We start from the raw sequence: 68,848 nt of genomic DNA on the forward strand, positions 1-68,848 counted from the left end.
ATTATCTCTTGAACAGCCTGGGAAGGAAGACAAAGGAGAGCGCCTGTTAGAAGGAAAAGGAACGGGGCAAGCAGCTCCCCTGCAAAGCCAGCCAAGGTGAGCTGGGACAAGGTTCAACTCAGATGTAAGGGAGGCCAGAATTGCCCGGAAACCTCCCAACTTTGCTCTAGTGCGATTGACCGCTATCAGAATGGAGGGGCTGCTCACTCCCACGCTCTGAATGCTGAAGTGGCGGGAACAGGCTTTTCCTGTGGAGATGCCCATGCCAGGCAGCATGCACAGACAAGCCCCTGGGCATGGGATGGGAGTGGGGCAACTAGGGACTGCTGAGAGCATTCCTTCTTTCGGGTTCTCCCTTGAGGAGGACCTGAGATCTGGACGGAGAGGAAGGTACGACTAAGACAACTGTCCTTCCCATCATGGCTCTCTCTTCCCCCAGAAGGAAGTGTGGAGCAACAGCAGAAGGAAGCGTGGCAATGCACGGCACTTGTTCCAGCAGCACCAGCCTTTTGGCTAGCTATGACAGGGGACTGTAGCAGGATACGTGCCGGAGGGAGGAAAGAAACCTCCGAGTAGAGCTTTCTGCAATATGCCCTTACCCATCCGGTAAAGCCTGGGAGCTTCGCCTGCTTCAAGGCTTCCTGAAGAGCACGCTCGGTGACATCCTTTAGGCTCCAGCGCAGGAGATAAAGCTCTTCCTGGAGCTTACGTAGCTTTTCTGGCAGGGTCAGAACGTCTCCTAACTCGTCCCCTCCTGGCCTAGAAGAAGTGAGCAACGGAGAGGCTGTAACTGTTGTGGCTGGCCTCTCGGATGCCCTGGGAATGTGAGCGAGGGAGTGACAGTGGCAGTTGCAAGGCTGCCCTCAGCCCTTGAACCTTGCCCCCCTGCAAAGGTCTTGACGGGCAACTGCTGCTACACCGACCTCAGCCTGAGAGAAGACTCCCTTTCCCTTGGTCTCTCCTCTCCTTCGAGGGGGCAATGCTGCTTGCAGGGGCTTTCGATTGCAGCCCAGCAACGGAAAGCCGCAGAGGTGTCTCCTAGCAGCTACTCCCAAGCATGGGGGAGAGGAACGGATGCAGGGTGGAGAAGGCTACCATTCCCCTGCTCAGGCGTTAGAAAGGTGGAGCTGCCAAGAGCCCAGCCCAAGTGAAAGGGTGGACGGACGGGTGGCCCCAGTCCTCTAATGGACGTGGGGAGCTAGAGCTGACCGCTTGGCAGAAGGCGAGAAAGGGCAGTGGCAGAAGCTGAGGGCGCTGTGCCAGGGGAAGTTTGTGTGAGACAGGACATAAACAATGTCCTGTTGGGGCCGAGGGGCAGAGCTCCTCTAAAGAACCGTCTAGTCCGGGGGAAATCGTTTTTACCTCCGAGTCTTCCAGTCCCCTCCAGGGAGATGCGAGCGCACCTGGAACAACAATTAAGGGAACTCTGTTAAGTTTCAGGAAACTAGTGCTTTGCTGAAGCCTGTGCAGGCCCAAATCTGCCTAATCCTGGTTCTTGATCGGCTGTGTGCAATGCCACAACTGTGGAGACACTGGTGCTCAGTCCAGCTGACCTTCACCTGAATGACCTGCCAGGGTGGCTTCTGTCCCTAGCCCCAGCCACAGGCTTTTAACGAGTGGCTCTTTGTGCCCTGCAGTTGCGCTGGCAGAACCAGTCTTGATGTGAAGAAATGGAAATGTCACCTGCTGTTGGAGAGGCTGAATATGGGAGGAGACGTAGGCCCGCCATCCTGCTGCCGTCCTCCAGAGGCTTTCTTTGCCAAGCTGTCCCACGGGGTAAACACCTGTCAGCCATACACCAAAGCTCTCCTTACACTTAGAACGCGGTCTAAGGCTGGGTTATGCCTCGGGCTGCCCGCTCCCCTTTCCATGTCCCTCCCAGCTGCCGTAGTTGTCTCTCCTCTTGTAGTCTTGGGAAGAGGTCGTGATGGCCTGCGGGCTCTGCCAGAGACGGACATTCCCTCCCCTGGACTATGCTCCTTGTCCTACAGAAGCTTCCCAGCCTCCTGGGCCAGGCGAGGTTAACCACTGCCTCTCCCTCGGCTTAAGAGAACTGGCTTAGCCCTCCTGGGGAAGGCAAGTCACCCCTTCCTCGCCCCCACACCCGTTCCTCGGAAGCAGGGAGGACTGGCACACCTCTGTCGGGGACTTTCTGCTCTTAGCTGGGCTCCTCTGCTCACAGCAGGGGAAGCGGACCAGGGCAGCATGGAGCCCTGGGGACCTCCTAAAGCACCATCGTCAGGTCTGAGCTCTAGAGAGACTCACCGGAACAGAACAGACCCACAAGCAGCGCCAGGGTCACCATCTTCAGAGCCTTTGTTTTCCTGTGGAACGGCAAGGAGGAAAAGGGTGGTGAAGCTGGTGGTACCCACTCAGTTCAGCATCAGATTCAAGAAGAGCAGTAAGGACTGCAGGTCCTGAACCTGGTGTTCCTGGCATGAGGAATGGCTTAATCCTGCACAAGCTCGAGTCAGTGGCAGAGTTGTCACCAAGTGCACCAGTGGGGCATTTGGTACGGCAGCGAATGGCAGTGTTTTGTGAGGGATGGAGGGCTCAGGATTGACTCCGGAATAGGAGAAGGAGTTGCAACAAAAGCTGTGGCCATACTTCACGTCCGTGGGGGTGGAGAGGGACTCACAGCGTACACTTCCTCAGGAATAAACAAGCCCCTTTTATTCTACTCGAAAACTTCTTGCACCCCTCAGAGGATCTTGTGCTCCTTTTCCTAAGACACGCCACTGGTGAGGGGCTGACCAGGTTTCCGAAGGAAACCTCATCTGTCAGGAACAGAGGTCAAATCCAACACAGGTCAAATCCAACACAGGTCAAATCCACTGCCAACAGAGGAAACATTGGTGTCCTTCTGGTTCGGGTCAAAAGGAAAACCAAGACAGCTCAGGGACATAACCCATCCTGCAGAGCGCGATGCAGGACTGCGCTAAGCTCTCGCCATTACTGCGGCAGGATGGAGCTGGGCAACTGCTTGGGACTCCCTTCATGTGATCCAAAAGGGACTCGTCCCTCATTTGGCAGAGACAAAAGGCTTTCGAGGCCTAGTGCTGGCATTTGTGAAGGGACTGAGGAGACTGCTGCTGCCTTACACCACCTCCAGGCCGAGCTCTCAGGCTGCCCTCGTGTGCGTCCCCTGTCCGTCCCCCACCCACCCCAGCTGATGACGTGGCAAATACCCTTGGGGAAAGGAGAGGAGGATTTTTCAAACATACCCGTTCAGATCGAGGGCCTTCCGCAGCTGTCTCTCCGCATCCGCTGAGGTGCGGGAAACAGGCATCCTGCTTGCTCGGGAGCGAGCCAACCACTCTGCGATCTCTCTTCTCTCAAGACCGAGAGTGACGATGGCGCAGGCACGACCCCGATCTTATGCCCTGCTGGGTCTACCTCAGCGCCGACGACGCTTTGTGACATCAACAGCAGTCAGTGATGTCACAACAGAAAGGGCAGCGCCACGTTTTGAGGCAAAGTCCAACCTGACGGGGAGCAGGTTTTGCACTCCTCTCCGCAAGGGAAGAAACCCTGCAAAACCAGAACGTCTCCTACCGAGGGGTCAGCTCTTTCAATTCCAACTTGTCCTGGTTTTGGCTGGGATGGAGCTAACTTTCTTCCTAGTAGCTGGTATGGTCCTGTGTTTTGGATGTAGGAGGAGAATAACGTTGGTAACACACTGATGGTTTAGTTGTTGCTGAGCAGCGCTTACACTAAGTCAAGGGGGTAACCAGTTTGGAAAACCCCACCGAGACCCGTCTAGTCTACCTTTTGGTTGTGCAGCCTCCTCCAAGACCAAAGGAAGAGACATCATTCTACTGCTGTTGAAGATTTTGGTAACACTTGCTTCCCCACGGACGCCCACCTGCCTCAACTGAACCGTCATTCGAGAAATCCCTCAGGCACCAGCATGAGCTGTCATCTGAGAAGTAATAAAAGAGGAATTGGACACCTTCACTCGGACCTTGCACTTTCAGCCGTATCCTAGGGCCGGACCCTGGCACACTTGCTGGCATGTGGAAAGCCATATCACTTGGGACCATAAAACTGAGGCTTTGGAGCCTGAAATGAGGCTTTGGAAACGCAAACTAAGATTTGGAAAGTAAAAAGGAGGCTTTGGACACTAGAAATGTAGCTTTGGAGCCTAAAAAGAGGCTTTCTGCCCTGATGGTGCGGGATTAGACTCTCAGAATGAAACCGTGGGCCCTAAAAATAGACTATGGGTAATAAAAGACAGGTTGGGACCCTAGAAATGAGGGGTCTGGCCCTAAAAAAGAGACTTTTGGGGCTAAAAGATGGGCTCGATGCTAAAAAGGAGGCTTTGGAGCCTGCAAAGGAGGGGAAACTCTTGGATCGTCCATGGCCCCAAGAAATGAAGTTTTAGAGCTTTGGGCACTCCAGTGGAGGCTCAGAGCTGTAAAAGAGAGGTTTGGACCTAATAATAAATGAGAGTTTGGACCCTCAAAAGGAGGGTGTGGGCCTTCAAAATGGGGCTTTGTTCTTTAAAAATGGGGCTTTGGAAATGAGATTGAGACTTCAAACGCAGAAATTAGGCTTTGTGCCCTCAAATGATGCTTCCGTACCAAAACCTAAGCCTTTGCACCCTAGAAATGGGTCTTGGGAGGCTCAAAATAGCCTTGGGGTTCTCCAAATTGTGGACCAAATTCTGAAAAGGAGGCTATGGTCCCTGAAAAGGAGGCTTTGGAAGCTACAAATGAGCCTTTGGACCCACTACATAAGGCTTTGGCCTCTAAAACTGAGGCTTTGGACCTTCACAATCAGACTTTAGGCTTTAAAAATGAAACTCTGGGCCCTTAAAAGCATAGAATCATAGAATCGTAGAAATATAGAATCGTTTAAGTCGTTCATCGCTGAGTCTTTGAACCTTAAAAGGGGGGTTTGGAACATATAAATGAGGGTTTGTACCCTAAAAATGAGGGTTTGGGACCATACAAATGAGGCTTTCAACCGTACAATCAAAGCTGTGGACTCTGAAAATGAGGCTGGGGGACAAAGTGCCACCCCCCATCCCTTGGCAATGACAGGGACTCACAGGTGAGGATGGCGGCCCTCCTGCAGAGAAAGGCGCTGGCGGCGGCCGGGGGAGAGGGGTGCAGAGGTGGCGCCAGGCGGCCTCGCTGTTGCACACCTCGTGGAGGCAGCGGCAGGTCTGGCCCAGTCTCAGCAGGGGGTGGGGGCAGCGTCAGGAAGGAGATGATGTGCAGCAGCTGTGGGGAGAGAGGTGGGGAGAGCATCAACCCTGGGACCCCCCTGCTCTGAGGGGGACCCCAGCCCCGCATCCCCCCTACTCAACTCACCACCTCAGGTGGGAGATGCCGGATGGCGGCCGGGTCCTCCCCCTCCTCCCCACCCTCAGCCTCACAGCAGGCCCCACCTGCGCCATCTTGAAGCTCGGCCCGGCTGCCGGTGGAGCCCGCCTTCTTCTCACACCAGTCTTTGCCGGCATAGGTTGGGAGGGCTGTCAGTCTCCTCCCCTGAGGGGATGCTGCCTCTGATTGGCCCCCAGGTGGTTCAGGCTGCCCTGGTGGCCTCCCGCCCTTCACCTGGACTCTGACCTCTGATTGCCCACATGGGCTGTCACTCTGCCCTCAGTTGGGGCCCACCCTCCCCTGAGGTGATGCTCTCTCTTATTGGCTGCCTGAGGGCTCCCTCCCCACCCCCATCACTGCCCGCCCTTCCCTGAGGTGATGTTGCCTCCCATTGGCTGTCTGGTTACATGTCAATCACACCCTTCCCCAAATGCGATTGGCTGTCCTGGGTCCACTGACTCCCCCCAGACTCCTGGGCGGCCGTTGCTAGGCGACCAGCTCCGCCTTCAGGGTTTAGGCCCTCCAAATACAATCGCAGAACCATCGACCCGTTTAGGTTGGAAAAGACCCTTACAATCATGAAGTCCAACCGTAAACCTCACCCTGCCCAGTCCAGCACTAACCATGTCCCTCAGTGCCTCACCCACACGTCTGTTAAATCCCTCCAGGGATGGCGACTCAACCCCCTCCCCGGGCAGCCTGTTCAATGTCTGACAACCCTTTAGTGAAGAGATTTTTCCTCATATTCAGTCTAAACCTCCCCTGGCGCAACTTGAGGCCATTTCCTCTTGTCCTGTCGCTTGTCACTTGGGAGAAGAGACCAACACCCACCTCCCCACAACCCCCTTTCAGGTCGTTGGAGAGAGCAATGAGGTCTCCCCTCAGCCTCCTCTTCTCCAGACGGAACAACCCCAGCTCCCTCAGCCGCTCCTCATCACACTTGTGCTCCAGACCCCTCACCAGCTTCGTCGCCCTTCTCTGGACACGCTCCAGCACCTCAATGTCCTTCTTGGAGTGAGGGGCCCAAAACTGAACACAGCATTCGAGGTGCGGCCTCACCAGCGCCGAGTACAGGGGCACGATCACCTCCCTGCTCCTGCTGGCCACACCATTTCTGATGCAGCCCAGGATGCCGTTGGCCTTCTTGGCCACCTGGGCACACTGCTGACTCATAATCAGCCGGCTGTTGACCAACACCCCCAGGTCCTTTTCTGCCGGGCAGCTTTCCAGCCACTCATCCCCAAGCCTGTAGCGTTGCATGGGGTTGTTGTGACCCAAGTGCAGGACTCAGCGCTTGGCCTTGTTGAACCTCATACAACTGGCCTGGGCCCATCGATGCAGCCTGTCCAGAACCCTCTGCAGAGCCTTCCTACCCTCAAGCAGATCAACACTCCCACCCAACTTGGTGTCTTCTGCAAACTTGCTGAGGTGGTGTAGCAGGTCACTAACCATTTCCCCTTGGATTGTGGGGGCTTCATTCTGCTCCCCATCACTCACTACCATCACAGTGGGCTGGGTAGCCAGAGAACAACTGGTCTTACTACTAACGACTGAGGCAAAGGCGGCATGAAGTACCTCAGCCTTTTCCTCATCCCTTGTCACTGTGTTTCCCTCCACATCCAGTAAAGGATGAAGATTCTCCTTAGACCTCCTTTGGTTCTTAATGCATTTAGAGAAACATCCTTTATTGTCTTTAACGGCAGTCGCCAGGTTAAGTTCTACTTGAACTTTGGCCCTTCTAATTTCCTCCCTGCTTGGCCCTGAAGCCCTGTGGGGCCTGCCAGCGCTGGGCAGTCCCGGGCACGGACGCAAAGGGCAGTGGTGAGCCCCCGTGAGGAGAGAGTGACAGGGCTCTGTCCTTCCTTCTGGCCACAGGAGGATGCCCTGGGCCACGCCAGGACAGGGCGTCTCTCCTCCTCAGCCCCAGGGGAGGGCGCGGCCTGAGGAAGGCCCTGGGTGCTGGGCTCAGCACGGGCACTGTGACCGGGGACAGACCCTGTCTCCTGCCAGGTTCTGGCCAGAGTGCAGGCATCTGAGCTGGGATGAGGTGGAAGAGTCTGGAAAACTGTTCATCGAGAGGAGGCGATGGGAGAAGGGACAGTGTATGTGGCACCTGGGATTAACTGACACCCTCAGTTTCCTGTCTGGATCAGTGCTGTACTTGCACAAGGACTAAGCCCCAGCTGAGAGCAGAAATTCTTCCCAATCCTGGGTGCCAGAGCGCTGTTCCTGCTCTCTCCTCCCCGGTGCGACCCAAGCGCACGACTGCCCTGCCTGCTCCTGCCTCGGTGCTTTGGGCACTGGGGGGTGAAAAGGAAAGACAGACTCGTGTAGTTATGGAATCTCTTGAGGTGTCCTGAGTTTGCTTTGCTAATCCCTTCTGTCACGTTTCCTGGGCTCTTCACTGGATATGTGCATGGAGAGGCGAATGAGGCCGTGAACTGGCTTTCCAATCAGGGGTTTCCTTCTTACAATACAACATGCTTCCATTGTCTCATAGGTGACAGCCTGAAAGACGGAAGCTGAAGCAGCATGTGCCTCTTGTGAAAATAGGTAACAAGAGACGGTTGTGTTCAGTTGATGCTTAGTTGCTTCCTGTACCTTCATTTAATCTTTTGTGTATAGGCAGGTCCTGCTGATGTTCCTGTGCAGGCAGCAAGCATGTGGATGTCAGTTTTTCTGCATAATTGTGACTGATCTTTCTTGTTGCTTTGAATAAGGAAAATTTTGCTATGTACCCCTGAAGTCTCCGGTAAGCTCGTGGGTCAAGAGAAGGACAGGGAGCTCTCTTACCAGTTAGCATCACAGGCAAAACAGGCTCCAACTCCACTTGGTGAAAATTAAGGGCCTTTATTGCCAGATGACAGGGACCCCTTTCCCCCGTCTTCGGGAGGATCGCCGTGCACCCTGAATCGATACAGGCAGGTGTAGTCCGGGTGGCCCCAGTTGCTCAGCACTTGCAGCTTTATGTAATTCACGAACCCAGAGAGCTCGTTCTGAAATGACAAGAAGGAATGAGTTGCCTTTTCCTCCCTGGCAGTTGACTCCTGACAGAGTAGTGCCACAGCGACGGACTCCTTCAACAGCTTACTTCTGGCTGCCCTGCGAGGTCTTTTGACGTATGGTGGTCAAGACGTTCTTATCCTGCTCCACCTCCTGTGGCCATAAGAACAGGGAAGGAAGAAGCAGCTACCAGAAGCGGCAGCAAATAGATGGGCGAGTTCTTCTCGCCTGCTTTGAGGCACATGCGTGCACAGTCAGAAGACCCAGTGGAGTCAGTCAAATGGCTCGTTGCCTCCTCTAGAAAGCCACCGAGACATAATGGCCTCCCTGTCCCTACTCGCTACCAGCAACACCAGAAGCCTCAGAAAGCCCGGTAGTTCTATCTTTAACTAGCAGGCCAGGAGTAGTGCATACTAGGGGACGTGGCCACTTGTGTGCACTTGGAGTCCAGACACTCAAGCTGACTTCAGCTTCAGCGGTGGTGCTTTTAAGCGCTGAAGCTGAAAGCCAAAAGGAAAGAGAAGAACAACAGGAGTCCAGGCATACGCCACTAGGAAGCTAAAGCAGAAGAAAAGCCAGCGTGGCACACGCTGCAGGAGAGGGCTGCCTCTAGCCCTTTGGCAGGGAAGTTTCTCCCCAGCCAACTGCATATCTCCTCCTCTCCTCCAGTTCTCCTCCCTCTTTGTCCCCGTACCTTCAGCTGGAAGGTCTGAGTGGGATTCAGCGTCGCCAGGAAAGTGAACCGTCCCAGGAACGTTCCCTGCTCCTCCTGTTCTTCCTTGAGGCCCTAGAGAAAGACAGGGGTAGGGAAAACAAGAGCGCCTCGTTCACCGTGGGAAGACTTAACTTCAGTCGGTGAAGTACTGGTCTATTGCAGCTACGTAGTCCAAGGAAGATGAGCACAAGAGGAGACGAGAAGCTGCAGCTAGGTAGCGTGCCACACTTGCCTACTCAAGGAGTCTCAGCTGCCAGTCAGGAAAGGAGCAGACGATCCCAGTGAGGGGGGTAACGTGAGCATCACAAATGCCCACTGGGATTGGAAGCAAAGAAGGTCTAGGACCGTGCACTGTGCCAGCTCCTTTTCCCTGTGGCTCCTGGAGTAGCACCTTGCCCCAGAAGCTTCCTTTTGAGCGGTACATTGGATAAGAGAGGAATACAAGGGAAAGGGAGCAACTCCAAGGAGCTTGTTTCTTCTGCGAGCCAGGAGGAAGCCGCAGGCTGCTGGAGTCTTTGAGCCGTATTCACCGCCCGCCTAGAAATGCTATGCAACCCCCGCCCCCCACTCTAGAGAAATCACTCACGTAGACAGCAAAGTCCTTTGGCGCTCTGGAGATGCTGTCTCTATGGAACATTGTCCCTGAGACATGGTCCACGGTGACTGCTCTGGGAACGATTGGCACAGACAGCCTGATGAGCACGTGTCCCTGACTTCCTGCCAAGGGCCAGCAGTTTCCTGGATGATTTTCCGGCTGAAAGAGAAGAAGAAACGACGTTCACGTTGAGCTAAGCAGTGGTGAGAATTCATGCGTCACAAGACCCCTTCAGCAGAGAAGCACTTGGATGGCAGGAGGCTGGATGTGCCCCTCGAAGAAGCTCTCCGGCCTGTCCCGGTCTGGAGCAAGTCGCCAAGAACAAGCAAGGGACGGTGTGGCTGAAAGGCACCTGCCCAGAGCAGGTGGCATCTAGAGGGCCCACCTGGATGAGCCTTTCCTGTAAGGGGAAGCAATGGCTCCCTCTCATCCACTCCCACCTCCTTCCACCGGCACCAGCCAACACTTCAACTTGTGCAGGCAGCTCAGGAGCAGTGCCAGGATGGCTTGCCAACACAACGTGGGGCCCTCCAGCAGTGCAGGCTCTCAGCGCCCGCTTGTGCTCGCTAAGAGCCCTGGCGAGCTCACACCCCAGACCTCTGCAGGCCCCTTTTCCATCCTCCTTCCGTGCCATGCTGACAGTTCTCACAGTGACTGGCAAGACAAAGACTGTGGGACCCAGCTAGCCTGTTAGAAGCTCGCGCGGAGGAGCTGGGGCACTCCGTGAGAGGAAAAACTCAGCAGGGAGACACAGGAGGCGAGTAGGTCCATGCAGGAAGGCAGCAGGAGAAGAAAGCTTCGAGGAGCAAAGACAAGGGCCAAGGCAACTCTCAGCAGCGCGTTTGGTTCCTCCCCGCCACCTTTGTTTTTCTGATTCTTGGTGCACCTACCTCAAGGATAACGTCAGGAGATCGCAGGTAATCCAGCACCGGCAGGGAATACAAAAAGACTTTCCCTTTCCTATTGCGGAAGGATGGAGAAGTCCTTGAATGAACGACAGCAGCCCCTGGAAATGAAAACGTGAGCACAATCATTGAGCAATGTCCAGGAGCAATATTGCACTGCTGACTTGAAAAAAGCTTCTAAGTAGCCATCGAGCTCCTACAGTGGGATTCCCTTCTTTCGTACTGGCATGATCCCTCTGGAACACACAGCAGGGACTCATCAAACTGTCGTCAGGGGCCATGGAAAAAGACAAGAATGGGAAGCAGGCTTTCTGGTCTTCAGATGTGGTCTGGCCTGTTACAGGCTCTGTCAGTGGGTCCATTTGTAGGGCACGAGGTGGCCCTTGACTTCTCGCCCCTTCTCTCCTACCACTGGGCACGTTCAAATGCCCGTCTTGTCAAGCTGGACAGGAAGCGCTTTGTTTGCACAATGGCACAGCACCTGATGATTTGAGGGCATAATCTGGCATGGGGACTTGCTTTTCTTCCAGCTTCTCCAAGACTTGATTGATTATCTCTTGAACAGCCTGGGAAGGAAGACAAAGGAGAGCGCCTGTTAGAAGGAAAAGGAACGGGGCAAGCAGCTCCCCTGCAAAGCCAGCCAAGGTGAGCTGGGACAAGGTTCAACTCAGATGTAAGGGAGGCCAGAATTGCCCGGAAACCTCCCAACTTTGCTCTAGTGCGATTGACCGCTATCAGAATGGAGGGGCTGCTCACTCCCACGCTCTGAATGCTGAAGTGGCGGGAACAGGCTTTTCCTGTGGAGATGCCCATGCCAGGCAGCATGCACAGACAAGCCCCTGGGCATGGGATGGGAGTGGGGCAACTAGGGACTGCTGAGAGCATTCCTTCTTTCGGGTTCTCCCTTGAGGAGGACCTGAGATCTGGACGGAGAGGAAGGTACGACTAAGACAACTGTCCTTCCCATCATGGCTCTCTCTTCCCCCAGAAGGAAGTGTGGAGCAACAGCAGAAGGAAGCGTGGCAATGCACGGCACTTGTTCCAGCAGCACCAGCCTTTTGGCTAGCTATGACAGGGGACTGTAGCAGGATACGTGCCGGAGGGAGGAAAGAAACCTCCGAGTAGAGCTTTCTGCAATATGCCGTTACCCATCCGGTAAAGCCTGGGAGCTTCGCCTGCTTCAAGGCTTCCTGAAGAGCACGCTCGGTGACATCCTTTAGGCTCCAGCGCAGGAGATAAAGCTCTTCCTGGAGCTTACGTAGCTTTTCTGGCAGGGTCAGAACGTCTCCTAACTCGTCCCCTCCTGGCCTAGAAGAAGTGAGCAACGGAGAGGCTGTAACTGTTGTGGCTGGCCTCTCGGATGCCCTGGGAATGTGAGCGAGGGAGTGACAGTGGCAGTTGCAAGGCTGCCCTCAGCCCTTGAACCTTGCCCCCCTGCAAAGGTCTTGACGGGCAACTGCTGCTACACCGACCTCAGCCTGAGAGAAGACTCCCTTTCCCTTGGTCTCTCCTCTCCTTCGAGGGGGCAATGCTGCTTGCAGGGGCTTTCGATTGCAGCCCAGCAATGGAAAGCCGCAGAGGTGTCTCCTAGCAGCTACTCCCAAGCATGGGGGAGAGGAACGGATGCAGGGTGGAGAAGGCTACCATTCCCCTGCTCAGGCGTTAGAAAGGTGGAGCTGCCAAGAGCCCAGCCCAAGTGAAAGGGTGGACGGACGGGTGGCCCCAGTCCTCTAATGGACATGGGGAGCTAGAGCTGACCGCTTGGCAGAAGGCGAGAAAGGGCAGTGGCAGAAGCTGAGGGCGCTGTGCCAGGGGAAGTTTGTGTGAGACAGGACATAAACAATGTCCTGTTGGGGCCGAGGGGCAGAGCTCCTCTAAAGAACCGTCTAGTCCGGGGGAAATCGTTTTTACCTCCGAGTCTTCCAGTCCCCTCCAGGGAGATGCGAGCGCACCTGAAACAACAATTAAGGGAACTCTGTTAAGTTTCAGGAAACTAGTGCTTTGCTGAAGCCTGTGCAGGCCCAAATCTGCCTAATCCTGGTTCTTGATCGGCTGTGTGCAATGCCACAACTGTGGAGACACTGGTGCTCAGTCCAGCTGACCTTCACCTGAATGACCTGCCAGGGTGGCTTCTGTCCCTAGCCCCAGCCACAGGCTTTTAACGAGTGGCTCTTTGTGCCCTGCAGTTGCGCTGGCAGAACCAGTCTTGATGTGAAGAAATGGAAATGTCACCTGCTGTTGGAGAGGCTGAATATGGGAGGAGATGTAGGCCCGCCATCCTGCTGCCGTCCTCCAGAGGCTTTCTTTGCCAAGCTGTCCCACGGGGTAAACACCTGTCAGCCATACACCAAAGCTCTCCTTACACTTAGAACGCGGTCTAAGGCTGGGTTATGCCTCGGGCTGCCCGCTCCCCTTTCCATGTCCCTCCCAGCTGCCGTAGTTGTCTCTCCTCTTGTAGTCTTGGGAAGAGGTCGTGATGGCCTGCGGGCTCTGCCAGAGACGGACATTCCCTCCCCTGGACTATGCTCCTTGTCCTACAGAAGCTTCCCAGCCTCCTGGGCCAGGCGAGGTTAACCACTGCCTCTCCCTCGGCTTAAGAGAACTGGCTTAGCCCTCCTGGGGAAGGCAAGTCACCCCTTCCTCGCCCCCACACCCGTTCCTCGGAAGCAGGGAGGACTGGCACACCTCTGTCGGGGACTTTCTGCTCTTAGCTGGGCTCCTCTGCTCACAGCAGGGGAAGCGGACCAGGGCAGCATGGAGCCCTGGGGACCTCCTAAAGCACCATCGTCAGGTCTGAGCTCTAGAGAGACTCACCGGAACAGAACAGACCCACAAGCAGCGCCAGGGTCACCATCTTCAGAGCCTTCGTTTTCCTGTGGAACGGCAAGGAGGAAAAGGGTGGTGAAGCTGGTGGTACCCACTCAGTTCAGCATCAGATTCAAGAAGAGCAGTAAGGACTGCAGGTCCTGAACCTGGTGTTCCTGGCATGAGGAATGGCTTAATCCTGCACAAGCTCGAGTCAGTGGCAGAGTTGTCACCAAGTGCACCAGTGGGGCATTTGGTACGGCAGCGAATGGCAGTGTTTTGTGAGGAATGGAGGGCTCAGGATTGACTCCGGAATAGGAGAAGGAGTTGCAACAAAAGCTGTGGCCATACTTCACGTCCGTGGGGGTGGAGAGGGACTCACAGCGTACACTTCCTCAGGAATAAACAAGCCCCTTTTATTCTACTCGAAAACTTCTTGCACCCCTCAGAGGATCTTGTGCTCCTTTTCCTAAGACACGCCACTGGTGAGGGGCTGACCAGGTTTCCGAAGGAAACCTCATCTGTCAGGAACAGAGGTCAAATCCAACACAGGTCAAATCCAACACAGGTCAAATCCACTGCCAACAGAGGAAACATTGGTGTCCTTCTGGTTCGGGTCAAAAGGAAAACCAAGACAGCTCAGGGACATAACCCATCCTGCAGAGCGCGATGCAGGACTGCGCTAAGCTCTCGCCATTACTGCGGCAGGATGGAGCTGGGCAACTGCTTGGGACTCCCTTCATGTGATCCAAAAGGGACTCGTCCCTCATTTGGCAGAGACAAAAGGCTTTCGAGGCCTAGTGCTGGCATTTGTGAAGGGACTGAGGAGACTGCTGCTGCCTTACACCACCTCCAGGCCGAGCTCTCAGGCTGCCCTCGTGTGCGTCCCCTGTCCGTCCCCCACCCACCCCAGCTGATGACGTGGCAAATACCCTTGGGGAAAGGAGAGGAGGATTTTTCAAACATACCCGTTCAGATCGAGGGCCTTCCGCAGCTGTCTCTCCGCATCCGCTGAGGTGCGGGAAACAGGCATCCTGCTTGCTCGGGAGCGAGCCAACCACTCTGCGATCTCTCTTCTCTCAAGACCGAGAGTGACGATGGCGCAGGCACGACCCCGATCTTATGCCCTGCTGGGTCTACCTCAGCGCCGACGACGCTTTGTGACATCAACAGCAGTCAGTGATGTCACAACAGAAAGGGCAGCGCCACGTTTTGAGGCAAAGTCCAACCTGACGGGGAGCAGGTTTTGCACTCCTCTCCGCAAGGGAAGAAACCCTGCAAAACCAGAACGTCTCCTACCGAGGGGTCAGCTCTTTCAATTCCAACTTGTCCTGGTTTTGGCTGGGATGGAGCTAACTTTCTTCCTAGTAGCTGGTATGGTCCTGTGTTTTGGATGTAGGAGGAGAATAACGTTGGTAACACACTGATGGTTTAGTTGTTGCTGAGCAGCGCTTACACTAAGTCAAGGGGGTAACCAGTTTGGAAAACCCCACCGAGACCCGTCTAGTCTACCTTTTGGTTGTGCAGCCTCCTCCAAGACCAAAGGAAGAGACATCATTCTACTGCTGTTGAAGATTTTGGTAACACTTGCTTCCCCACGGACGCCCACCTGCCTCAACTGAACCGTCATTCGAGAAATGCCTCAGGCACCAGCATGAGCTGTCATCTGAGAAGTAATAAAAGAGGAATTGGACACCTTCACTCGGACCTTGCACTTTCAGCCGTATCCTAGGGCCGGACCCTGGCACGCTTGCTGGCATGTGGAAAGCCATATCACTTGGGACCATAAAACTGAGGCTTTGGAGCCTGAAATGAGGCTTTGGAAACGCAAACTAAGATTTGGAAAGTAAAAAGGAGGCTTTGGACACTATAAATCTAGCTTTGGAGCCTAAAAAGAGGCTTTTTGCCCTGATGGTGCGGGATTAGACCCTCAGAATGAAACCGTGGGCCCTAAAAATAGACTATGGGTAATAAAAGACAGGTTGGGACCCTAGAAATGAGGGGTCTGGCCCTAAAAAAGAGACTTTTGGTGCTAAAAGATGGGCTCGATGCTAAAAAGGAGGCTTTGGAGCCTGCAAAGGAGGGGAAACTCTTGGATCGTCCATGGCCCCAAGAAATGAAGTTTTAGAGCTTTGGGCACTCCAGTGGAGGCTCAGAGTTGTAAAATAGAGGTTTGGACCTAATAATAAATGAGAGTTTGGACCCTCAAAAGGAGGGTGTGGGCCTTCAAAATGGGGCTTTGTTCTTTAAAAACAGGGCTTTGGAAATGAGATTGAGACTTCAAACGCAGCAATTAGGCTTTGTGCCCTCAAATGATGCTTCCGTACCAAAACCTAAGCCTTTGCACCCTAGAAATGGGTCTTGGGAGGCTCAAAATAGGTGTTGGGTTCTCCAAATTGTGGACCGAATCCTGAAAAGGAGGCTTTGGTCCCTGAAAAGGAGGCTTTGGAAGCTACAAATGAGCCTTTGGACCCACTACATAAGGCTTTGGCCTCTAAAACTGAGGCTTTGGACCTTCACAATCAGACTTTAGGCTTTAAAAATGAAACTCTGGGCCCTTAAAAGCATAGAATCATAGAATTGTAGAAATATAGAATCGTTTAAGTCGTTCATCGCTGAGTCTTTGAACCTTAAAAGGGGGGTTTGGAACATATAAATGAGGGTTTGTACCCTAAAAATGAGGGTTTGGGACCATACAAATGAGGCTTTCAACCGTAAAATCAAAGCTGTGGACTCTGAAAATGAGGCTGGGGGACAAAGTGCCACCCCCCATCCCTTGGCAATGACAGGGACTCACAGGTGAGGATGGCGGCCCTCCTGCAGAGAAAGGCGCTGGCGGCGGCCGGGGGAGAGGGGTGCAGAGGTGGCGCCAGGCGGCCTCGCTGTTGCACACCTCGTGGAGGCAGCGGCAGGTCTGGCCCAGTCTCAGCAGGGGGTGGGGGCAGCGTCAGGAAGGAGATGATGTGCAGCAGCTGTGGGGAGAGAGGTGGGGAGAGCATCAACCCTGGGACCCCCCTGCTCTGAGGGGGGACCCCAGCCCCACATCCCCCCCTATTCAACTCACCACCTCAGGCGGGAGACGCCGGATGGCGGCCGGGTCCTCCCCCTCCTCCCCACCCTCAGCCTCACAGCAGGCCCCACCTGCGCCATCTTGAAGCTCGGCCCGGCTGCCGGTGGAGCCCGCCTTCTTCTCACACCAGTCTTTGCCGGCGTAGGTTGGGAGGGCTGTCAGTCTCCTCCCCTGAGGGGATGCTGCCTCTGATTGGCCCCCAGGTGGTTCAGGCTGCCCTGGTGGCCTCCCGCCCTTCACCTGGACTCTGACCTCTGATTGCCCACATGGGCTGTCACTCTGCCCTCAGTTGGGGCCCACCCTCCCCTGAGGTGATGCTCTCTCTTATTGGCTGCCTGAGGGCTCCCTCCCCACCCCCATCACTGCCTGCCCTTCCCTGAGGTGATGTTGCCTCCCATTGGCTGTCTGGTTACATGTCAATCACACCCTTCCCCAAATGCGATTGGCTGTCCTGGGTCCACTGACTCCCCCCAGACTCCTGGGCGGCCGTTGCTAGGCGACCAGCTCCGCCTTCAGGGTTTAGGCCCTCCAAATACAATCGCAGAACCATCGACCCGTTTAGGTTGGAAAAGACCCTTACAATCATGAAGTCCAACCGTAAACCTCACCCTGCCCAGTCCAGCACTAACCATGTCCCTCAGTGCCTCACCCACACGTCTGTTAAATCCCTCCAGGGATGGCGACTCAACCCCCTCCCCGGGCAGCCTGTTCAATGTCTGATAACCCTTTAGTGAAGAGATTTTTCCTCATATTCAGTCTAAACCTCCCCTGGCGCAACTTGAGGCCATTTCCTCTTGTCCTGTCGCTTGTCACTTGGGAGAAGAGACCAACACCCACCTCCCCACAACCCCCTTTCAGGTCGTTGGAGAGAGCAATGAGGTCTCCCCTCAGCCTCCTCTTCTCCAGACGGAACAACCCCAGCTCCCTCAGCCGCTCCTCATCACACTTGTGCTCCAGACCCCTCACCAGCTTCGTCGCCCTTCTCTGGACACGCTCCAGCACCTCAATGTCCTTCTTGGAGTGAGGGGCCCAAAACTGAACACAGCATTCGAGGTGCGGCCTCACCAGCGCCGAGTACAGGGGCACGATCACCTCCCTGCTCCTGCTGGCCACACCATTTCTGATGCAGCCCAGGATGCCGTTGGCCTTCTTGGCCACCTGGGCACACTGCTGACTCATAATCAGCCGGCTGTTGACCAACACCCCCAGGTCCTTTTCTGCCGGGCAGCTTTCCAGCCACTCATCCCCAAGCCTGTAGCGTTGCATGGGGTTGTTGTGACCCAAGTGCAGGACTCAGTGCTTGGCCTTGTTGAACCTCATACAACTGGCCTGGGCCCATCGATGCAGCCTGTCCAGAACCCTCTGCAGAGCCTTCCTACCCTCAAGCAGATCAACACTCCCACCCAACTTGGTGTCTTCTGCAAACTTGCTGAGGTTGCACTGGATCCCCTTGTCCAGATCATTGATAAAGATATTAAACAAGACCAGCCACAAAACTGAGCCCTGGGGAACAGCACTTGTGACCGGCCTGGCCAGAGAAGGAGATCAGCTTAGTCAGGCAGGACCTGCCTTCACAAACCCATGCTGACTGGGCCTGATCGCCTGGTTCTTCTGTACGTGCCACGTGGTGGCACTCAAGATGATCTGCTCCATAGTCTTCCCCGGCACCAAGGTCAGGCTGACAGGCCTGTAAATCCCCAGATCCTCCTTCCGGCCCTTCTTGTAGAAGGGCGTCACATTTGCTAACCTCCAGTCCACTGGGACCTCCCCGGTTAGCCAGGACTGCTGGTGGATGATGGAAGCGGCTTGGTGAGCACTTCCGCCAGCTCCCTCAGTGCCCTTGGGTGGATCCCATCCAGTCCCACTGACTTGTGGGTGTCTGAGTGGTGTAGCAGGTCACTAACCATTTCCCCTTGGATTGTGGGGGCTTCATTCTGCTCCCCATCGCTCACTACCATCACAGTGGGCTGGGTAGCCAGAGAACAACTGGTCTTACTACTAACGACTGAGGCAAAGGCGGCATGAAGTACCTCAGCCTTTTCCTCATCCCTTGTCACTGTGTTTCCCTCCACATCCAGTAAAGGATGAAGATTCTCCTTAGACCTCCTTTGGTTCTTAATGCATTTAGAGAAACATCCTTTATTGTCTTTAACGGCAGTCGCCAGGTTAAGTTCTACTTGAACTTTGGCCCTTCTAATTTCCTCCCTGCTTGGCCCTGAAGCCCTGTGGGGCCTGCCAGCGCTGGGCAGTCCCGGGCACGGACGCAAAGGGCAGTGGTGAGCCCCCGTGAGGAGAGAGTGACAGGGCTCTGTCCTTCCTTCTGGCCACAGGAGGATGCCCTGGGCCACGCCAGGACAGGGCGTCTCTCCTCCTCAGCCCCAGGGGAGGGCGCGGCCTGAGGAAGGCCCTGGGTGCTGGGCTCAGCACGGGCACTGTGACCGGGGACAGACCCTGTCTCCTGCCAGGTTCTGGCCAGAGTGCAGGCATCTGAGCTGGGATGAGGTGGAAGAGTCTGGAAAACTGTTCATCGAGAGGAGGCGATGGGAGAAGGGACAGTGTATGTGGCACCTGGGATTAATGACAACCTCAGTTTCCTGTCTGGATCAGTGCTGTACTTGCACAAGGACTAAGCCCCAGCTGAGAGCAGAAATTCTTCCCAATCCTGGGTGCCAGAGCACTGTTCCTGCTCTCTCCTCCCCGGTGCGACCCAAGCGCACGATTGCCCTGCCTGCTCCTGCCTCGGTGCTTTGGGCACTGGGGGGTGAAAAGGAAAGACAGACTCGTGTAGTTATGGAATCTCTTGAGGTGTCCTGAGTTTGCTTTGCTAATCCCTTCTGTCACGTTTCCTGGGCTCTTCACTGGATATGTGCATGGAGAGGCGAATGAGGCCATGAACTGGCTTTCCAATCAGGGGTTTCCTTCTTACAATACAACATGCTTCCATTGTCTCATAGGTGACAGCCTGAAAGACGGAAGCTGAAGCAGCATGTGCCTCTTGTGAAAATAGGTAACAAGAGACGGTTGTGTTCAGTTGATGCTTAGTTGCTTCCTGTACCTTCATTTAATCTTTTGTGTATAGGCAGGTCCTGCTGATGTTCCTGTGCAGGCAGCAAGCATGTGGATGTCAGTTTTTCTGCATAATTGAGACTGATCTTTCTTGTTGCTTTGAATAAGGAAAATTTTGCTATGTACCCCTGAAGTCTCCGGTAAGCTCGTGGGTCAAGAGAAGGACAGGGAGCTCTCTTACCAGTTAGCATCACAGGCAAAACAGGCTCCAACTCCACTTGGTGAAAATTAAGGGCCTTTATTGCCAGATGACAGGGACCCCTTTCCCCCGTCTTCGGGAGGATCGCCGTGCACCCTGAATCGATACAGGCAGGTGTAGTCCGGGTGGCCCCAGTTGCTCAGCACTTGCAGCTTTATGTAATTCACGAACCCAGAGAGCTCGTTCTGAAATGACAAGAAGGAATGAGTTGCCTTTTCCTCCCTGGCAGTTGACTCCTGACAGAGTAGTGCCGCAGCGACGGACTCCTTCAACAGCTTACTTCTGGCTGCCCTGCGAGGTCTTTTGACCTATGGTGGTCAAGACGTTCTTATCCTGCTCCACCTCCTGTGGCCATAAGAACAGGGAAGGAAGAAGCAGCTACCAGAAGCGGCAGCAAATAGATGGGCGAGTTCTTCTCGCCTGCTTTGAGGCACATGCGTGCACAGTCAGAAGACCCAGTGGAGTCAGTCAAATGGCTCGTTGCCTCCTCTAGAAAGCCACCGAGACATAATGGCCTCCCTGTCCCTACTCGCTACCAGCAACACCAGAAGCCTCAGAAAGCCCAGTAGTTCTATCTTTAACTAGCAGGCCAGGAGTAGTGCATACTAGGGGACGTGGCCACTTGTGTGCACTTGGAGTCCAGACACTCAAGCTGACTTCAGCTTCAGCGGTGGTGCTTTTAAGCGCTGAAGCTGAAAGCCAAAAGGAAAGAGAAGAACAACAGGAGTCCAGGCATACGCCACTAGGAAGCTAAAGCAGAAGAAAAGCCAGCGTGGCACACGCTGCAGGAGAGGGCTGCCTCTAGCCCTTTGGCAGGGAAGTTTCTCCCCAGCCAACTGCATATCTCCTCCTCTCCTCCAGTTCTCCTCCCTCTTTGTCCCCGTACCTTCAGCTGGAAGGTCTGAGTGGGATTCAGCGTCGCCAGGAAAGTGAACCGTCCCAGGAACGTTCCCTGCTCCTCCTGTTCTTCCTTGAGGCCCTAGAGAAAGACAGGGGTAGGGAAAACAAGAGCGCCTCGTTCACCGTGGGAAGACTTAACTTCAGTCGGTGAAGTACTGGTCTATTGCAGCTACGTAGTCCAAGGAAGATGAGCACAAGAGGAGACGAGAAGCTGCAGCTAGGTAGCGTGCCACACTTGCCTACTCAAGGAGTCTCAGCTGCCAGTCAGGAAAGGAGCAGACGATCCCAGTGAGGGGGGTAACGTGAGCATCACAAATGCCCACTGGGATTGGAAGCAAAGAAGGTCTAGGACCGTGCACTGTGCCAGCTCCTTTTCCCTGTGGCTCCTGGAGTAGCACCTTGCCCCAGAAGCTTCCTTTTGAGCGGTACATTGGATAAGAGAGGAATACAAGGGAAAGGGAGCAACTCCAAGGAGCTTGTTTCTTCTGCGAGCCAGGAGGAAGCCGCAGGCTGCTGGAGTCTTTGAGCCGTATTCACCGCCCGCCTAGAAATGCTATGCAACCCCCGCCCCCCACTCTAGAGAAATCACTCACGTAGACAGCAAAGTCCTTTGGCGCTCTGGAGATGCTGTCTCTATGGAACATTGTCCCTGAGACATGGTCCACGGTGACTGCTCTGGGAACGATTGGCACAGACAGCCTGATGAGCACGTGTCCCTGACTTCCTGCCAAGGGCCAGCAGTTTCCTGGATGATTTTCCGGCTGAAAGAGAAGAAGAAACGACGTTCACGTTGAGCTAAGCAGTGGTGAGAATTCATGCGTCACAAGACCCCTTCAGCAGAGAAGCACTTGGATGGCAGGAGGCTGGATGTGCCCCTCGAAGAAGCTCTCCGGCCTGTCCCGGTCTGGAGCAAGTCGCCAAGAACAAGCAAGGGACGGTGTGGCTGAAAGGCACCTGCCCAGAGCAGGTGGCATCTAGAGGGCCCACCTGGATGAGCCTTTCCTGTAAGGGGAAGCAATGGCTCCCTCTCATCCACTCCCACCTCCTTCCACCGGCACCAGCCAACACTTCAACTTGTGCAGGCAGCTCAGGAGCAGTGCCAGGATGGCTTGCCAACACAACGTGGGGCCCTCCAGCAGTGCAGGCTCTCAGCGCCCGCTTGTGCTCGCTAAGAGCCCTGGCGAGCTCACACCCCAGACCTCTGCAGGCCCCTTTTCCATCCTCCTTCCGTGCCATGCTGACAGTTCTCACAGTGACTGGCAAGACAAAGACTGTGGGACCCAGCTAGCCTGTTAGAAGCTCGCGCGGAGGAGCTGGGGCACTCCGTGAGAGGAAAAACTCAGCAGGGAGACACAGGAGGCGAGTAGGTCCATGCAGGAAGGCAGCAGGAGAAGAAAGCTTCGAGGAGCAAAGACAAGGGCCAAGGCAACTCTCAGCAGCGCGTTTGGTTCCTCCCCGCCACCTTTGTTTTTCTGATTCTTGGTGCACCTACCTCAAGGATAACGTCAGGAGATCGCAGGTAATCCAGCACCGGCAGGGAATACAAAAAGACTTTCCCTTTCCTATTGCGGAAGGATGGAGAAGTCCTTGAATGAACGACAGCAGCCCCTGGAAATGAAAACGTGAGCACAATCATTGAGCAATGTCCAGGAGCAATATTGCACTGCTGACTTGAAAAAAGCTTCTAAGTAGCCATCGAGCTCCTACAGTGGGATTCCCTTCTTTCGTACTGGCATGATCCCTCTGGAACACACAGCAGGGACTCATCAAACTGTCGTCAGGGGCCATGGAAAAAGACAAGAATGGGAAGCAGGCTTTCTGGTCTTCAGATGTGGTCTGGCCTGTTACAGGCTCTGTCAGTGGGTCCATTTGTAGGGCACGAGGTGGCCCTTGACTTCTCGCCCCTTCTCTCCTACCACTGGGCACGTTCAAATGCCCGTCTTGTCAAGCTGGACAGGAAGCGCTTTGTTTGCACAATGGCACAGCACCTGATGATTTGAGGGCATAATCTGGCATGGGGACTTGCTTTTCTTCCAGCTTCTCCAAGACTTGATTGATTATCTCTTGAACAGCCTGGGAAGGAAGACAAAGGAGAGCGCCTGTTAGAAGGAAAAGGAACGGGGCAAGCAGCTCCCCTGCAAAGCCAGCCAAGGTGAGCTGGGACAAGGTTCAACTCAGATGTAAGGGAGGCCAGAATTGCCCGGAAACCTCCCAACTTTGCTCTAGTGCGATTGACCGCTATCAGAATGGAGGGGCTGCTCACTCCCACGCTCTGAATGCTGAAGTGGCGGGAACAGGCTTTTCCTGTGGAGATGCCCATGCCAGGCAGCATGCACAGACAAGCCCCTGGGCATGGGATGGGAGTGGGGCAACTAGGGACTGCTGAGAGCATTCCTTCTTTCGGGTTCTCCCTTGAGGAGGACCTGAGATCTGGACGGAGAGGAAGGTACGACTAAGACAACTGTCCTTCCCATCATGGCTCTCTCTTCCCCCAGAAGGAAGTGTGGAGCAACAGCAGAAGGAAGCGTGGCAATGCACGGCACTTGTTCCAGCAGCACCAGCCTTTTGGCTAGCTATGACAGGGGACTGTAGCAGGATACGTGCCGGAGGGAGGAAAGAAACCTCCGAGTAGAGCTTTCTGCAATATGCCCTTACCCATCCGGTAAAGCCTGGGAGCTTCGCCTGCTTCAAGGCTTCCTGAAGAGCACGCTCGGTGACATCCTTTAGGCTCCAGCGCAGGAGATAAAGCTCTTCCTGGAGCTTACGTAGCTTTTCTGGCAGGGTCAGAACGTCTCCTAACTCGTCCCCTCCTGGCCTAGAAGAAGTGAGCAACGGAGAGGCTGTAACTGTTGTGGCTGGCCTCTCGGATGCCCTGGGAATGTGAGCGAGGGAGTGACAGTGGCAGTTGCAAGGCTGCCCTCAGCCCTTGAACCTTGCCCCCCTGCAAAGGTCTTGACGGGCAACTGCTGCTACACCGACCTCAGCCTGAGAGAAGACTCCCTTTCCCTTGGTCTCTCCTCTCCTTCGAGGGGGCAATGCTGCTTGCAGGGGCTTTCGATTGCAGCCCAGCAATGGAAAGCCGCAGAGGTGTCTCCTAGCAGCTACTCCCAAGCATGGGGGAGAGGAACGGATGCAGGGTGGAGAAGGCTACCATTCCCCTGCTCAGGCGTTAGAAAGGTGGAGCTGCCAAGAGCCCAGCCCAAGTGAAAGGGTGGACGGACGGGTGGCCCCAGTCCTCTAATGGACATGGGGAGCTAGAGCTGACCGCTTGGCAGAAGGCGAGAAAGGGCAGTGGGAGAAGCTGAGGGCACTGTGCCAGGGGAAGTTTGTGTGAGACAGGACATAAACAATGTCCTGTTGGGGCCGAGGGGCAGAGCTCCTCTAAAGAACCGTCTAGTCCGGGGGAAATCGTTTTTACCTCCGAGTCTTCCAGTCCCCTCCAGGGAGATGCGAGCGCACCTGGAACAACAATTAAGGGAACTCTGTTAAGTTTCAGGAAACTAGTGCTTTGCTGAAGCCTGTGCAGGCCCAAATCTGCCTAATCCTGGTTCTTGATCGGCTGTGTGCAATGCCACAACTGTGGAGACACTGGTGCTCAGTCCAGCTGACCTTCACCTGAATGACCTGCCAGGGTGGCTTCTGTCCCTAGCCCCAGCCACAGGCTTTTAACGAGTGGCTCTTTGTGCCCTGCAGTTGCGCTGGCAGAACCAGTCTTGATGTGAAGAAATGGAAATGTCACCTGCTGTTGGAGAGGCTGAATATGGGAGGAGATGTAGGCCCGCCATCCTGCTGCCGTCCTCCAGAGGCTTTCTTTGCCAAGCTGTCCCACGGGGTAAACACCTGTCAGCCATACACCAAAGCTCTCCTTACACTTAGAACGCGGTCTAAGGCTGGGTTATGCCTCGGGCTGCCCGCTCCCCTTTCCATGTCCCTCCCAGCTGCCGTAGTTGTCTCTCCTCTTGTAGTCTTGGGAAGAGGTCGTGATGGCCTGCGGGCTCTGCCAGAGACGGACATTCCCTCCCCTGGACTATGCTCCTTGTCCTACAGAAGCTTCCCAGCCTCCTGGGCCAGGCGAGGTTAACCACTGCCTCTCCCTCGGCTTAAGAGAACTGGCTTAGCCCTCCTGGGGAAGGCAAGTCACCCCTTCCTCGCCCCCACACCCGTTCCTCGGAAGCAGGGAGGACTGGCACACCTCTGTCGGGGACTTTCTGCTCTTAGCTGGGCTCCTCTGCTCACAGCAGGGGAAGCGGACCAGGGCAGCATGGAGCCCTGGGGACCTCCTAAAGCACCATCGTCAGGTCTGAGCTCTAGAGAGACTCACCGGAACAGAACAGACCCACAAGCAGCGCCAGGGTCACCATCTTCAGAGCCTTCGTTTTCCTGTGGAACGGCAAGGAGGAAAAGGGTGGTGAAGCTGGTGGTACCCACTCAGTTCAGCATCAGATTCAAGAAGAGCAGTAAGGACTGCAGGTCCTGAACCTGGTGTTCCTGGCATGAGGAATGGCTTAATCCTGCACAAGCTCGAGTCAGTGGCAGAGTTGTCACCAAGTGCACCAGTGGGGCATTTGGTACGGCAGCGAATGGCAGTGTTTTGTGAGGGATGGAGGGCTCAGGATTGACTCCGGAATAGGAGAAGGAGTTGCAACAAAAGCTGTGGCCATACTTCACGTCCGTGGGGGTGGAGAGGGACTCACAGCGTACACTTCCTCAGGAATAAACAAGCCCCTTTTATTCTACTCGAAAACTTCTTGCACCCCTCAGAGGATCTTGTGCTCCTTTTCCTAAGACACGCCACTGGTGAGGGGCTGACCAGGTTTCCAAAGGAAACCTCATCTGTCAGGAACAGAGGTCAAATCCAACACAGGTCAAATCCAACACAGGTCAAATCCACTGCCAACAGAGGAAACATTGGTGTCCTTCTGGTTCGGGTCAAAAGGAAAACCAAGACAGCTCAGGGACATAACCCATCCTGCAGAGCGCGATGCAGGACTGCGCTAAGCTCTCGCCATTACTGCGGCAGGATGGAGCTGGGCAACTGCTTGGGACTCCCTTCATGTGATCCAAAAGGGACTCGTCCCTCATTTGGCAGAGACAAAAGGCTTTCGAGGCCTAGTGCTGGCATTTGTGAAGGGACTGAGGAGACTGCTGCTGCCTTACACCACCTCCAGGCCGAGCTCTCAGGCTGCCCTCGTGTGCGTCCCCTGTCCGTCCCCCACCCACCCCAGCTGATGACGTGGCAAATACCCTTGGGGAAAGGAGAGGAGGATTTTTCAAACATACCCGTTCAGATCGAGGGCCTTCCGCAGCTGTCTCTCCGCATCCGCTGAGGTGCGGGAAACAGGCATCCTGCTTGCTCGGGAGCGAGCCAACCACTCTGCGATCTCTCTTCTCTCAAGACCGAGAGTGACGATGGCGCAGGCACGACCCCGATCTTATGCCCTGCTGGGTCTACCTCAGCGCCGACGACGCTTTGTGACATCAACAGCAGTCAGTGATGTCACAACAGAAAGGGCAGCGCCACGTTTTGAGGCAAAGTCCAACCTGACGGGGAGCAGGTTTTGCACTCCTCTCCGCAAGGGAAGAAACCCTGCAAAACCAGAACGTCTCCTACTGAGGGGTCAGCTCTTTCAATTCCAACTTGTCCTGGTTTTGGCTGGGATGGAGCTAACTTTCTTCCTAGTAGCTGGTATGGTCCTGTGTTTTGGATGTAGGAGGAGAATAACGTTGGTAACACACTGATGGTTTAGTTGTTGCTGAGCAGCGCTTACACTAAGTCAAGGGGGTAACCAGTTTGGAAAACCCCACCGAGACCCGTCTAGTCTACCTTTTGGTTGTGCAGCCTCCTCCAAGACCAAAGGAAGAGACATCATTCTACTGCTGTTGAAGATTTCGGTAACACTTGCTTCCCCACGGACGCCCACCTGCCTCAACTGAACCGTCATTCGAGAAATCCCTCAGGCACCAGCATGAGCTGTCATCTGAGAAGTAATAAAAGAGGAATTGGACACCTTCACTCGGACCTTGCACTTTCAGCCGTATCCTAGGGCCGGACCCTGGCACACTTGCTGGCATGTGGAAAGCCATATCACTTGGGACCATAAAACTGAGGCTTTGGAGCCTGAAATGAGGCTTTGGAAACGCAAACTAAGATTTGGAAAGTAAAAAGGAGGCTTTGGACACTATAAATCTAGCTTTGGAGCCTAAAAAGAGGCTTTCTGCCCTGATGGTGCGGGATTAGACCCTCAGAATGAAACCGTGGGCCCTAAAAATAGACTATGGGTAATAAAAGACAGGTTGGGACCCTAGAAATGAGGGGTCTGGCCCTAAAAAAGAGACTTTTGGGGCTAAAAGATGGGCTCGATGCTAAAAAGGAGGCTTTGGAGCCTGCAAAGGAGGGGAAACTCTTGGATCGTCCATGGCCCCAAGAAATGAAGTTTTAGAGCTTTGGGCACTCCAGTGGAGGCTCAGAGCTGTAAAAGAGAGGTTTGGACCTAATAATAAATGAGAGTTTGGACCCTCAAAAGGAGGGTGTGGGCCTTCAAAATGGGGCTTTGTTCTTTAAAAACAGGGCTTTGGAAATGAGATTGAGACTTCAAACGCAGCAATTAGGCTTTGTGCCCTCAAATGATGCTTCCGTACCAAAACCTAAGCCTTTGCACCCTAGAAATGGGTCTTGGGAGGCTCAAAATAGGTGTTGGGTTCTCCAAATTGTGGACCGAATCCTGAAAAGGAGGCTTTGGTCCCTGAAAAGGAGGCTTTGGAAGCTACAAATGAGCCTTTGGACCCACTACATAAGGCTTTGGCCTCTAAAACTGAGGCTTTGGACCTTCACAATCAGACTTTAGGCTTTAAAAATGAAACTCTGGGCCCTTAAAAGCATAGAATCATAGAATCGTAGAAATATAGAATCGTTTAAGTCGTTCATCGCTGAGTCTTTGAACCTTAAAAGGGGGGTTTGGAACATATAAATGAGGGTTTGTACCCTAAAAATGAGGGTTTGGGACCATACAAATGAGGCTTTCAACCGTACAATCAAAGCTGTGGACTCTGAAAATGAGGCTGGGGGACAAAGTGCCACCCCCCATCCCTTGGCAATGACAGGGACTCACAGGTGAGGATGGCGGCCCTCCTGCAGAGAAAGGCGCTGGCGGCGGCCGGGGGAGAGGGGTGCAGAGGTGGCGCCAGGCGGCCTCGCTGTTGCACACCTCGTGGAGGCAGCGGCAGGTCTGGCCCAGTCTCAGCAGGGGGTGGGGGCAGCGTCAGGAAGGAGATGATGTGCAGCAGCTGTGGGGAGAGAGGTGGGGAGAGCATCAACCCTGGGACCCCCCTGCTCTGAGGGGGGACCCCAGCCCCACATCCCCCCCTACTCAACTCACCACCTCAGGCGGGAGATGCCGGATGGCGGCCGGGTCCTCCCCCTCCTCCCCACCCTCAGCCTCACAGCAGGCCCCACCTGCGCCATCTTGAAGCTCGGCCCGGCTGCCGGTGGAGCCCGCCTTCTTCTCACACCAGTCTTTGCCGGCGTAGGTTGGGAGGGCTGTCAGTCTCCTCCCCTGAGGGGATGCTGCCTCTGATTGGCCCCCAGGTGGTTCAGGCTGCCCTGGTGGCCTCCCGCCCTTCACCTGGACTCTGACCTCTGATTGCCCACATGGGCTGTCACTCTGCCCTCAGTTGGGGCCCACCCTCCCCTGAGGTGATGCTCTCTCTTATTGGCTGCCTGAGGGCTCCCTCCCCACCCCCATCACTGCCTGCCCTTCCCTGAGGTGATGTTGCCTCCGATTGGCTGTCTGGTTACATGTCAATCACACCCTTCCCCAAATGCGATTGGCTGTCCTGGGTCCACTGACTCCCCCCAGACTCCTGGGCGGCCGTTGCTAGGCGACCAGCTCCGCCTTCAGGGTTTAGGCCCTCCAAATACAATCGCAGAACCATCGACCCGTTTAGGTTGGAAAAGACCCTTACAATCATGAAGTCCAACCGTAAACCTCACCCTGCCCAGTCCAGCACTAACCATGTCCCTCAGTGCCTCACCCACACGTCTGTTAAATCCCTCCAGGGATGGCGACTCAACCCCCTCCCCGGGCAGCCTGTTCAATGTCTGACAACCCTTTAGTGAAGAGATTTTTCCTCATATTCAGTCTAAACCTCCCCTGGCGCAACTTGAGGCCATTTCCTCTTGTCCTGTCGCTTGTCACTTGGGAGAAGAGACCAACACCCACCTCCCCACAACCCCCTTTCAGGTCGTTGGAGAGAGCAATGAGGTCTCCCCTCAGCCTCCTCTTCTCCAGACGGAACAACCCCAGCTCCCTCAGCCGCTCCTCATCACACTTGTGCTCCAGACCCCTCACCAGCTTCGTCGCCCTTCTCTGGACACGCTCCAGCACCTCAATGTCCTTCTTGGAGTGAGGGGCCCAAAACTGAACACAGCATTCGAGGTGCGGCCTCACCAGCGCCGAGTACAGGGGCACGATCACCTCCCTGCTCCTGCTGGCCACACCATTTCTGATGCAGCCCAGGATGCCGTTGGCCTTCTTGGCCACCTGGGCACACTGCTGACTCATAATCAGCCGGCTGTTGACCAACACCCCCAGGTCCTTTTCTGCCGGGCAGCTTTCCAGCCACTCATCCCCAAGCCTGTAGCGTTGCATGGGGTTGTTGTGACCCAAGTGCAGGACTCAGCGCTTGGCCTTGTTGAACCTCATACAACTGGCCTGGGCCCATCGATGCAGCCTGTCCAGAACCCTCTGCAGAGCCTTCCTACCCTCAAGCAGATCAACACTCCCACCCAACTTGGTGTCTTCTGCAAACTTGCTGAGGTTGCACTGGATCCCCTTGTCCAGATCATTGATAAAGATATTAAACAAGACCAGCCACAAAACTGAGCCCTGGGGAACAGCACTTGTGACCGGCCTGGCCAGAGAAGGAGATCAGCTTAGTCAGGCAGGACCTGCCTTCACAAACCCATGCTGACTGGGCCTGATCGCCTGGTTCTTCTGTACGTGCCACGTGGTGGCACTCAAGATGATCTGCTCCATAGTCTTCCCCGGCACCAAGGTCAGGCTGACAGGCCTGTAGCTCCCCAGATCCTCCTTCCGGCCCTTCTTGTAGAAGGGCGTCACATTTGCTAACCTCCAGTCCACTGGGACCTCCCCGGTTAGCCAGGACTGCTGGTGGATGATGGAAGCGGCTTGGTGAGCACTTCCGCCAGCTCCCTCAGTGCCCTTGGGTGGATCCCATCCAGTCCCACTGACTTGTGGGTGTCTGAGTGGTGTAGCAGGTCACTAACCATTTCCCCTTGGATTGTGGGGGCTTCATTCTGCTCCCCATCGCTCACTACCATCACAGTGGGCTGGGTAGCCAGAGAACAACTGGTCTTACTACTAACGACTGAGGCAAAGGCGGCATGAAGTACCTCAGCCTTTTCCTCATCCCTTGTCACTGTGTTTCCCTCCACATCCAGTAAAGGATGAAGATTCTCCTTAGACCTCCTTTGGTTCTTAATGCATTTAGAGAAACATCCTTTATTGTCTTTAACGGCAGTCGCCAGGTTAAGTTCTACTTGAACTTTGGCCCTTCTAATTTCCTCCCTGCTTGGCCCTGAAGCCCTGTGGGGCCTGCCAGCGCTGGGCAGTCCCGGGCACGGACGCAAAGGGCAGTGGTGAGCCCCCGTGAGGAGAGAGTGACAGGGCTCTGTCCTTCCTTCTGGCCACAGGAGGATGCCCTGGGCCACGCCAGGACAGGGCGTCTCTCCTCCTCAGCCCCAGGGGAGGGCGCGGCCTGAGGAAGGCCCTGGGTGCTGGGCTCAGCACGGGCACTGTGACCGGGGACAGACCCTGTCTCCTGCCAGGTTCTGGCCAGAGTGCAGGCATCTGAGCTGGGATGAGGTGGAAGAGTCTGGAAAACTGTTCATCGAGAGGAGGCGATGGGAGAAGGGACAGTGTATGTGGCACCTGGGATTAATGACAACCTCAGTTTCCTGTCTGGATCAGTGCTGTACTTGCACAAGGACTAAGCCCCAGCTGAGAGCAGAAATTCTTCCCAATCCTGGGTGCCAGAGCACTGTTCCTGCTCTCTCCTCCCCGGTGCGACCCAAGCGCACGACTGCCCTGCCTGCTCCTGCCTCGGTGCTTTGGGCACTGGGGGGTGAAAAGGAAAGACAGACTCGTGTAGTTATGGAATCTCTTGAGGTGTCCTGAGTTTGCTTTGCTAATCCCTTCTGTCACGTTTCCTGGGCTCTTCACTGGATATGTGCATGGAGAGGCGAATGAGGCCATGAACTGGCTTTCCAATCAGGGGTTTCCTTCTTACAATACAACATGCTTCCATTGTCTCATAGGTGACAGCCTGAAAGACGGAAGCTGAAGCAGCATGTGCCTCTTGTGAAAATAGGTAACAAGAGACGGTTGTGTTCAGTTGATGCTTAGTTGCTTCCTGTACCTTCATTTAATCTTTTGTGTATAGGCAGGTCCTGCTGATGTTCCTGTGCAGGCAGCAAGCATGTGGATGTCAGTTTTTCTGCATAATTGTGACTGATCTTTCTTGTTGCTTTGAATAAGGAAAATTTTGCTATGTACCCCTGAAGTCTCCGGTAAGCTCGTGGGTCAAGAGAAGGACAGGGAGCTCTCTTACCAGTTAGCATCACAGGCAAAACAGGCTCCAACTCCACTTGGTGAAAATTAAGGGCCTTTATTGCCAGATGACAGGGACCCCTTTCCCCCGTCTTCGGGAGGATCGCCGTGCACCCTGAATCGATACAGGCAGGTGTAGTCCGGGTGGCCCCAGTTGCTCAGCACTTGCAGCTTTATGTAATTCACGAACCCAGAGAGCTCGTTCTGAAATGACAAGAAGGAATGAGTTGCCTTTTCCTCCCTGGCAGTTGACTCCTGACAGAGTAGTGCCACAGCGACGGACTCCTTCAACAGCTTACTTCTGGCTGCCCTGCGAGGTCTTTTGACGTATGGTGGTCAAGACGTTCTTATCCTGCTCCACCTCCTGTGGCCATAAGAACAGGGAAGGAAGAAGCAGCTACCAGAAGCGGCAGCAAATAGATGGGCGAGTTCTTCTCGCCTGCTTTGAGGCACATGCGTGCACAGTCAGAGACCCAGTGGAGTCAGTCAAATGGCTCGTTGCCTCCTCTAGAAAGCCACCAAGACATAATGGCCTCCCTGTCCCTACTCGCTACCAGCAACACCAGAAGCCTCAGAAAGCCCAGTAGTTCTATCTTTAACTAGCAGGCCAGGAGTAGTGCATACTAGGGGACGTGGCCACTTGTGTGCACTTGGAGTCCAGACACTCAAGCTGACTTCAGCTTCAGCGGTGGTGCTTTTAAGCGCTGAAGCTGAAAGCCAAAAGGAAAGAGAAGAACAACAGGAGTCCAGGCATACGCCACTAGGAAGCTAAAGCAGAAGAAAAGCCAGCGTGGCACACGCTGCAGGAGAGGGCTGCCTCTAGCCCTTTGGCAGGGAAGTTTCTCCCCAGCCAACTGCATATCTCCTCCTCTCCTCCAGTTCTCCTCCCTCTTTGTCCCCGTACCTTCAGCTGGAAGGTCTGAGTGGGATTCAGCGTCGCCAGGAAAGTGAACCGTCCCAGGAACGTTCCCTGCTCCTCCTGTTCTTCCTTGAGGCCCTAGAGAAAGACAGGGGTAGGGAAAACAAGAGCGCCTCGTTCACCGTGGGAAGACTTAACTTCAGTCGGTGAAGTACTGGTCTATTGCAGCTACGTAGTCCAAGGAAGATGAGCACAAGAGGAGACGAGAAGCTGCAGCTAGGTAGCGTGCCACACTTGCCTACTCAAGGAGTCTCAGCTGCCAGTCAGGAAAGGAGCAGACGATCCCAGTGAGGGGGGTAACGTGAGCATCACAAATGCCCACTGGGATTGGAAGCAAAGAAGGTCTAGGACCGTGCACTGTGCCAGCTCCTTTTCCCTGTGGCTCCTGGAGTAGCACCTTGCCCCAGAAGCTTCCTTTTGAGCGGTACATTGGATAAGAGAGGAATACAAGGGAAAGGGAGCAACTCCAAGGAGCTTGTTTCTTCTGCGAGCCAGGAGGAAGCCGCAGGCTGCTGGAGTCTTTGAGCCGTATTCACCGCCCGCCTAGAAATGCTATGCAACCCCCGCCCCCCACTCTAGAGAAATCACTCACGTAGACAGCAAAGTCCTTTGGCGCTCTGGAGATGCTGTCTCTATGGAACATTGTCCCTGAGACATGGTCCACGGTGACTGCTCTGGGAACGATTGGCACAGACAGCCTGATGAGCACGTGTCCCTGACTTCCTGCCAAGGGCCAGCAGTTTCCTGGATGATTTTCCGGCTGAAAGAGAAGAAGAAACGACGTTCACGTTGAGCTAAGCAGTGGTGAGAATTCATGCGTCACAAGACCCCTTCAGCAGAGAAGCACTTGGATGGCAGGAGGCTGGATGTGCCCCTCGAAGAAGCTCTCCGGCCTGTCCCGGTCTGGAGCAAGTCGCCAAGAACAAGCAAGGGACGGTGTGGCTGAAAGGCACCTGCCCAGAGCAGGTGGCATCTAGAGGGCCCACCTGGATGAGCCTTTCCTGTAAGGGGAAGCAATGGCTCCCTCTCATCCACTCCCACCTCCTTCCACCGGCACCAGCCAACACTTCAACTTGTGCAGGCAGCTCAGGAGCAGTGCCAGGACGGCTTGCCAACACAACGTGGGGCCCTCCAGCAGTGCAGGCTCTCAGCGCCCGCTTGTGCTCGCTAAGAGCCCTGGCGAGCTCACACCCCAGACCTCTGCAGGCCCCTTTTCCATCCTCCTTCCGTGCCATGCTGACAGTTCTCACAGTGACTGGCAAGACAAAGACTGTGGGACCCAGCTAGCCTGTTAGAAGCTCGCGCGGAGGAGCTGGGGCACTCCGTGAGAGGAAAAACTCAGCAGGGAGACACAGGAGGCGAGTAGGTCCATGCAGGAAGGCAGCAGGAGAAGAAAGCTTCGAGGAGCAAAGACAAGGGCCAAGGCAACTCTCAGCAGCGCGTTTGGTTCCTCCCCGCCACCTTTGTTTTTCTGATTCTTGGTGCACCTACCTCAAGGATAACGTCAGGAGATCGCAGGTAATCCAGCACCGGCAGGGAATACAAAAAGACTTTTCCTTTCCTATTGCGGAAGGATGGAGAAGTCCTTGAATGAACGACAGCAGCCCCTGGAAATGAAAACGTGAGCACAATCATTGAGCAATGTCCAGGAGGAATATTGCACTGCTGACTTGAAAAAAGCTTCTAAGTAGCCATCGAGCTCCTACAGTGGGATTCCCTTCTTTCGTACTGGCATGATCCCTCTGGAACACACAGCAGGGACTCATCAAACTGTCGTCAGGGGCCATGGAAAAAGACAAGAATGGGAAGCAGGCTTTCTGGTCTTCAGATGTGGTCTGGCCTGTTACAGGCTCTGTCAGTGGGTCCATTTGTAGGGCACGAGGTGGCCCTTGACTTCTCGCCCCTTCTCTCCTACCACTGGGCACGTTCAAATGCCCGTCTTGTCAAGCTGGACAGGAAGCGCTTTGTTTGCACAATGGCACAGCACCTGATGATTTGAGGGCATAATCTGGCATGGGGACTTGCTTTTCTTCCAGCTTCTCCAAGACTTGATTGATTATCTCTTGAACAGCCTGGGAAGGAAGACAAAGGAGAGCGCCTGTTAGAAGGAAAAGGAACGGGGCAAGCAGCTCCCCTGCAAAGCCAGCCAAGGTGAGCTGGGACAAGGTTCAACTCAGATGTAAGGGAGGCCAGAATTGCCCGGAAACCTCCCAACTTTGCTCTAGTGCGATTGACCGCTATCAGAATGGAGGGGCTGCTCACTCCCACGCTCTGAATGCTGAAGTGGCGGGAACAGGCTTTTCCTGTGGAGATGCCCATGCCAGGCAGCATGCACAGACAAGCCCCTGGGCATGGGATGGGAGTGGGGCAACTAGGGACTGCTGAGAGCATTCCTTCTTTCGGGTTCTCCCTTGAGGAGGACCTGAGATCTGGACGGAGAGGAAGGTACGACTAAGACAACTGTCCTTCCCATCATGGCTCTCTCTTCCCCCAGAAGGAAGTGTGGAGCAACAGCAGAAGGAAGCGTGGCAATGCACGGCACTTGTTCCAGCAGCACCAGCCTTTTGGCTAGCTATGACAGGGGACTGTAGCAGGATACGTGCCGGAGGGAGGAAAGAAACCTCCGAGTAGAGCTTTCTGCAATATGCCCTTACCCATCCGGTAAAGCCTGGGAGCTTTGCCTGCTTCAAGGCTTCCTGAAGAGCACGCTCGGTGACATCCTTTAGGCTCCAGCGCAGGAGATAAAGCTCTTCCTGGAGCTTACGTAGCTTTTCTGGCAGGGTCAGAACGTCTCCTAACTCGTCCCCTCCTGGCCTAGAAGAAGTGAGCAACGGAGAGGCTGTAACTGTTGTGGCTGGCCTCTCGGATGCCCTGGGAATGTGAGCGAGGGAGTGACAGTGGCAGTTGCAAGGCTGCCCTCAGCCCTTGAACCTTGCCCCCCTGCAAAGGTCTTGACGGGCAACTGCTGCTACACCGACCTCAGCCTGAGAGAAGACTCCCTTTCCCTTGGTCTCTCCTCTCCTTCGAGGGGGCAATGCTGCTTGCAGGGGCTTTCGATTGCAGCCCAGCAATGGAAAGCCGCAGAGGTGTCTCCTAGCAGCTACTCCCAAGCATGGGGGAGAGGAACGGATGCAGGGTGGAGAAGGCTACCATTCCCCTGCTCAGGCGTTAGAAAGGTGGAGCTGCCAAGAGCCCAGCCCAAGTGAAAGGGTGGACGGACGGGTGGCCCCAGTCCTCTAATGGACATGGGGAGCTAGAGCTGACCGCTTGGCAGAAGGCGAGAAAGGGCAGTGGCAGAAGCTGAGGGCGCTGTGCCAGGGGAAGTTTGTGTGAGACAGGACATAAACAATGTCCTGTTGGGGCCGAGGGGCAGAGCTCCTCTAAAGAACCGTCTAGTCCGGGGGAAATCGTTTTTACCTCCGAGTCTTCCAGTCCCCTCCAGGGAGATGCGAGCGCACCTGGAACAACAATTAAGGGAACTCTGTTAAGTTTCAGGAAACTAGTGCTTTGCTGAAGCCTGTGCAGGCCCAAATCTGCCTAATCCTGGTTCTTGATCGGCTGTGTGCAATGCCACAACTGTGGAGACACTGGTGCTCAGTCCAGCTGACCTTCACCTGAATGACCTGCCAGGGTGGCTTCTGTCCCTAGCCCCAGCCACAGGCTTTTAACGAGTGGCTCTTTGTGCCCTGCAGTTGCGCTGGCAGAACCAGTCTTGATGTGAAGAAATGGAAATGTCACCTGCTGTTGGAGAGGCTGAATATGGGAGGAGATGTAGGCCCGCCATCCTGCTGCCGTCCTCCAGAGGCTTTCTTTGCCAAGCTGTCCCACGGGGTAAACACCTGTCAGCCATACACCAAAGTTCTCCTTACACTTAGAACGCGGTCTAAGGCTGGGTTATGCCTCGGGCTGCCCGCTCCCCTTTCCATGTCCCTCCCAGCTGCCGTAGTTGTCTCTCCTCTTGTAGTCTTGGGAAGAGGTCGTGATGGCCTGCGGGCTCTGCCAGAGACGGACATTCCCTCCCCTGGACTATGCTCCTTGTCCTACAGAAGCTTCCCAGCCTCCTGGGCCAGGCGAGGTTAACCACTGCCTCTCCCTCGGCTTAAGAGAACTGGCTTAGCCCTCCTGGGGAAGGCAAGTCACCCCTTCCTCGCCCCCACACCCGTTCCTCGGAAGCAGGGAGGACTGGCACACCTCTGTCGGGGACTTTCTGCTCTTAGCTGGGCTCCTCTGCTCACAGCAGGGGAAGCGGACCAGGGCAGCATGGAGCCCTGGGGACCTCCTAAAGCACCATCGTCAGGTCTGAGCTCTAGAGAGACTCACCGGAACAGAACAGACCCACAAGCAGCGCCAGGGTCACCATCTTCAGAGCCTTCGTTTTCCTGTGGAACGGCAAGGAGGAAAAGGGTGGTGAAGCTGGTGGTACCCACTCAGTTCAGCATCAGATTCAAGAAGAGCAGTAAGGACTGCAGGTCCTGAACCTGGTGTTCCTGGCATGAGGAATGGCTTAATCCTGCACAAGCTCGAGTCAGTGGCAGAGTTGTCACCAAGTGCACCAGTGGGGCATTTGGTACGGCAGCGAATGGCAGTGTTTTGTGAGGGATGGAGGGCTCAGGATTGACTCCGGAATAGGAGAAGGAGTTGCAACAAAAGCTGTGGCCATACTTCACGTCCGTGGGGGTGGAGAGGGACTCACAGCGTACACTTCCTCAGGAATAAACAAGCCCCTTTTATTCTACTCGAAAACTTCTTGCACCCCTCAGAGGATCTTGTGCTCCTTTTCCTAAGACACGCCACTGGTGAGGGGCTGACCAGGTTTCCAAAGGAAACCTCATCTGTCAGGAACAGAGGTCAAATCCAACACAGGTCAAATCCAACACAGGTCAAATCCACTGCCAACAGAGGAAACATTGGTGTCCTTCTGGTTCGGGTCAAAAGGAAAACCAAGACAGCTCAGGGACATAACCCATCCTGCAGAGCGCGATGCAGGACTGCGCTAAGCTCTCGCCATTACTGCGGCAGGATGGAGCTGGGCAACTGCTTGGGACTCCCTTCATGTGATCCAAAAGGGACTCGTCCCTCATTTGGCAGAGACAAAAGGCTTTCGAGGCCTAGTGCTGGCATTTGTGAAGGGACTGAGGAGACTGCTGCTGCCTTACACCACCTCCAGGCCGAGCTCTCAGGCTGCCCTCGTGTGCGTCCCCTGTCCGTCCCCCACCCACCCCAGCTGATGACGTGGCAAATACCCTTGGGGAAAGGAGAGGAGGATTTTTCAAACATACCCGTTCAGATCGAGGGCCTTCCGCAGCTGTCTCTCCGCATCCGCTGAGGTGCGGGAAACAGGCATCCTGCTTGCTCGGGAGCGAGCCAACCACTCTGCGATCTCTCTTCTCTCAAGACCGAGAGTGACGATGGCGCAGGCACGACCCCGATCTTATGCCCTGCTGGGTCTACCTCAGCGCCGACGACGCTTTGTGACATCAACAGCAGTCAGTGATGTCACAACAGAAAGGGCAGCGCCACGTTTTGAGGCAAAGTCCAACCTGACGGGGAGCAGGTTTTGCACTCCTCTCCGCAAGGGAAGAAACCCTGCAAAACCAGAACGTCTCCTACCGAGGGGTCAGCTCTTTCAATTCCAACTTGTCCTGGTTTTGGCTGGGATGGAGCTAACTTTCTTCCTAGTAGCTGGTATGGTCCTGTGTTTTGGATGTAGGAGGAGAATAACGTTGGTAACACACTGATGGTTTAGTTGTTGCTGAGCAGCGCTTACACTAAGTCAAGGGGGTAACCAGTTTGGAAAACCCCACCGAGACCCGTCTAGTCTACCTTTTGGTTGTGCAGCCTCCTCCAAGACCAAAGGAAGAGACATCATTCTACTGCTGTTGAAGATTTCGGTAACACTTGCTTCCCCACGGACGCCCACCTGCCTCAACTGAACCGTCATTCGAGAAATCCCTCAGGCACCAGCATGAGCTGTCATCTGAGAAGTAATGAAAGAGGAATTGGACACCTTCACTCGGACCTTGCACTTTCAGCCGTATCCTAGGGCCGGACCCTGGCACACTTGCTGGCATGTGGAAAGCCGTATCACTTGGGACCATAAAACTGAGGCTTTGGAGCCTGAAATGAGGCTTTGGAAACGCAAACTAAGATTTGGAAAGTAAAAAGGAGGCTTTGGACACTATAAATCTAGCTTTGGAGCCTAAAAAGAGGCTTTCTGCCCTGATGGTGCGGGATTAGACCCTCAGAATGAAACCGTGGGCCCTAAAAATAGACTATGGGTAATAAAAGACAGGTTGGGACCCTAGAAATGAGGGGTCTGGCCCTAAAAAAGAGACTTTTGGGGCTAAAAGATGGGCTCGATGCTAAAAAGGAGGCTTTGGAGCCTGCAAAGGAGGGGAAACTCTTGGATCGTCCATAGCCCCAAGAAATGAAGTTTTAGAGCTTTGGGCACTCCAGTGGAGGCTCAGAGTTGTAAAAGAGAGGTTTGGACCTAATAATAAATGAGAGTTTGGACCCTCAAAAGGAGGGTGTGGGCCTTCAAAATGGGGCTTTGTTCTTTAAAAACGGGGCTTTGGAAATGAGATTGAGACTTCAAACGCAGCAATTAGGCTTTGTGCCCTCAAATGATGCTTCCGTACCAAAACCTAAGCCTTTGCACCCTAGAAATGGGTCTTGGGAGGCTCAAAATAGGTGTTGGGTTCTCCAAATTGTGGACCGAATCCTGAAAAGGAGGCTTTGGTCCCTGAAGAGGAGGCTTTGGAAGCTACAAATGAGCCTTTGGACCCACTACATAAGGCTTTGGCCTCTAAAACTGAGGCTTTGGACCTTCACAATCAGACTTTAGGCTTTAAAAATGAAACTCTGGGCCCTTAAAAGCATAGAATCATAGAATCGTAGAAATATAGAATCGTTTAAGTCGTTCATCGCTGAGTCTTTGAACCTTAAAAGGGGGGTTTGGAACATATAAATGAGGGTTTGTACCCTAAAAATGAGGGTTTGGGACCATACAAATGAGGCTTTCAACCGTAAAATCAAAGCTGTGGACTCTGAAAATGAGGCTGGGGGACAAAGTGCCACCCCCCATCCCTTGGCAATGACAGGGACTCACAGGTGAGGATGGCGGCCCTCCTGCAGAGAAAGGCGCTGGCGGCGGCCGGGGGAGAGGGGTGCAGAGGTGGCGCCAGGCGGCCTCGCTGTTGCACACCTCGTGGAGGCAGCGGCAGGTCTGGCCCAGTCTCAGCAGGGGGTGGGGGCAGCGTCAGGAAGGAGATGATGTGCAGCAGCTGTGGGGAGAGAGGTGGGGAGAGCATCAACCCTGGGACCCCCCTGCTCTGAGGGGGGACCCCAGCCCCACATCCCCCCCTATTCAACTCACCACCTCAGGCGGGAGATGCCGGATGGCGGCCGGGTCCTCCCCCTCCTCCCCACCCTCAGCCTCACAGCAGGCCCCACCTGCGCCATCTTGAAGCTCGGCCCGGCTGCCGGTGGAGCCCGCCTTCTTCTCACACCAGTCTTTGCCGGCGTAGGTTGGGAGGGCTGTCAGTCTCCTCCCCTGAGGGGATGCTGCCTCTGATTGGCCCCCAGGTGGTTCAGGCTGCCCTGGTGGCCTCCCGCCCTTCACCTGGACTCTGACCTCTGATTGCCCACATGGGCTGTCACTCTGCCCTCAGTTGGGGCCCACCCTCCCCTGAGGTGATGCTCTCTCTTATTGGCTGCCTGAGGGCTCCCTCCCCACCCCCATCACTGCCTGCCCTTCCCTGAGGTGATGTTGCCTCCCATTGGCTGTCTGGTTACATGTCAATCACACCCTTCCCCAAATGCGATTGGCTGTCCTGGGTCCACTGACTCCCCCCAGACTCCTGGGCGGCCGTTGCTAGGCGACCAGCTCCGCCTTCAGGGTTTAGGCCCTCCAAATACAATCGCAGAACCATCGACCCGTTTAGGTTGGAAAAGACCCTTACAATCATGAAGTCCAACCGTAAACCTCACCCTGCCCAGTCCAGCACTAACCATGTCCCTCAGTGCCTCACCCACACGTCTGTTAAATCCCTCCAGGGATGGCGACTCAACCCCCTCCCCGGGCAGCCTGTTCAATGTCTGACAACCCTTTAGTGAAGAGATTTTTCCTCATATTCAGTCTAAACCTCCCCTGGCGCAACTTGAGGCCATTTCCTCTTGTCCTGTCGCTTGTCACTTGGGAGAAGAGACCAACACCCACCTCCCCACAACCCCCTTTCAGGTCGTTGGAGAGAGCAATGAGGTCTCCCCTCAGCCTCCTCTTCTCCAGACGGAACAACCCCAGCTCCCTCAGCCGCTCCTCATCACACTTGTGCTCCAGACCCCTCACCAGCTTCGTCGCCCTTCTCTGGACACGCTCCAGCACCTCAATGTCCTTCTTGGAGTGAGGGGCCCAAAACTGAACACAGCATTCGAGGTGCGGCCTCACCAGCGCCGAGTACAGGGGCATGATCACCTCCCTGCTCCTGCTGGCCACACCATTTCTGATGCAGCCCAGGATGCCGTTGGCCTTCTTGGCCACCTGGGCACACTGCTGACTCATAATCAGCCGGCTGTTGACCAACACCCCCAGGTCCTTTTCTGCCGGGCAGCTTTCCAGCCACTCATCCCCAAGCCTGTAGCGTTGCATGGGGTTGTTGTGACCCAAGTGCAGGACTCAGCGCTTGGCCTTGTTGAACCTCATACAACTGGCCTGGGCCCATCGATGCAGCCTGTCCAGAACCCTCTGCAGAGCCTTCCTACCCTCAAGCAGATCAACACTCCCACCCAACTTGGTGTCTTCTGCAAACTTGCTGAGGTTGCACTGGATCCCCTTGTCCAGATCATTGATAAAGATATTAAACAAGACCAGCCACAAAACTGAGCCCTGGGGAACAGCACTTGTGACCGGCCTGGCCAGAGAAGGAGATCAGCTTAGTCAGGCAGGACCTGCCTTCACAAACCCATGCTGACTGGGCCTGATCGCCTGGTTCTTCTGTACGTGCCACGTGGTGGCACTCAAGATGATCTGCTCCATAGTCTTCCCCGGCACCAAGGTCAGGCTGACAGGCCTGTAGCTCCCCAGATCCTCCTTCCGGCCCTTCTTGTAGAAGGGCGTCACATTTGCTAACCTCCAGTCCACTGGGACCTCCCCGGTTAGCCAGGACTGCTGGTGGATGATGGAAGCGGCTTGGTGAGCACTTCCGCCAGCTCCCTCAGTGCCCTTGGGTGGATCCCATCCAGTCCCACTGACTTGTGGGTGTCTGAGTGGTGTAGCAGGTCACTAACCATTTCCCCTTGGATTGTGGGGGCTTCATTCTGCTCCCCATCGCTCACTACCATCACAGTGGGCTGGGTAGCCAGAGAACAACTGGTCTTACTACTAACGACTGAGGCAAAGGCGGCATGAAGTACCTCAGCCTTTTCCTCATCCCTTGTCACTGTGTTTCCCTCCACATCCAGTAAAGGATGAAGATTCTCCTTAGACCTCCTTTGGTTCTTAATGCATTTAGAGAAACATCCTTTATTGTCTTTAACGGCAGTCGCCAGGTTAAGTTCTACTTGAACTTTGGCCCTTCTAATTTCCTCCCTGCTTGGCCCTGAAGCCCTGTGGGGCCTGCCAGCGCTGGGCAGTCCCGGGCACGGACGCAAAGGGCAGTGGTGAGCCCCCGTGAGGAGAGAGTGACAGGGCTCTGTCCTTCCTTCTGGCCACAGGAGGATGCCCTGGGCCACGCCAGGACAGGGCGTCTCTCCTCCTCAGCCCCAGGGGAGGGCGCGGCCTGAGGAAGGCCCTGGGTGCTGGGCTCAGCACGGGCACTGTGACCGGGGACAGACCCTGTCTCCTGCCAGGTTCTGGCCAGAGTGCAGGCATCTGAGCTGGGATGAGGTGGAAGAGTCTGGAAAACTGTTCATCGAGAGGAGGCGATGGGAGAAGGGACAGTGTATGTGGCACCTGGGATTAATGACAACCTCAGTTTCCTGTCTGGATCAGTGCTGTACTTGCACAAGGACTAAGCCCCAGCTGAGAGCAGAAATTCTTCCCAATCCTGGGTGCCAGAGCACTGTTCCTGCTCTCTCCTCCCCGGTGCGACCCAAGCGCACGACTGCCCTGCCTGCTCCTGCCTCGGTGCTTTGGGCACTGGGGGGTGAAAAGGAAAGACAGACTCGTGTAGTTATGGAATCTCTTGAGGTGTCCTGAGTTTGCTTTGCTAATCCCTTCTGTCACGTTTCCTGGGCTCTTCACTGGATATGTGCATGGAGAGGCGAATGAGGCCATGAACTGGCTTTCCAATCAGGGGTTTCCTTCTTACAATACAACATGCTTCCATTGTCTCATAGGTGACAGCCTGAAAGACGGAAGCTGAAGCAGCATGTGCCTCTTGTGAAAATAGGTAACAAGAGACGGTTGTGTTCAGTTGATGCTTAGTTGCTTCCTGTACCTTCATTTAATCTTTTGTGTATAGGCAGGTCCTGCTGATGTTCCTGTGCAGGCAGCAAGCATGTGGATGTCAGTTTTTCTGCATAATTGAGACTGATCTTTCTTGTTGCTTTGAATAAGGAAAATTTTGCTATGTACCCCTGAAGTCTCCGGTAAGCTCGTGGGTCAAGAGAAGGACAGGGAGCTCTCTTACCAGTTAGCATCACAGGCAAAACAGGCTCCAACTCCACTTGGTGAAAATTAAGGGCCTTTATTGCCAGATGACAGGGACCCCTTTCCCCCGTCTTCGGGAGGATCGCCGTGCACCCTGAATCGATACAGGCAGGTGTAGTCCGGGTGGCCCCAGTTGCTCAGCACTTGCAGCTTTATGTAATTCACGAACCCAGAGAGCTCGTTCTGAAATGACAAGAAGGAATGAGTTGCCTTTTCCTCCCTGGCAGTTGACTCCTGACAGAGTAGTGCCACAGCGACGGACTCCTTCAACAGCTTACTTCTGGCTGCCCTGCGAGGTCTTTTGACCTATGGTGGTCAAGACGTTCTTATCCTGCTCCACCTCCTGTGGCCATAAGAACAGGAAAGGAAGAAGCAGCTACCAGAAGCGGCAGCAAATAGATGGGCGAGTTCTTCTCGCCTGCTTTGAGGCACATGCGTGCACAGTCAGAAGACCCAGTGGAGTCAGTCAAATGGCTCGTTGCCTCCTCTAGAAAGCCACCGAGACATAATGGCCTCCCTGTCCCTACTCGCTACCAGCAACACCAGAAGCCTCAGAAAGCCCAGTAGTTCTATCTTTAACTAGCAGGCCAGGAGTAGTGCATACTAGGGGACGTGGCCACTTGTGTGCACTTGGAGTCCAGACACTCAAGCTGACTTCAGCTTCAGCGGTGGTGCTTTTAAGCGCTGAAGCTGAAAGCCAAAAGGAAAGAGAAGAACAACAGGAGTCCAGGCATACGCCACTAGGAAGCTAAAGCAGAAGAAAAGCCAGCGTGGCACACGCTGCAGGAGAGGGCTGCCTCTAGCCCTTTGGCAGGGAAGTTTCTCCCCAGCCAACTGCATATCTCCTCCTCTCCTCCAGTTCTCCTCCCTCTTTGTCCCCGTACCTTCAGCTGGAAGGTCTGAGTGGGATTCAGCGTCGCCAGGAAAGTGAACCGTCCCAGGAACGTTCCCTGCTCCTCCTGTTCTTCCTTGAGGCCCTAGAGAAAGACAGGGGTAGGGAAAACAAGAGCGCCTCGTTCACCGTGGGAAGACTTAACTTCAGTCGGTGAAGTACTGGTCTATTGCAGCTACGTAGTCCAAGGAAGATGAGCACAAGAGGAGACGAGAAGCTGCAGCTAGGTAGCGTGCCACACTTGCCTACTCAAGGAGTCTCAGCTGCCAGTCAGGAAAGGAGCAGACGATCCCAGTGAGGGGGGTAACGTGAGCATCACAAATGCCCACTGGGATTGGAAGCAAAGAAGGTCTAGGACCGTGCACTGTGCCAGCTCCTTTTCCCTGTGGCTCCTGGAGTAGCACCTTGCCCCAGAAGCTTCCTTTTGAGCGGTACATTGGATAAGAGAGGAATACAAGGGAAAGGGAGCAACTCCAAGGAGCTTGTTTCTTCTGCGAGCCAGGAGGAAGCCGCAGGCTGCTGGAGTCTTTGAGCCGTATTCACCGCCCGCCTAGAAATGCTATGCAACCCCCGCCCCCCACTCTAGAGAAATCACTCACGTAGACAGCAAAGTCCTTTGGCGCTCTGGAGATGCTGTCTCTATGGAACATTGTCCCTGAGACATGGTCCACGGTGACTGCTCTGGGAACGATTGGCACAGACAGCCTGATGAGCACGTGTCCCTGACTTCCTGCCAAGGGCCAGCAGTTTCCTGGATGATTTTCCGGCTGAAAGAGAAGAAGAAACGACGTTCACGTTGAGCTAAGCAGTGGTGAGAATTCATGCGTCACAAGACCCCTTCAGCAGAGAAGCACTTGGATGGCAGGAGGCTGGATGTGCCCCTCGAAGAAGCTCTCCGGCCTGTCCCGGTCTGGAGCAAGTCGCCAAGAACAAGCAAGGGACGGTGTGGCTGAAAGGCACCTGCCCAGAGCAGGTGGCATCTAGAGGGCCCACCTGGATGAGCCTTTCCTGTAAGGGGAAGCAATGGCTCCCTCTCATCCACTCCCACCTCCTTCCACCGGCACCAGCCAACACTTCAACTTGTGCAGGCAGCTCAGGAGCAGTGCCAGGACGGCTTGCCAACACAACGTGGGGCCCTCCAGCAGTGCAGGCTCTCAGCGCCCGCTTGTGCTCGCTAAGAGCCCTGGCGAGCTCACACCCCAGACCTCTGCAGGCCCCTTTTCCATCCTCCTTCCGTGCCATGCTGACAGTTCTCACAGTGACTGGCAAGACAAAGACTGTGGGACCCAGCTAGCCTGTTAGAAGCTCGCGCGGAGGAGCTGGGGCACTCCGTGAGAGGAAAAACTCAGCAGGGAGACACAGGAGGCGAGTAGGTCCATGCAGGAAGGCAGCAGGAGAAGAAAGCTTCGAGGAGCAAAGACAAGGGCCAAGGCAACTCTCAGCAGCGCGTTTGGTTCCTCCCCGCCACCTTTGTTTTTCTGATTCTTGGTGCACCTACCTCAAGGATAACGTCAGGAGATCGCAGGTAATCCAGCACCGGCAGGGAATACAAAAAGACTTTTCCTTTCCTATTGCGGAAGGATGGAGAAGTCCTTGAATGAACGACAGCAGCCCCTGGAAATGAAAACGTGAGCACAATCATTGAGCAATGTCCAGGAGGAATATTGCACTGCTGACTTGAAAAAAGCTTCTAAGTAGCCATCGAGCTCCTACAGTGGGATTCCCTTCTTTCGTACTGGCATGATCCCTCTGGAACACACAGCAGGGACTCATCAAACTGTCGTCAGGGGCCATGGAAAAAGACAAGAATGGGAAGCAGGCTTTCTGGTCTTCAGATGTGGTCTGGCCTGTTACAGGCTCTGTCAGTGGGTCCATTTGTAGGGCACAAGGTGGCCCTTGACTTCTCGCCCCTTCTCTCCTACCACTGGGCACGTTCAAATGCCCGTCTTGTCAAGCTGGACAGGAAGCGCTTTGTTTGCACAATGGCACAGCACCTGATGATTTGAGGGCATAATCTGGCATGGGGACTTGCTTTTCTTCCAGCTTCTCCAAGACTTGATTGATTATCTCTTGAACAGCCTGGGAAGGAAGACAAAGGAGAGCGCCTGTTAGAAGGAAAAGGAACGGGGCAAGCAGCTCCCCTGCAAAGCCAGCCAAGGTGAGCTGGGACAAGGTTCAACTCAGATGTAAGGGAGGCCAGAATTGCCCGGAAACCTCCCAACTTTGCTCTAGTGCGATTGACCGCTATCAGAATGGAGGGGCTGCTCACTCCCACGCTCTGAATGCTGAAGTGGCGGGAACAGGCTTTTCCTGTGGAGATGCCCATGCCAGGCAGCATGCACAGACAAGCCCCTGGGCATGGGATGGGAGTGGGGCAACTAGGGACTGCTGAGAGCATTCCTTCTTTCGGGTTCTCCCTTGAGGAGGACCTGAGATCTGGACGGAGAGGAAGGTACGACTAAGACAACTGTCCTTCCCATCATGGCTCTCTCTTCCCCCAGAAGGAAGTGTGGAGCAACAGCAGAAGGAAGCGTGGCAATGCACGGCACTTGTTCCAGCAGCACCAGCCTTTTGGCTAGCTATGACAGGGGACTGTAGCAGGATACGTGCCGGAGGGAGGAAAGAAACCTCCGAGTAGAGCTTTCTGCAATATGCCCTTACCCATCCGGTAAAGCCTGGGAGCTTTGCCTGCTTCAAGGCTTCCTGAAGAGCACGCTCGGTGACATCCTTTAGGCTCCAGCGCAGGAGATAAAGCTCTTCCTGGAGCTTACGTAGCTTTTCTGGCAGGGTCAGAACGTCTCCTAACTCGTCCCCTCCTGGCCTAGAAGAAGTGAGCAACGGAGAGGCTGTAACTGTTGTGGCTGGCCTCTCGGATGCCCTGGGAATGTGAGCGAGGGAGTGACAGTGGCAGTTGCAAGGCTGCCCTCAGCCCTTGAACCTTGCCCCCCTGCAAAGGTCTTGACGGGCAACTGCTGCTACACCGACCTCAGCCTGAGAGAAGACTCCCTTTCCCTTGGTCTCTCCTCTCCTTCGAGGGGGCAATGCTGCTTGCAGGGGCTTTCGATTGCAGCCCAGCAATGGAAAGCCGCAGAGGTGTCTCCTAGCAGCTACTCCCAAGCATGGGGGAGAGGAACGGATGCAGGGTGGAGAAGGCTACCATTCCCCTGCTCAGGCGTTAGAAAGGTGGAGCTGCCAAGAGCCCAGCCCAAGTGAAAGGGTGGACGGACGGGTGGCCCCAGTCCTCTAATGGACATGGGGAGCTAGAGCTGACCGCTTGGCAGAAGGCGAGAAAGGGCAGTGGGAGAAGCTGAGGGCGCTGTGCCAGGGGAAGTTTGTGTGAGACAGGACATAAACAATGTCCTGTTGGGGTCGAGGGGCAGAGCTCCTCTAAAGAACCGTCTAGTCCGGGGGAAATCGTTTTTACCTCCGAGTCTTCCAGTCCCCTCCAGGGAGATGCGAGCGCACCTGGAACAACAATTAAGGGAACTCCGTTAAGTTTCAGGAAACTAGTGCTTTGCTGAAACCTGTGCAGGCCCAAATCTGCCTAATCCTGGTTCTTGATCGGCTGTGTGCAATGCCACAACTGTGGAGACACTGGTGCTCGGTCCAGCTGACCTTCACCTGAATGACCTGCCAGGGTGGCTTCTGTCCCTAGCCCCAGCCACAGGCTTTTAACGAGTGGCTCTTTGTGCCCTGCAGTTGCGCTGGCAGAACCAGTCTTGATGTGAAGAAATGGAAATGTCACCTGCTGTTGGAGAGGCTGAATATGGGAGGAGATGTAGGCCCGCCATCCTGCTGCCATCCTCCAGAGGCTTTCTTTGCCAAGCTGTCCCACGGGGTAAACACCTGTCAGCCATACACCAAAGCTCTCCTTACACTTAGAACGCGGTCTAAGGCTGGGTTATGCCTCGGGCTGCCCGCTCCCCTTTCCATGTCCCTCCCAGCTGCCGTAGTTGTCTCTCCTCTTGTAGTCTTGGGAAGAGGTCGTGATGGCCTGCGGGCTCTGCCAGAGACGGACATTCCCTCCCCTGGACTATGCTCCTTGTCCTACAGAAGCTTCCCAGCCTCCTGGGCCAGGCGAGGTTAACCACTGCCTCTCCCTCGGCTTAAGAGAACTGGCTTAGCCCTCCTGGGGAAGGCAAGTCACCCCTTCCTCGCCCCCACACCCGTTCCTCGGAAGCAGGGAGGACTGGCACACCTCTGTCGGGGACTTTCTGCTCTTAGCTGGGCTCCTCTGCTCACAGCAGGGGAAGCGGACCAGGGCAGCATGGAGCCCTGGGGACCTCCTAAAGCACCATCGTCAGGTCTGAGCTCTAGAGAGACTCACCGGAACAGAACAGACCCACAAGCAGCGCCAGGGTCACCATCTTCAGAGCCTTTGTTTTCCTGTGGAACGGCAAGGAGGAAAAGGGTGGTGAAGCTGGTGGTACCCACTCAGTTCAGCATCAGATTCAAGAAGAGCAGTAAGGACTGCAGGTCCTGAACCTGGTGTTCCTGGCATGAGGAATGGCTTAATCCTGCACAAGCTCGAGTCAGTGGCAGAGTTGTCACCAAGTGCACCAGTGGGGCATTTGGTACGGCAGCGAATGGCAGTGTTTTGTGAGGGATGGAGGGCTCAGGATTGACTCCGGAATAGGAGAAGGAGTTGCAACAAAAGCTGTGGCCATACTTCACGTCCGTGGGGGTGGAGAGGGACTCACAGCGTACACTTCCTCAGGAATAAACAAGCCCCTTTTATTCTACTCGAAAACTTCTTGCACCCCTCAGAGGATCTTGTGCTCCTTTTCCTAAGACACGCCACTGGTGAGGGGCTGACCAGGTTTCCGAAGGAAACCTCATCTGTCAGGAACAGAGGTCAAATCCAACACAGGTCAAATCCAACACAGGTCAAATCCACTGCCAACAGAGGAAACATTGGTGTCCTTCTGGTTCGGGTCAAAAGGAAAACCAAGACAGCTCAGGGACATAACCCATCCTGCAGAGCGCGATGCAGGACTGCGCTAAGCTCTTGCCATTACTGCGGCAGGATGGAGCTGGGCAACTGCTTGGGACTCCCTTCATGTGATCCAAAAGGGACTCGTCCCTCATTTGGCAGAGACAAAAGGCTTTCGAGGCCTAGTGCTGGCATTTGTGAAGGGACTGAGGAGACTGCTGCTGCCTTACACCACCTCCAGGCCGAGCTCTCAGGCTGCCCTCGTGTGCGTCCCCTGTCCGTCCCCCACCCACCCCAGCTGATGACGTGGCAAATACCCTTGGGGAAAGGAGAGGAGGATTTTTCAAACATACCCGTTCAGATCGAGGGCCTTCCGCAGCTGTCTCTCCGCATCCGCTGAGGTGCGGGAAACAGGCATCCTGCTTGCTCGGGAGCGAGCCAACCACTCTGCGATCTCTCTTCTCTCAAGACCGAGAGTGACGATGGCGCAGGCACGACCCCGATCTTATGCCCTGCTGGGTCTACCTCAGCGCCGACGACGCTTTGTGACATCAACAGCAGTCAGTGATGTCACAACAGAAAGGGCAGCGCCACGTTTTGAGGCAAAGTCCAACCTGACGGGGAGCAGGTTTTGCACTCCTCTCCGCAAGGGAAGAAACCCTGCAAAACCAGAACGTCTCCTACCGAGGGGTCAGCTCTTTCAATTCCAACTTGTCCTGGTTTTGGCTGGGATGGAGCTAACTTTCTTCCTAGTAGCTGGTATGGTCCTGTGTTTTGGATGTAGGAGGAGAATAACGTTGGTAACACACTGATGGTTTAGTTGTTGCTGAGCAGCGCTTACACTAAGTCAAGGGGGTAACCAGTTTGGAAAACCCCACCGAGACCCGTCTAGTCTACCTTTTGGTTGTGCAGCCTCCTCCAAGACCAAAGGAAGAGACATCATTCTACTGCTGTTGAAGATTTTGGTAACACTTGCTTCCCCACGGACGCCCACCTGCCTCAACTGAACCGTCATTCGAGAAATCCCTCAGGCACCAGCATGAGCTGTCATCTGAGAAGTAATAAAAGAGGAATTGGACACCTTCACTCGGACCTTGCACTTTCAGCCGTATCCTAGGGCCGGACCCTGGCACACTTGCTGGCATGTGGAAAGCCATATCACTTGGGACCATAAAACTGAGGCTTTGGAGCCTGAAATGAGGCTTTGGAAACGCAAACTAAGATTTGGAAAGTAAAAAGGAGGCTTTGGACACTATAAATCTAGCTTTGGAGCCTAAAAAGAGGCTTTCTGCCCTGATGGTGCGGGATTAGACCCTCAGAATGAAACCGTGGGCCCTAAAAATAGACTATGGGTAATAAAAGACAGGTTGGGACCCTAGAAATGAGGGGTCTGGCCCTAAAAAAGAGACTTTTGGGGCTAAAAGATGGGCTCGATGCTAAAAAGGAGGCTTTGGAGCCTGCAAAGGAGGGGAAACTCTTGGATCGTCCATGGCCCCAAGAAATGAAGTTTTAGAGCTTTGGGCACTCCAGTGGAGGCTCAGAGTTGTAAAAGAGAGGTTTGGACCTAATAATAAATGAGAGTTTGGACCCTCAAAAGGAGGGTGTGGGCCTTCAAAATGGGGCTTTGTTCTTTAAAAACAGGGCTTTGGAAATGAGATTGAGACTTCAAACGCAGCAATTAGGCTTTGTGCCCTCAAATGATGCTTCCGTACCAAAACCTAAGCCTTTGCACCCTAGAAATGGGTCTTGGGAGGCTCAAAATAGGTGTTGGGTTCTCCAAATTGTGGACCGAATCCTGAAAAGGAGGCTTTGGTCCCTGAAAAGGAGGCTTTGGAAGCTACAAATGAGCCTTTGGACCCACTACATAAGGCTTTGGCCTCTAAAACTGAGGCTTTGGACCTTCACAATCAGACTTTAGGCTTTAAAAATGAAACTCTGGGCCCTTAAAAGCATAGAATCATAGAATCGTAGAAATATAGAATCGTTTAAGTCGTTCATCGCTGAGTCTTTGAACCTTAAAAGGGGGGTTTGGAACACATAAATGAGGGTTTGTACCCTAAAAATGAGGGTTTGGGACCATACAAATGAGGCTTTCAACCGTAAAATCAAAGCTGTGGACTCTGAAAATGAGGCTGGGGGACAAAGTGCCACCCCCCATCCCTTGGCAATGACAGGGACTCACAGGTGAGGATGGCGGCCCTCCTGCAGAGAAAGGCGCTGGCGGCGGCCGGGGGAGAGGGGTGCAGAGGTGGCGCCAGGCGGCCTCGCTGTTGCACACCTCGTGGAGGCAGCGGCAGGTCTGGCCCAGTCTCAGCAGGGGGTGGGGGCAGCGTCAGGAAGGAGATGATGTGCAGCAGCTGTGGGGAGAGAGGTGGGGAGAGCATCAACCCTGGGACCCCCCTGCTCTGAGGGGGGACCCCAGCCCCACATCCCCCCCTACTCAACTCACCACCTCAGGCGGGAGATGCCGGATGGCGGCCGGGTCCTCCCCCTCCTCCCCACCCTCAGCCTCACAGCAGGCCCCACCTGCGCCATCTTGAAGCTCGGCCCGGCTGCCGGTGGAGCCCGCCTTCTTCTCACACCAGTCTTTGCCGGCGTAGGTTGGGAGGGCTGTCAGTCTCCTCCCCTGAGGGGATGCTGCCTCTGATTGGCCCCCAGGTGGTTCAGGCTGCCCTGGTGGCCTCCCGCCCTTCACCTGGACTCTGACCTCTGATTGCCCACATGGGCTGTCACTCTGCCCTCAGTTGGGGCCCACCCTCCCCTGAGGTGATGCTCTCTCTTATTGGCTGCCTGAGGGCTCCCTCCCCACCCCCATCACTGCCTGCCCTTCCCTGAGGTGATGTTGCCTCCCATTGGCTGTCTGGTTACATGTCAATCACACCCTTCCCCAAATGCGATTGGCTGTCCTGGGTCCACTGACTCCCCCCAGACTCCTGGGCGGCCGTTGCTAGGCGACCAGCTCCGCCTTCAGGGTTTAGGCCCTCCAAATACAATCGCAGAACCATCGACCCGTTTAGGTTGGAAAAGACCCTTACAATCATGAAGTCCAACCGTAAACCTCACCCTGCCCAGTCCAGCACTAACCATGTCCCTCAGTGCCTCACCCACACGTCTGTTAAATCCCTCCAGGGATGGCGACTCAACCCCCTCCCCGGGCAGCCTGTTCAATGTCTGACAACCCTTTAGTGAAGAGATTTTTCCTCATATTCAGTCTAAACCTCCCCTGGCGCAACTTGAGGCCATTTCCTCTTGTCCTGTCGCTTGTCACTTGGGAGAAGAGACCAACACCCACCTCCCCACAACCCCCTTTCAGGTCGTTGGAGAGAGCAATGAGGTCTCCCCTCAGCCTCCTCTTCTCCAGACGGAACAACCCCAGCTCCCTCAGCCGCTCCTCATCACACTTGTGCTCCAGACCCCTCACCAGCTTCGTCGCCCTTCTCTGGACACGCTCCAGCACCTCAATGTCCTTCTTGGAGTGAGGGGCCCAAAACTGAACACAGCATTCGAGGTGCGGCCTCACCAGCGCCGAGTACAAGGGCACGATCACCTCCCTGCTCCTGCTGGCCACACCATTTCTGATGCAGCCCAGGATGCCGTTGGCCTTCTTGGCCACCTGGGCACACTGCTGACTCATAATCAGCCGGCTGTTGACCAACACCCCCAGGTCCTTTTCTGCCGGGCAGCTTTCCAGCCACTCATCCCCAAGCCTGTAGCGTTGCATGGGGTTGTTGTGACCCAAGTGCAGGACTCAGCGCTTGGCCTTGTTGAACCTCATACAACTGGCCTGGGCCCATCGATGCAGCCTGTCCAGAACCCTCTGCAGAGCCTTCCTACCCTCAAGCAGATCAACACTCCCACCCAACTTGGTGTCTTCTGCAAACTTGCTGAGGTTGCACTGGATCCCCTTGTCCAGATCATTGATAAAGATATTAAACAAGACCAGCCACAAAACTGAGCCCTGGGGAACAGCACTTGTGACCGGCCTGGCCAGAGAAGGAGATCAGCTTAGTCAGGCAGGACCTGCCTTCACAAACCCATGCTGACTGGGCCTGATCGCCTGGTTCTTCTGTACGTGCCACGTGGTGGCACTCAAGATGATCTGCTCCATAGTCTTCCCCGGCACCAAGGTCAGGCTGACAGGCCTGTAGCTCCCCAGATCCTCCTTCCGGCCCTTCTTGTAGAAGGGCGTCACATTTGCTAACCTCCAGTCCACTGGGACCTCCCCGGTTAGCCAGGACTGCTGGTGGATGATGGAAGCGGCTTGGTGAGCACTTCCGCCAGCTCCCTCAGTGCCCTTGGGTGGATCCCATCCAGTCCCACTGACTTGTGGGTGTCTGAGTGGTGTAGCAGGTCACTAACCATTTCCCCTTGGATTGTGGGGGCTTCATTCTGCTCCCCATCGCTCACTACCATCACAGTGGGCTGGGTAGCCAGAGAACAACTGGTCTTACTACTAACGACTGAGGCAAAGGCGGCATGAAGTACCTCAGCCTTTTCCTCATCCCTTGTCACTGTGTTTCCCTCCACATCCAGTAAAGGATGAAGATTCTCCTTAGACCTCCTTTGGTTCTTAATGCATTTAGAGAAACATCCTTTATTGTCTTTAACGGCAGTCGCCAGGTTAAGTTCTACTTGAACTTTGGCCCTTCTAATTTCCTCCCTGCTTGGCCCTGAAGCCCTGTGGGGCCTGCCAGCGCTGGGCAGTCCCGGGCACGGACGCAAAGGGCAGTGGTGAGCCCCCGTGAGGAGAGAGTGACAGGGCTCTGTCCTTCCTTCTGGCCACAGGAGGATGCCCTGGGCCACGCCAGGACAGGGCGTCTCTCCTCCTCAGCCCCAGGGGAGGGCGCGGCCTGAGGAAGGCCCTGGGTGCTGGGCTCAGCACGGGCACTGTGACCGGGGACAGACCCTGTCTCCTGCCAGGTTCTGGCCAGAGTGCAGGCATCTGAGCTGGGATGAGGTGGAAGAGTCTGGAAAACTGTTCATCGAGAGGAGGCGATGGGAGAAGGGACAGTGTATGTGGCACCTGGGATTAATGACAACCTCAGTTTCCTGTCTGGATCAGTGCTGTACTTGCACAAGGACTAAGTCCCAGCTGAGAGCAGAAATTCTTCCCAATCCTGGGTGCCAGAGCACTGTTCCTGCTCTCTCCTCCCCGGTGCGACCCAAGCGCACGACTGCCCTGCCTGCTCCTGCCTCGGTGCTTTGGGCACTGGGGGGTGAAAAGGAAAGACAGACTCGTGTAGTTATGGAATCTCTTGAGGTGTCCTGAGTTTGCTTTGCTAATCCCTTCTGTCACGTTTCCTGGGCTCTTCACTGGATATGTGCATGGAGAGGCGAATGAGGCCATGAACTGGCTTTCCAATCAGGGGTTTCCTTCTTACAATACAACATGCTTCCATTGTCTCATAGGTGACAGCCTGAAAGACGGAAGCTGAAGCAGCATGTGCCTCTTGTGAAAATAGGTAACAAGAGACGGTTGTGTTCAGTTGATGCTTAGTTGCTTCCTGTACCTTCATTTAATCTTTTGTGTATAGGCAGGTCCTGCTGATGTTCCTGTGCAGGCAGCAAGCATGTGGATGTCAGTTTTTCTGCATAATTGTGACTGATCTTTCTTGTTGCTTTGAATAAGGAAAATTTTGCTATGTACCCCTGAAGTCTCCGGTAAGCTCGTGGGTCAAGAGAAGGACAGGGAGCTCTCTTACCAGTTAGCATCACAGGCAAAACAGGCTCCAACTCCACTTGGTGAAAATTAAGGGCCTTTATTGCCAGATGACAGGGACCCCTTTCCCCCGTCTTCGGGAGGATCGCCGTGCACCCTGAATCGATACAGGCAGGTGTAGTCCGGGTGGCCCCAGTTGCTCAGCACTTGCAGCTTTATGTAATTCACGAACCCAGAGAGCTCGTTCTGAAATGACAAGAAGGAATGAGTTGCCTTTTCCTCCCTGGCAGTTGACTCCTGACAGAGTAGTGCCACAGCGACGGACTCCTTCAACAGCTTACTTCTGGCTGCCCTGCGAGGTCTTTTGACCTATGGTGGTCAAGACGTTCTTATCCTGCTCCACCTCCTGTGGCCATAAGAACAGGGAAGGAAGAAGCAGCTACCAGAAGCGGCAGCAAATAGATGGGCGAGTTCTTCTCGCCTGCTTTGAGGCACATGCGTGCACAGTCAGAGACCCAGTGGAGTCAGTCAAATGGCTCGTTGCCTCCTCTAGAAAGCCACCAAGACATAATGGCCTCCCTGTCCCTACTCGCTACCAGCAACACCAGAAGCCTCAGAAAGCCCAGTAGTTCTATCTTTAACTAGCAGGCCAGGAGTAGTGCATACTAGGGGACGTGGCCACTTGTGTGCACTTGGAGTCCAGACACTCAAGCTGACTTCAGCTTCAGCGGTGGTGCTTTTAAGCGCTGAAGCTGAAAGCCAAAAGGAAAGAGAAGAACAACAGGAGTCCAGGCATACGCCACTAGGAAGCTAAAGCAGAAGAAAAGCCAGCGTGGCACACGCTGCAGGAGAGGGCTGCCTCTAGCCCTTTGGCAGGGAAGTTTCTCCCCAGCCAACTGCATATCTCCTCCTCTCCTCCAGTTCTCCTCCCTCTTTGTCCCCGTACCTTCAGCTGGAAGGTCTGAGTGGGATTCAGCGTCGCCAGGAAAGTGAACCGTCCCAGGAACGTTCCCTGCTCCTCCTGTTCTTCCTTGAGGCCCTAGAGAAAGACAGGGGTAGGGAAAACAAGAGCGCCTCGTTCACCGTGGGAAGACTTAACTTCAGTCGGTGAAGTACTGGTCTATTGCAGCTACGTAGTCCAAGGAAGATGAGCACAAGAGGAGACGAGAAGCTGCAGCTAGGTAGCGTGCCACACTTGCCTACTCAAGGAGTCTCAGCTGCCAGTCAGGAAAGGAGCAGACGATCCCAGTGAGGGGGGTAACGTGAGCATCACAAATGCCCACTGGGATTGGAAGCAAAGAAGGTCTAGGACCGTGCACTGTGCCAGCTCCTTTTCCCTGTGGCTCCTGGAGTAGCACCTTGCCCCAGAAGCTTCCTTTTGAGCGGTACATTGGATAAGAGAGGAATACAAGGGAAAGGGAGCAACTCCAAGGAGCTTGTTTCTTCTGCGAGCCAGGAGGAAGCCGCAGGCTGCTGGAGTCTTTGAGCCGTATTCACCGCCCGCCTAGAAATGCTATGCAACCCCCGCCCCCCACTCTAGAGAAATCACTCACGTAGACAGCAAAGTCCTTTGGCGCTCTGGAGATGCTGTCTCTATGGAACATTGTCCCTGAGACATGGTCCACGGTGACTGCTCTGGGAACGATTGGCACAGACAGCCTGATGAGCACGTGTCCCTGACTTCCTGCCAAGGGCCAGCAGTTTCCTGGATGATTTTCCGGCTGAAAGAGAAGAAGAAACGACGTTCACGTTGAGCTAAGCAGTGGTGAGAATTCATGCGTCACAAGACCCCTTCAGCAGAGAAGCACTTGGATGGCAGGAGGCTGGATGTGCCCCTCGAAGAAGCTCTCCGGCCTGTCCCGGTCTGGAGCAAGTCGCCAAGAACAAGCAAGGGACGGTGTGGCTGAAAGGCACCTGCCCAGAGCAGGTGGCATCTAGAGGGCCCACCTGGATGAGCCTTTCCTGTAAGGGGAAGCAATGGCTCCCTCTCATCCACTCCCACCTCCTTCCACCGGCACCAGCCAACACTTCAACTTGTGCAGGCAGCTCAGGAGCAGTGCCAGGACGGCTTGCCAACACAACGTGGGGCCCTCCAGCAGTGCAGGCTCTCAGCGCCCGCTTGTGCTCGCTAAGAGCCCTGGCGAGCTCACACCCCAGACCTCTGCAGGCCCCTTTTCCATCCTCCTTCCGTGCCATGCTGACAGTTCTCACAGTGACTGGCAAGACAAAGACTGTGGGACCCAGCTAGCCTGTTAGAAGCTCGCGCGGAGGAGCTGGGGCACTCCGTGAGAGGAAAAACTCAGCAGGGAGACACAGGAGGCGAGTAGGTCCATGCAGGAAGGCAGCAGAAGAAGAAAGCTTCGAGGAGCAAAGACAAGGGCCAAGGCAACTCTCAGCAGCGCGTTTGGTTCCTCCCCGCCACCTTTGTTTTTCTGATTCTTGGTGCACCTACCTCAAGGATAACGTCAGGAGATCGCAGGTAATCCAGCACCGGCAGGGAATACAAAAAGACTTTTCCTTTCCTATTGCGGAAGGATGGAGAAGTCCTTGAATGAACGACAGCAGCCCCTGGAAATGAAAACGTGAGCACAATCATTGAGCAATGTCCAGGAGGAATATTGCACTGCTGACTTGAAAAAAGCTTCTAAGTAGCCATCGAGCTCCTACAGTGGGATTCCCTTCTTTCGTACTGGCATGATCCCTCTGGAACACACAGCAGGGACTCATCAAACTGTCGTCAGGGGCCATGGAAAAAGACAAGAATGGGAAGCAGGCTTTCTGGTCTTCAGATGTGGTCTGGCCTGTTACAGGCTCTGTCAGTGGGTCCATTTGTAGGGCACGAGGTGGCCCTTGACTTCTCGCCCCTTCTCTCCTACCACTGGGCACGTTCAAATGCCCGTCTTGTCAAGCTGGACAGGAAGCGCTTTGTTTGCACAATGGCACAGCACCTGATGATTTGAGGGCATAATCTGGCATGGGGACTTGCTTTTCTTCCAGCTTCTCCAAGACTTGATTGATTATCTCTTGAACAGCCTGGGAAGGAAGACAAAGGAGAGCGCCTGTTAGAAGGAAAAGGAACGGGGCAAGCAGCTCCCCTGCAAAGCCAGCCAAGGTGAGCTGGGACAAGGTTCAACTCAGATGTAAGGGAGGCCAGAATTGCCCGGAAACCTCCCAACTTTGCTCTAGTGCGATTGACCGCTATCAGAATGGAGGGGCTGCTCACTCCCACGCTCTGAATGCTGAAGTGGCGGGAACAGGCTTTTCCTGTGGAGATGCCCATGCCAGGCAGCATGCACAGACAAGCCCCTGGGCATGGGATGGGAGTGGGGCAACTAGGGACTGCTGAGAGCATTCCCTCTTTCGGGTTCTCCCTTGAGGAGGACCTGAGATCTGGACGGAGAGGAAGGTACGACTAAGACAACTGTCCTTCCCATCATGGCTCTCTCTTCCCCCAGAAGGAAGTGTGGAGCAACAGCAGAAGGAAGCGTGGCAATGCACGGCACTTGTTCCAGCAGCACCAGCCTTTTGGCTAGCTATGACAGGGGACTGTAGCAGGATACGTGCCGGAGGGAGGAAAGAAACCTCCGAGTAGAGCTTTCTGCAATATGCCCTTACCCATCCGGTAAAGCCTGGGAGCTTCGCCTGCTTCAAGGCTTCCTGAAGAGCACGCTCGGTGACATCCTTTAGGCTCCAGCGCAGGAGATAAAGCTCTTCCTGGAGCTTACGTAGCTTTTCTGGCAGGGTCAGAACGTCTCCTAACTCGTCCCCTCCTGGCCTAGAAGAAGTGAGCAACGGAGAGGCTGTAACTGTTGTGGCTGGCCTCTCGGATGCCCTGGGAATGTGAGCGAGGGAGTGACAGTGGCAGTTGCAAGGCTGCCCTCAGCCCTTGAACCTTGCCCCCCTGCAAAGGTCTTGACGGGCAACTGCTGCTACACCGACCTCAGCCTGAGAGAAGACTCCCTTTCCTTTGGTCTCTCCTCTCCTTCAAGGGGGCAATGCTGCTTGCAGGGGCTTTCGATTGCAGCCCAGCAATGGAAAGCCGCAGAGGTGTCTCCTAGCAGCTACTCCCAAGCATGGGGGAGAGGAACGGATGCAGGGTGGAGAAGGCTACCATTCCCCTGCTCAGGCGTTAGAAAGGTGGAGCTGCCAAGAGCCCAGCCCAAGTGAAAGGGTGGACGGACGGGTGGCCCCAGTCCTCTAATGGACATGGGGAGCTAGAGCTGACCGCTTGGCAGAAGGCGAGAAAGGGCAGTGGGAGAAGCTGAGGGCGCTGTGCCAGGGGAAGTTTGTGTGAGACAGGACATAAACAATGTCCTGTTGGGGTCGAGGGGCAGAGCTCCTCTAAAGAACCGTCTAGTCCGGGGGAAATCGTTTTTACCTCCGAGTCTTCCAGTCCCCTCCAGGGAGATGCGAGCGCACCTGGAACAACAATTAAGGGAACTCCGTTAAGTTTCAGGAAACTAGTGCTTTGCTGAAACCTGTGCAGGCCCAAATCTGCCTAATCCTGGTTCTTGATCGGCTGTGTGCAATGCCACAACTGTGGAGACACTGGTGCTCGGTCCAGCTGACCTTCACCTGAATGACCTGCCAGGGTGGCTTCTGTCCCTAGCCCCAGCCACAGGCTTTTAACGAGTGGCTCTTTGTGCCCTGCAGTTGCGCTGGCAGAACCAGTCTTGATGTGAAGAAATGGAAATGTCACCTGCTGTTGGAGAGGCTGAATATGGGAGGAGATGTAGGCCCGCCATCCTGCTGCCATCCTCCAGAGGCTTTCTTTGCCAAGCTGTCCCACGGGGTAAACACCTGTCAGCCATACACCAAAGCTCTCCTTACACTTAGAACGCGGTCTAAGGCTGGGTTATGCCTCGGGCTGCCCGCTCCCCTTTCCATGTCCCTCCCAGCTGCCGTAGTTGTCTCTCCTCTTGTAGTCTTGGGAAGAGGTCGTGATGGCCTGCGGGCTCTGCCAGAGACGGACATTCCCTCCCCTGGACTATGCTCCTTGTCCTACAGAAGCTTCCCAGCCTCCTGGGCCAGGCGAGGTTAACCACTGCCTCTCCCTCGGCTTAAGAGAACTGGCTTAGCCCTCCTGGGGAAGGCAAGTCACCCCTTCCTCGCCCCCACACCCGTTCCTCGGAAGCAGGGAGGACTGGCACACCTCTGTCGGGGACTTTCTGCTCTTAGCTGGGCTCCTCTGCTCACAGCAGGGGAAGCGGACCAGGGCAGCATGGAGCCCTGGGGACCTCCTAAAGCACCATCGTCAGGTCTGAGCTCTAGAGAGACTCACCGGAACAGAACAGACCCACAAGCAGCGCCAGGGTCACCATCTTCAGAGCCTTCGTTTTCCTGTGGAACGGCAAGGAGGAAAAGGGTGGTGAAGCTGGTGGTACCCACTCAGTTCAGCATCAGATTCAAGAAGAGCAGTAAGGACTGCAGGTCCTGAACCTGGTGTTCCTGGCATGAGGAATGGCTTAATCCTGCACAAGCTCGAGTCAGTGGCAGAGTTGTCACCAAGTGCACCAGTGGGGCATTTGGTACGGCAGCGAATGGCAGTGTTTTGTGAGGGATGGAGGGCTCAGGATTGACTCCGGAATAGGAGAAGGAGTTGCAACAAAAGCTGTGGCCATACTTCACATCCGTGGGGGTGGAGAGGGACTCACAGCGTACACTTCCTCAGGAATAAACAAGCCCCTTTTATTCTACTCGAAAACTTCTTGCACCCCTCAGAGGATCTTGTGCTCCTTTTCCTAAGACACGCCACTGGTGAGGGGCTGACCAGGTTTCCAAAGGAAACCTCATCTGTCAGGAACAGAGGTCAAATCCAACACAGGTCAAATCCAACACAGGTCAAATCCACTGCCAACAGAGGAAACATTGGTGTCCTTCTGGTTCGGGTCAAAAGGAAAACCAAGACAGCTCAGGGACATAACCCATCCTGCAGAGCGCGATGCAGGACTGCGCTAAGCTCTCACCATTACTGCGGCAGGATGGAGCTGGGCAACTGCTTGGGACTCCCTTCATGTGATCCAAAAGGGACTCGTCCCTCATTTGGCAGAGACAAAAGGCTTTCGAGGCCTAGTGCTGGCATTTGTGAAGGGACTGAGGAGACTGCTGCTGCCTTACACCACCTCCAGGCCGAGCTCTCAGGCTGCCCTCGTGTGCGTCCCCTGTCCGTCCCCCACCCACCCCAGCTGATGACGTGGCAAATACCCTTGGGGAAAGGAGAGGAGGATTTTTCAAACATACCCGTTCAGATCGAGGGCCTTCCGCAGCTGTCTCTCCGCATCCGCTGAGGTGCGGGAAACAGGCATCCTGCTTGCTCGGGAGCGAGCCAACCACTCTGCGATCTCTCTTCTCTCAAGACCGAGAGTGACGATGGCGCAGGCACGACCCCGATCTTATGCCCTGCTGGGTCTACCTCAGCGCCGACGACGCTTTGTGACATCAACAGCAGTCAGTGATGTCACAACAGAAAGGGCAGCGCCACGTTTTGAGGCAAAGTCCAACCTGACGGGGAGCAGGTTTTGCACTCCTCTCCGCAAGGGAAGAAACCCTGCAAAACCAGAACGTCTCCTACCGAGGGGTCAGCTCTTTCAATTCCAACTTGTCCTGGTTTTGGCTGGGATGGAGCTAACTTTCTTCCTAGTAGCTGGTATGGTCCTGTGTTTTGGATGTAGGAGGAGAATAACGTTGGTAACACACTGATGGTTTAGTTGTTGCTGAGCAGCGCTTACACTAAGTCAAGGGGGTAACCAGTTTGGAAAACCCCACCGAGACCCGTCTAGTCTACCTTTTGGTTGTGCAGCCTCCTCCAAGACCAAAGGAAGAGACATCATTCTACTGCTGTTGAAGATTTCGGTAACACTTGCTTCCCCACGGACGCCCACCTGCCTCAACTGAACCGTCATTCGAGAAATCCCTCAGGCACCAGCATGAGCTGTCATCTGAGAAGTAATAAAAGAGGAATTGGACACCTTCACTCGGACCTTGCACTTTCAGCCGTATCCTAGGGCCGGACCCTGGCACACTTGCTGGCATGTGGAAAGCCATATCACTTGGGACCATAAAACTGAGGCTTTGGAGCCTGAAATGAGGCTTTGGAAACGCAAACTAAGATTTGGAAAGTAAAAAGGAGGCTTTGGACACTATAAATCTAGCTTTGGAGCCTAAAAAGAGGCTTTCTGCCCTGATGGTGCGGGATTAGACCCTCAGAATGAAACCGTGGGCCCTAAAAATAGACTATGGGTAATAAAAGACAGGTTGGGACCCTAGAAATGAGGGGTCTGGCCCTAAAAAAGAGACTTTTGGGGCTAAAAGATGGGCTCGATGCTAAAAAGGAGGCTTTGGAGCCTGCAAAGGAGGGGAAACTCTTGGATCGTCCATGGCCCCAAGAAATGAAGTTTTAGAGCTTTGGGCACTCCAGTGGAGGCTCAGAGTTGTAAAAGAGAGGTTTGGACCTAATAATAAATGAGAGTTTGGACCCTCAAAAGGAGGGTGTGGGCCTTCAAAATGGGGCTTTGTTCTTTAAAAACAGGGCTTTGGAAATGAGATTGAGACTTCAAACGCAGCAATTAGGCTTTGTGCCCTCAAATGATGCTTCCGTACCAAAACCTAAGCCTTTGCACCCTAGAAATGGGTCTTGGGAGGCTCAAAATAGGTGTTGGGTTCTCCAAATTGTGGACCGAATCCTGAAAAGGAGGCTTTGGTCCCTGAAAAGGAGGCTTTGGAAGCTACAAATGAGCCTTTGGACCCACTACATAAGGCTTTGGCCTCTAAAACTGAGGCTTTGGACCTTCACAATCAGACTTTAGGCTTTAAAAATGAAACTCTGGGCCCTTAAAAGCATAGAATCATAGAATCATAGAAATATAGAATCGTTTAAGTCGTTCATCGCTGAGTCTTTGAACCTTAAAAGGGGGGTTTGGAACATATAAATGAGGGTTTGTACCCTAAAAATGAGGGTTTGGGACCATACAAATGAGGCTTTCAACCGTAAAATCAAAGCTGTGGACTCTGAAAATGAGGCTGGGGGACAAAGTGCCACCCCCCATCCCTTGGCAATGACAGGGACTCACAGGTGAGGATGGCGGCCCTCCTGCAGAGAAAGGCGCTGGCGGCGGCCGGGGGAGAGGGGTGCAGAGGTGGCGCCAGGCGGCCTCGCTGTTGCACACCTCGTGGAGGCAGCGGCAGGTCTGGCCCAGTCTCAGCAGGGGGTGGGGGCAGCGTCAGGAAGGAGATGATGTGCAGCAGCTGTGGGGAGAGAGGTGGGGAGAGCATCAACCCTGGGACCCCCCTGCTCTGAGGGGGGACCCCAGCCCCACATCCCCCCCTACTCAACTCACCACCTCAGGCGGGAGATGCCGGATGGCGGCCGGGTCCTCCCCCTCCTCCCCACCCTCAGCCTCACAGCAGGCCCCACCTGCGCCATCTTGAAGCTCGGCCCGGCTGCCGGTGGAGCCCGCCTTCTTCTCACACCAGTCTTTGCCGGCGTAGGTTGGGAGGGCTGTCAGTCTCCTCCCCTGAGGGGATGCTGCCTCTGATTGGCCCCCAGGTGGTTCAGGCTGCCCTGGTGGCCTCCCGCCCTTCACCTGGACTCTGACCTCTGATTGCCCACATGGGCTGTCACTCTGCCCTCAGTTGGGGCCCACCCTCCCCTGAGGTGATGCTCTCTCTTATTGGCTGCCTGAGGGCTCCCTCCCCACCCCCATCACTGCCTGCCCTTCCCTGAGGTGATGTTGCCTCCCATTGGCTGTCTGGTTACATGTCAATCACACCCTTCCCCAAATGCGATTGGCTGTCCTGGGTCCACTGACTCCCCCCAGACTCCTGGGCGGCCGTTGCTAGGCGACCAGCTCCGCCTTCAGGGTTTAGGCCCTCCAAATACAATCGCAGAACCATCGACCCGTTTAGGTTGGAAAAGACCCTTACAATCATGAAGTCCAACCGTAAACCTCACCCTGCCCAGTCCAGCACTAACCATGTCCCTCAGTGCCTCACCCACACGTCTGTTAAATCCCTCCAGGGATGGCGACTCAACCCCCTCCCCGGGCAGCCTGTTCAATGTCTGACAACCCTTTAGTGAAGAGATTTTTCCTCATATTCAGTCTAAACCTCCCCTGGCGCAACTTGAGGCCATTTCCTCTTGTCCTGTCGCTTGTCACTTGGGAGAAGAGACCAACACCCACCTCCCCACAACCCCCTTTCAGGTCGTTGGAGAGAGCAATGAGGTCTCCCCTCAGCCTCCTCTTCTCCAGACGGAACAACCCCAGCTCCCTCAGCCGCTCCTCATCACACTTGTGCTCCAGACCCCTCACCAGCTTCGTCGCCCTTCTCTGGACACGCTCCAGCACCTCAATGTCCTTCTTGGAGTGAGGGGCCCAAAACTGAACACAGCATTCGAGGTGCGGCCTCACCAGCGCCGAGTACAGGGGCACGATCACCTCCCTGCTCCTGCTGGCCACACCATTTCTGATGCAGCCCAGGATGCCGTTGGCCTTCTTGGCCACCTGGGCACACTGCTGACTCATAATCAGCCGGCTGTTGACCAACACCCCCAGGTCCTTTTCTGCCGGGCAGCTTTCCAGCCACTCATCCCCAAGCCTGTAGCGTTGCATGGGGTTGTTGTGACCCAAGTGCAGGACTCAGCGCTTGGCCTTGTTGAACCTCATACAACTGGCCTGGGCCCATCGATGCAGCCTGTCCAGAACCCTCTGCAGAGCCTTCCTACCCTCAAGCAGATCAACACTCCCACCCAACTTGGTGTCTTCTGCAAACTTGCTGAGGTTGCACTGGATCCCCTTGTCCAGATCATTGATAAAGATATTAAACAAGACCAGCCACAAAACTGAGCCCTGGGGAACAGCACTTGTGACCGGCCTGGCCAGAGAAGGAGATCAGCTTAGTCAGGCAGGACCTGCCTTCACAAACCCATGCTGACTGGGCCTGATCGCCTGGTTCTTCTGTACGTGCCACGTGGTGGCACTCAAGATGATCTGCTCCATAGTCTTCCCCGGCACCAAGGTCAGGCTGACAGGCCTGTAGCTCCCCAGATCCTCCTTCCGGCCCTTCTTGTAGAAGGGCGTCACATTTGCTAACCTCCAGTCCACTGGGACCTCCCCGGTTAGCCAGGACTGCTGGTGGATGATGGAAGCGGCTTGGTGAGCACTTCCGCCAGCTCCCTCAGTGCCCTTGGGTGGATCCCATCCAGTCCCACTGACTTGTGGGTGTCTGAGTGGTGTAGCAGGTCACTAACCATTTCCCCTTGGATTGTGGGGGCTTCATTCTGCTCCCCATCGCTCACTACCATCACAGTGGGCTGGGTAGCCAGAGAACAACTGGTCTTACTACTAACGACTGAGGCAAAGGCGGCATGAAGTACCTCAGCCTTTTCCTCATCCCTTGTCACTGTGTTTCCCTCCACATCCAGTAAAGGATGAAGATTCTCCTTAGACCTCCTTTGGTTCTTAATGCATTTAGAGAAACATCCTTTATTGTCTTTAACGGCAGTCGCCAGGTTAAGTTCTACTTGAACTTTGGCCCTTCTAATTTCCTCCCTGCTTGGCCCTGAAGCCCTGTGGGGCCTGCCAGCGCTGGGCAGTCCCGGGCACGGACGCAAAGGGCAGTGGTGAGCCCCCGTGAGGAGAGAGTGACAGGGCTCTGTCCTTCCTTCTGGCCACAGGAGGATGCCCTGGGCCACGCCAGGACAGGGCGTCTCTCCTCCTCAGCCCCAGGGGAGGGCGCGGCCTGAGGAAGGCCCTGGGTGCTGGGCTCAGCACGGGCACTGTGACCGGGGACAGACCCTGTCTCCTGCCAGGTTCTGGCCAGAGTGCAGGCATCTGAGCTGGGATGAGGTGGAAGAGTCTGGAAAACTGTTCATCGAGAGGAGGCGATGGGAGAAGGGACAGTGTATGTGGCACCTGGGATTAATGACAACCTCAGTTTCCTGTCTGGATCAGTGCTGTACTTGCACAAGGACTAAGCCCCAGCTGAGAGCAGAAATTCTTCCCAATCCTGGGTGCCAGAGCACTGTTCCTGCTCTCTCCTCCCCGGTGCGACCCAAGCGCACGACTGCCCTGCCTGCTCCTGCCTCGGTGCTTTGGGCACTGGGGGGTGAAAAGGAAAGACAGACTCGTGTAGTTATGGAATCTCTTGAGGTGTCCTGAGTTTGCTTTGCTAATCCCTTCTGTCACGTTTCCTGGGCTCTTCACTGGATATGTGCATGGAGAGGCGAATGAGGCCATGAACTGGCTTTCCAATCAGGGGTTTCCTTCTTACAATACAACATGCTTCCATTGTCTCATAGGTGACAGCCTGAAAGACGGAAGCTGAAGCAGCATGTGCCTCTTGTGAAAATAGGTAACAAGAGACGGTTGTGTTCAGTTGATGCTTAGTTGCTTCCTGTACCTTCATTTAATCTTTTGTGTATAGGCAGGTCCTGCTGATGTTCCTGTGCAGGCAGCAAGCATGTGGATGTCAGTTTTTCTGCATAATTGTGACTGATCTTTCTTGTTGCTTTGAATAAGGAAAATTTTGCTATGTACCCCTGAAGTCTCCGGTAAGCTCGTGGGTCAAGAGAAGGACAGGGAGCTCTCTTACCAGTTAGCATCACAGGCAAAACAGGCTCCAACTCCACTTGGTGAAAATTAAGGGCCTTTATTGCCAGATGACAGGGACCCCTTTCCCCCGTCTTCGGGAGGATCGCCGTGCACCCTGAATCGATACAGGCAGGTGTAGTCCGGGTGGCCCCAGTTGCTCAGCACTTGCAGCTTTATGTAATTCACGAACCCAGAGAGCTCGTTCTGAAATGACAAGAAGGAATGAGTTGCCTTTTCCTCCCTGGCAGTTGACTCCTGACAGAGTAGTGCCACAGCGACGGACTCCTTCAACAGCTTACTTCTGGCTGCCCTGCGAGGTCTTTTGACCTATGGTGGTCAAGACGTTCTTATCCTGCTCCACCTCCTGTGGCCATAAGAACAGGGAAGGAAGAAGCAGCTACCAGAAGCGGCAGCAAATAGATGGGCGAGTTCTTCTCGCCTGCTTTGAGGCACATGCGTGCACAGTCAGAGACCCAGTGGAGTCAGTCAAATGGCTCGTTGCCTCCTCTAGAAAGCCACCAAGACATAATGGCCTCCCTGTCCCTACTCGCTACCAGCAACACCAGAAGCCTCAGAAAGCCCAGTAGTTCTATCTTTAACTAGCAGGCCAGGAGTAGTGCATACTAGGGGACGTGGCCACTTGTGTGCACTTGGAGTCCAGACACTCAAGCTGACTCAGCTTCAGCGGTGGTGCTTTTAAGCGCTGAAGCTGAAAGCCAAAAGGAAAGAGAAGAACAACAGGAGTCCAGGCATACGCCACTAGGAAGCTAAAGCAGAAGAAAAGCCAGCGTGGCACACGCTGCAGGAGAGGGCTGCCTCTAGCCCTTTGGCAGGGAAGTTTCTCCCCAGCCAACTGCATATCTCCTCCTCTCCTCCAGTTCTCCTCCCTCTTTGTCCCCGTACCTTCAGCTGGAAGGTCTGAGTGGGATTCAGCGTCGCCAGGAAAGTGAACCGTCCCAGGAACGTTCCCTGCTCCTCCTGTTCTTCCTTGAGGCCCTAGAGAAAGACAGGGGTAGGGAAAACAAGAGCGCCTCGTTCACCGTGGGAAGACTTAACTTCAGTCGGTGAAGTACTGGTCTATTGCAGCTACGTAGTCCAAGGAAGATGAGCACAAGAGGAGACGAGAAGCTGCAGCTAGGTAGCGTGCCACACTTGCCTACTCAAGGAGTCTCAGCTGCCAGTCAGGAAAGGAGCAGACGATCCCAGTGAGGGGGGTAACGTGAGCATCACAAATGCCCACTGGGATTGGAAGCAAAGAAGGTCTAGGACCGTGCACTGTGCCAGCTCCTTTTCCCTGTGGCTCCTGGAGTAGCACCTTGCCCCAGAAGCTTCCTTTTGAGCGGTACATTGGATAAGAGAGGAATACAAGGGAAAGGGAGCAACTCCAAGGAGCTTGTTTCTTCTGCGAGCCAGGAGGAAGCCGCAGGCTGCTGGAGTCTTTGAGCCGTATTCACCGCCCGCCTAGAAATGCTATGCAACCCCCGCCCCCCACTCTAGAGAAATCACTCACGTAGACAGCAAAGTCCTTTGGCGCTCTGGAGATGCTGTCTCTATGGAACATTGTCCCTGAGACATGGTCCACGGTGACTGCTCTGGGAACGATTGGCACAGACAGCCTGATGAGCACGTGTCCCTGACTTCCTGCCAAGGGCCAGCAGTTTCCTGATGATTTTCCGGCTGAAAGAGAAGAAGAAACGACGTTCACGTTGAGCTAAGCAGTGGTGAGAATTCATGCGTCACAAGACCCCTTCAGCAGAGAAGCACTTGGATGGCAGGAGGCTGGATGTGCCCCTCGAAGAAGCTCTCCGGCCTGTCCCGGTCTGGAGCAAGTCGCCAAGAACAAGCAAGGGACGGTGTGGCTGAAAGGCACCTGCCCAGAGCAGGTGGCATCTAGAGGGCCCACCTGGATGAGCCTTTCCTGTAAGGGGAAGCAATGGCTCCCTCTCATCCACTCCCACCTCCTTCCACCGGCACCAGCCAACACTTCAACTTGTGCAGGCAGCTCAGGAGCAGTGCCAGGACGGCTTGCCAACACAACGTGGGGCCCTCCAGCAGTGCAGGCTCTCAGCGCCCGCTTGTGCTCGCTAAGAGCCCTGCGAGCTCACACCCCAGACCTCTGCAGGCCCCTTTTCCATCCTCCTTCCGTGCCATGCTGACAGTTCTCACAGTGAACTGGCAAGACAAAGACTGTGGGACCCCAGCTAGCCTGTTAGAAGCTCGCGCGGAGGAGCTGGGGCACTCCGTGAGAGGAAAAACTCAGCAGGGAGACACAGGAGGCGAGTAGGTCCATGCAGGAAGGCAGCAGAAGAAGAAAGCTTCGAGGAGCAAAGACAAGGGCCAAGGCAACTCTCAGCAGCGCGTTTGGTTCCTCCCCGCCACCTTTGTTTTCTGATTCTTGGTGCACCTACCTCAAGGATAACGTCAGGAGATCGCAGGTAATCCAGCACCGGCAGGGAATACAAAAAGACTTTTCCTTTCCTATTGCGGAAGGATGGAGAAGTCCTTGAATGAACGACAGCAGCCCCTGGAAATGAAAACGTGAGCACAATCATTGAGCAATGTCCAGGAGGAATATTGCACTGCTGACTTGAAAAAAGCTTCTAAGTAGCCATCGAGCTCCTACAGTGGGATTCCCTTCTTTCGTACTGGCATGATCCCTCTGGAACACACAGCAGGGACTCATCAAACTGTCGTCAGGGGCCATGGAAAAAGACAAGAATGGGAAGCAGGCTTTTCTGGTCTTCAGATGTGGTCTGGCCTGTTACAGGCTCTGTCAGTGGGTCCATTTGTAGGGCACGAGGTGGCCCTTGACTTCTCGCCCCTTCTCTCCTACCACTGGGCACGTTCAAATGCCCGTCTTGTCAAGCTGGACAGGAAGCGCTTTGTTTGCACAATGGCACAGCACCTGATGATTTGAGGGCATAATCTGGCATGGGGACTTGCTTTTCTTCCAGCTTCTCCAAGACTTGATTGATTATCTCTTGAACAGCCTA

The 68,848-nt window shown here is 54.8% G+C and overlaps 6 protein-coding genes across 6 annotated transcripts; all 6 read right to left on the reverse strand.

Annotated features, from left to right (window-relative positions):
- Positions 1–8,170: 8,170 nt before the first annotated feature.
- Positions 8,171–14,386, reverse strand: LOC132320974 (SUN domain-containing protein 3-like). The gene is given in 10 exon segments (XM_059834596.1): positions 8,171–8,326; positions 9,028–9,120; positions 9,635–9,802; positions 10,534–10,649; positions 11,030–11,114; positions 11,697–11,856; positions 12,824–12,903; positions 12,906–12,997; positions 13,363–13,421; positions 14,322–14,386. Coding segments are annotated over 10 exon segments (1,074 nt in total).
- Positions 14,387–19,717: 5,331 nt separating this feature from the next.
- Positions 19,718–25,933, reverse strand: LOC132320975 (SUN domain-containing protein 3-like). The gene is given in 10 exon segments (XM_059834597.1): positions 19,718–19,873; positions 20,575–20,667; positions 21,182–21,349; positions 22,081–22,196; positions 22,577–22,661; positions 23,244–23,403; positions 24,371–24,450; positions 24,453–24,544; positions 24,910–24,968; positions 25,869–25,933. Coding segments are annotated over 10 exon segments (1,074 nt in total).
- A 5,331-nt stretch (positions 25,934–31,264) lies between these two features.
- On the reverse strand, positions 31,265–37,479 carry LOC132320976 (SUN domain-containing protein 3-like). Its single transcript, XM_059834598.1, is given in 10 exon segments — positions 31,265–31,420; positions 32,121–32,213; positions 32,728–32,895; positions 33,627–33,742; positions 34,123–34,207; positions 34,790–34,949; positions 35,917–35,993; positions 35,996–36,090; positions 36,456–36,514; positions 37,415–37,479. Coding segments are annotated over 10 exon segments (1,074 nt in total).
- Positions 37,480–42,810: 5,331 nt separating this feature from the next.
- On the reverse strand, positions 42,811–49,026 carry LOC132320977 (SUN domain-containing protein 3-like). Its single transcript, XM_059834600.1, is given in 9 exon segments — positions 42,811–42,966; positions 43,668–43,760; positions 44,275–44,442; positions 45,174–45,289; positions 45,670–45,754; positions 46,337–46,504; positions 47,481–47,543; positions 47,546–47,678; positions 48,962–49,026. Coding segments are annotated over 9 exon segments (1,047 nt in total).
- A 5,331-nt stretch (positions 49,027–54,357) lies between these two features.
- Positions 54,358–60,572, reverse strand: LOC132320978 (SUN domain-containing protein 3-like). The gene is given in 10 exon segments (XM_059834601.1): positions 54,358–54,513; positions 55,214–55,306; positions 55,821–55,988; positions 56,720–56,835; positions 57,216–57,300; positions 57,883–58,050; positions 59,027–59,089; positions 59,092–59,222; positions 59,549–59,607; positions 60,508–60,572. Coding segments are annotated over 10 exon segments (1,104 nt in total).
- Positions 60,573–65,903: 5,331 nt separating this feature from the next.
- Positions 65,904–68,839, reverse strand: LOC132320979 (SUN domain-containing protein 3-like; the record flags this gene model as incomplete). The annotated part of the gene is given in 6 exon segments (XM_059834602.1): positions 65,904–66,059; positions 66,759–66,851; positions 67,366–67,520; positions 67,523–67,532; positions 68,264–68,379; positions 68,761–68,839. Coding segments are annotated over 6 exon segments (609 nt in total), but the record flags the coding sequence as incomplete, so codon positions are not given.
- Positions 68,840–68,848: the final 9 nt, after the last annotated feature.

The sequence above is a fragment of the Gavia stellata genome, unplaced genomic scaffold (genome assembly GCF_030936135.1).
Source record: "Gavia stellata isolate bGavSte3 unplaced genomic scaffold, bGavSte3.hap2 HAP2_SCAFFOLD_245, whole genome shotgun sequence".
NCBI lineage: Eukaryota > Metazoa > Chordata > Aves > Gaviiformes > Gaviidae > Gavia > Gavia stellata.